The 72089-nt window shown below is 40.2% G+C and overlaps 1 protein-coding gene and 1 long non-coding RNA gene across 2 annotated transcripts; one reads left to right on the top strand and one right to left on the bottom strand.

The window, feature by feature from the left end:
- Positions 1–39057: 39057 nt before the first annotated feature.
- On the bottom strand, positions 39058–41072 carry LOC128636005 (E3 ubiquitin/ISG15 ligase TRIM25-like). The gene has a single exon (XM_053689079.1). It carries the CDS (start codon positions 41037–41039, stop codon positions 39474–39476), a length of 1566 nt encoding a protein of 521 aa, XP_053545054.1. The 5' UTR covers positions 41040–41072; the 3' UTR covers positions 39058–39473.
- A 711-nt stretch (positions 41073–41783) lies between these two features.
- On the top strand, positions 41784–51327 carry LOC128636006 (uncharacterized). The gene is made up of 2 exons (XR_008398646.1): positions 41784–41903; positions 50984–51327. It is a non-coding gene; the product is annotated as an uncharacterized LOC128636006 (long non-coding RNA).
- Positions 51328–72089: the final 20762 nt, after the last annotated feature.

Raw genomic sequence — 72089 nt, forward strand, 5'->3', positions numbered from 1 at the left:
AGTTGGTACATGGCTGTAGAGGTGTTGTTCCTTATAGTTATTAATATGATTTATTTTGTGGCAGACTTAATCAATGTCCATATTATAAGCGCCTGCATAGGATTCTACATATACTCTTCATATATATCCTCCCTTTAGGCATCCCACATGCATTATTTGCACTTTTTAAGGCTATGTATTGCTATACCACACCCTAAATAAGCTTAAAATTAATCTTTGTATTATGATACATTTATCCGATAAACCGTTACAGTCTGTGTCATGTTGCAAAAAGCTGATTTTAATATTTTGTGAGTGTTGTGGTTTTAATTTAAATGTTTTACACATTTAATACATACATAATTTCAGACCACTTTAGATGTATTCATTGTTCTTATGTATGACTTTGGATGCGGAACAGACTAGATACAGATGTTATGTATGTACCCCTTATAAGATCTTTATATGCATTTATAGTTTAATATTTTAGATAGAAGTTAGTTTTGTGTATTAAATAACATTGAGAAATATTATGTTAATATTACATATGGGTTCCAATCATGCTTATATATATATATATATATATATATATATATATATATATATATATATATATATATATATTTGTTACATATAGGTTTACCTTATACATCACAAGTTCACATATGTCGGTCAGGGAGATTTAGATAATCTCATGGGTTTTCCAATAACCCATTTGCATTGCAGATCACTCTGGCACTGACATATCGAAATGTAAACAAGAAGTGATGCATAGTTGATTACAAAGTCAGAGTATAAACATGATAATTCTTGTAATTTACTCAATTTGTATAGATAAAATCTATACACATAGCACACAGCAGAGTATAAAAACCTGTGTGCAAACTAAGCAAGTAGAGTATAAATATCCATCTGCAAAATTAAGGAAGATCTAGATATGAATATGGCAATACCGGAAGTGATGTTTAGGGATATACGTCACTTCCGGATTGCCGTCTTAATCCCGTGGAGTAGAATTATACAACGATACAGATATGTGGTTTACACTAAGAACAGCGCAGAAATAATGTTCTGTTATGTTAGGGACTTAGTGCACAAGTTATAAAGAATTAGAGAGTAAAATAACAACAATAATATGGCCATAATTATGAAACTGAAGTAAACACATGCAGGGGTTATTACTTCTGATTACTAACACATACGGATCATGGTATAATGTTAGTGATTTACATATACGAGGGTCAGTTTTTTTGGCGCTAAAATAACGGCGATATGATTGAATACCCAGTAGTATAAAAGCTTGACAGAGGGCCGAAATGCGTTGACATTTATGGTAAGCTTCATTTGGATCATTTATACTTGTCTTTAGCAATATTGCACCATGTTGTATTTTCTTTATTCACAGGTATAAAGTTTAAGTACACTAAGGGAAGTTTTTGGATAACTGTAATTTCCCCATCAGAGGATTCACAAATAGGAGTGATCACTTTATCTCAGTTCATCAACTGATTTAAGTGCAGATTTGGAGATCATGAACACTAATCTAATTTTTACCAATTTTATATAATTTTTTATATCGATTATCACTTTTTCACATTTTTCAACTTTTTTCATTTTTTTTCTATTTTTAGTTATTTGTTTTTCATTATAAGTTTTCAATTTTTACATTTTTCATAACCTTTGTTGTTATACAATTTTTATTTTATTATTTTTCACAATTTTGTTTTAATTTTTATTATTATCTTTGTGAGGCACAAACTATCCCTCAAGGATATACACATTGCTTCTTCAGTTCCTTAAATTGGATAATATAGACACTTCATTATACACCTACCCATAGATGCATCCGTAGGACACTACTGCAGTATCTGGACTTGACATTAAATAACGTATTTTTGAGACATAACAATAACATTGTTACTCTCCGTATAGGTTTTACATATCAGGTCAACTAACCAATTCCTGTAAGATACCATACCTGACTTTATATGCTTTTATTTTCCTTTTTTATAGATGTCACATGGATCCATGATATTATATTTGTTGTTTAATAAATGTATGTTTTTAATGTAACCATTTTTCCGTAACCATTTTCCTTTGCCTTGTGATATTTAGGCGCTCTTTGTGTTTTAGTTGTTTTAGTAGTTTACCCTTAGGGTTAGCTAGGGACCCTTATTTTCAAGGAGCTAGAAGGAATATATACACGTTAAGCGCTGTGAGATATGCTTTAAATATCAAAACTTGTAATGGCTGTGCTATAGAGAGTTAAATAACGCAATTTTTGTTGCATTCGTTAATTTCCCTATATCGCGCATAACTCGTAATCTAGCTGACAATTTTTAGATGTATTTTACAGCAAAAGGTAGCAAAATAGATAATGAATGTATACTGCATTAATGTTTCACTTGCTATCAAAAAACATTTTATGTGTTGTTGAAATGTCAAGTTTAATGGACCTTTAACCCTTTCACTGCAGAGCCATTTTCAAACCACTGTGCCTGCACCCTGTACAAATTATAGCTTTTTTTTTTTTCCAGCAGACAAAGCATTTTTAGAAAGTACAAGAAAATGCCTCCATATTAAATGCTACCAAATTTTCATTTTTTATGTGTAGTTTTCTGCAGGTTACATAGCAAATAACAGAACAGTAGTCCCTATTTCCTAAATATTTCAAAGACACATTTTATTTCACATTTAGCTTCATTTCACCTTCACAAAACACCAGACTTTATTATGTTATACTTTATGGTTCAATTAAAAATCAGAAAGGAGAACAATTATAATTTTTGTCACTTTTAAGCGACTTATAATTTATGCATAAAATGAGTAGGTATAAAATATCTAACTATACAAATATTACACAAATTTAAAATGATACAAAATTCTGGATTTAACCCATTTTGAAGCTGTATTGTGGTTGCAGCCTTTAGTTCAGGCCAAACCTGAATACTCATGCACTGTGCATAGTGATCCAAACAAGTGAGCAAATTATACCCTATTATTAATATTATTAACTATATAATATAACCTACAATATTATAAAATTATTACCTATATGTAATCAAGTTGAACAGTCTTAAAGGGATATGAAGCCCCACATTTTTCTTTCATGATTCAGATTGAAAATACAATTTTTAAAAATGTTTCCAATTTACTTTTATTATCAAATTGGCTTTGTTCTCATGTTATTCTTTGTTGAAGAGATATCTAGATAGGTAGCATGCACATGCCTGAAGCACTACATAACAGGAAATACTGCTGCCATCTAGTGTTCTTGCTAATGTATAACATTGTTATATAACTGCTGCCATCTAGTGCTATTGCTAATGTATAGCATTGTTATATAACTGCTGCCATCTAGTGCTCTTGCTAATGTATAACATTGTTATAAACTGCTGCCATCTAGTGCTCTTGCTAATGTATAACATTGTTATAAAACTGCTGCCATCAAGTGCTCTTGTTAATGTATAGCATTGTTATATAACTGCTGCCATCTAGTGCTCTTGTTAATGTATAACATTGTTATAAAACTGCTGCCATCTAGTGTTCTTGCTAATGTATAACATTGTTATAAGACTGCTGCCATCTAGTGCTCTTGCTAATGTATAACATTGTTATAAAACTGCTGCCATCTAGCACTCTTGCAAATGTATAACATTATTATAAAACTGCTGCCATCTAGTGCTCTTGCTAATGTATAACATTGTTATAAAACTGCTGCCATCTAGTGCTCTTGCTAATGTATAACATTGTTATAAAACTGCTGCCATCTAGTGCTCTTGCTAATGTATAACATTGTTATAAACTGCTGCCATCTAGTGCTCTTGCTAATGTATAACATTGTTATAAAACTGCTGCCATCTAGTGCTCTTGTTAATGTATAACATTGTTATAAAACTGCTGCCATCTAGTGTTCTTGCTAATGTATAACATTGTTATAAAACTGCTGCCATCTAGTGCTCTTGCTTATGTATAACATTGTTATAAAACTGCTGCCATCTAGTGCTCTTGCTAATGTTTAACATTGTTATAAAATTGCTGCCATCTAGTGCTCCTGCTAATGTATAACATTGTTATAAAACTGCTGCCCTCTGATGCTCTTGTTAATGTATAACATTGTTGTATAACTGATGCCATATAGTACTGCAGACACATGCACACTTGAGCTTACCATCCTGCCTTTCAACAAATGATAATAAGAAAACAATGGATAATAATGGAAGTAAATTAGAAAGTTGTGTAAAATTGTATGTTCTTGACATGCCCTAGGGTTTCCGGTGGAGGTGGAGCCACACAGGTGTGCCTGCACAGGTGCGCTTCTCAGGTGCGGCTCAAGCTACAGCTCCAATCCCACAGACGCTGGCGGTGGATTCTTCGCGCCTGGCCCTAAGGTTAAGGGCTATTCTCTTAGGAAATTCAAAAAAGATCTGATCCGGAACCCTGTACAGTGGCCTGTCATCCCACTGGCCCTTGCAATCCAGTTACCTGGACTTTTGTATCTGGCTGTATCTGTTTGCCTCTTGTATCTGCATCAGACTTACACAGTATCTGTGTTGTTTCTCCTTATGGTTTGGGACTTTTCTAGCCCTCCACACGAAACTTGCACACCTTGTACAAACTAAAACCTTCCCCTCTCCCGGCACGCCAACGGACCTTGCTAATTGAACCCCGGATCCGCTGTTGCACCTCAAATCCCACCCGCTATTACCTCCTGCTTCCTCCGCTGTGAGGCTGACCGACCTTCGCCTTCTCCTTCTTCCCTCCCCCACCGGTGCTGCGTGGGAGGGAGCCGGCCCCAGCCCTGGAGCGGGTCCCGGTTTAGGAGCAGGTCCTTCATTTGGAGCCGGTATCCGGTACAGCACTACTTCCTCCCCTCCCACCGGTGCTGCGCGAGGGGAGTTGTTTGCAGTTGCAGCCCGGGTTGCTGGAGCGAGGAGCGGCGGAGAATACGGCACAGAGGTCAACAACAGTGCAGGTGGACGGCAAGCTAGCACACGAAGGGGTGAGTGTTTAATTCCGCACATGGCTAAAATACCCCTTGCAGTCACATCATACTACAGCACTTAGCGGAGGGGGGAAGTGGAAGTGATTAGAATTGGAGGCTAGAATGGAAACTGGACATGTCACATCTAAAAAGGGGTACCCAGTAAGACTCTCTTAAGGATCATCATATATTACCCCTCATATGCTCTGGGTTTGCTGGAAATAGAAAACTCCTTCAGTTATTAGTAGAACGGTTCTCAAAAGCACTGAACTCATACATTGCTCCTGGTCGATTTAAGGGAAGCTCAGATGAACAACGTATCCCTATGTTCAGGGATAACCTGTGTAACGCAATAAGACTCAATGTACCTAATCATAAATTTGTAACCATGATTGATACAATGTATGTTGTGTGAACATTCTGCTCAAGCTCATAAAATTGCATCCAGAGCTACTCAGAACGTAGTACAAAGAGAAAGGGAAAAAGAGGGAAAGTAAAAGGAAAAACTATTTTCCCCTGGGTTACTTAAAACTGCATTATAGTTGATCTCAGAAATTACTTTTCGTTACTTTGACCTGGGTCCCTGTCTTGTGCTGACTTGCTAAATACAAAGTCCTGGGGATATCTCATTTCAAGTCTGTTAAACTTAAAAATTGCTCTTATATGCAATGATAATCAGCGGCTACTAATTTAATACAGTTAACACAGCTATCTTTTTTACAGCCTGCTTACAGTGTTTCTCCTATTAGTATAAATTCAAGAGTTGCATAAGAAGGGCTAAGCTATACAGAATATGTGAGTCTTTAAAAATTTAAAACCTTTATAGTTAAACTTAACCAACTTCTCAGATAATTATCAGTATTTACCCCTTAGCAGTCTTCTAACTCTTCTGAAACCATGACTAGACTTTTGAAATTGAATATTTATAAACATGTTGAGAATAACAAAGTAAATCTATGACATTATCTGAAGGGACCTTGTTGAATATTACAAAAGCTATCTTGATTTAAAAGGGTAAAACACTCATATAAATTACTTAAAGAATAGTCTAGAGCTGCATCATAGTTTATGAAGTAAAAAGCTGTGCATTTGTGTATACAGAGACTAAATCACTCAAGACGTAGAAACCTATTTTTATTTAAAAGAATATATTTAAGCTTACTGAGTCTTGATTCAGGGGTACTTAGTATTTGATATTACACAGCTCTATAACTATCCTGAGAAAACTCAGGGAGACGTATACACTGTGTATTGTTCAGTGAAACCCTCTTCTCTCTCTCTTTCCTTTTTTTTTCTTTTTTTTGTTCTCTCCCCCTGTTTACCTTTCCCTTACTGCTATTTTCAACCCACATATGACTTGGTGAATATGCCGGAGTATATTCTCTGACCTTTGATAAACTAAGCCACTAATCAGTACAACAGTAGGTAAAACAGCAGGTAACCATCTTGCTTAGTCTAACGACTCTCTCTTAAATTGCTTTAATTCTCTGATATACATGGCTTGGTGAGCGAGCCTTAATTCACCTTTTGGACTGGGTTTTCTTTTCTGCTTATTAACTAATTATTTTTCCCCCTTCACTAGGATAATAAAGACACAACCCCTGGCCCGCACTTCCCCCACAATCCCTCACCCCTTCCCCCCACTTTTCATTCCCCCACTTGTGCACTGGGAGAACTCCCCCAATCAAACAAGCTCTCCCCCTCTCTTATTTTCTTTTTTTTCATTGGAATCACTACATGGACAAATTTCTTCACTCTCACCCTAAGACTCCCTCGCCTGCCATGGCCGCAAGGCAAAGAGATAGGAAAGCAAAGAACACTTCAGGCATATTGCCTGAAACTCATGAAACAAATGCTGTGGCACCCTTACAGACTGAGCCATTTGATATGCAAGCTCTGGTTACCAAAATAGCAGAAGCTCTGGCCCCTAATTTTGATACACTCAAATTAGAGATCAGACAAGACATCACACTTCTATCTCAGGAAGTTAAACAGTTTGCTAATAGAATCAATGAAATTGAACAGAGAGTGTCAGATCTCGAAGATCTCACCACTCTTCACAATACCAATCTAGACTCCACTAACCTTTCTATCACTGCTATGCAAGCTAAACTTGAAGATCTCGAGAATCGTTCCCGTAGGAACAATATTCGGTTAATAGGGGTCCCTGAGGATAAAGCCTATGAGGATCTAAACTCCTTTATTTCTGAATCGCTACCTCAACTCCTTAAAATCCCCCCTAATCACCCCCCAATTCTTGTTGAAAGGGCACATAGAATGGGCAGACCCCGAGCGGACAATAAAGGCAACCATAGACCCAGACCGGTAATAGCGAAATTACTAAATTTCCAAGACAAGGTCACATTGTTGCAATTTTACCGAAGAAATCAGCCCATTACGCTTGGGGAATCTAAAATTCTCCTTTTCCAGGACTTCTCAGCCGAAACAACAGCTAAAAGAAAGTTGCTTGCTCCCATCTGCACCAAATTAATTCAACAGGGATATCAAGCTACTATCATTTACCCTGCAAAACTTAAAATTACAGAGGCTGAGAATGTCTACCTGTTTAACACCACACAAGAGGTAGAACAATATTTAAAAGATGCAGATGTGTCAGGTTCATAGACACCAAGCCAGAATTAGGATATCACTGCTGTAATGCAGTCTCTCTCTTTTCTTCCTCTTTTCCAAATGTTTGTGTTTGTGTTCATGTGTGTTTCTTTTTTTTTCTTTTTTTTCTTTTTTTTTTTTTTTGTTTTTTGTTTTTTGTTTTGTTATTCCTCTTACTCCCCTTCCTCTCCCCCCTCCCACACGGACTCTACTTGGAAACTCAATTAGTGACAAATGGCAAATTTTAAAATAATCTCCTGGAATGTGGGCGGGATTTCCACCCCTATCAAAAGGAAAGCTATTCTTACACACCTTAGGAAACTTGGGACAGAGATAGCTTTCCTACAAGAAACGCATTTGTCACCGGAAGAGTCCTTGAAACTTAAATCCTCCTGGGTGAGAGAAATTTTCTTCTCCCCGGGAGATCGAAGGAGAAGGGGGGTGGCCATCCTGATCGGGAAAAAAATCAAATTGGAGGTTACTTATAACGAAATAGACCCTGATGGAAGATTTGTGATAGTTAAAGCAAAAGTAAACAATGCAATCTACACTATGTGTAATGTTTACGCTCCCAATAAACTAGACCCAGCTTTCTGGTCCAGACTTCAGGCTAAAATTCTCGCGGTCCAGGAGGGGCACTTAATTCTAGGTGGCGACTTCAATATGGCTCCACACTCCCCACTTGACAGACTTAGAACCACCAACAAGCTGGGCAAACAAAAACGAGACAACTTAGAAACCAAATTAATAAAATTAATTACGCATAATCTTGCAGTTAGAGATGCCTGGAGGCTTCAGAATCCCAATGTTAGGGATTTTACTTGTCTATCAAGAGCGCATAAGACGCTGTCCAGAATCGATCTCTTCCTCATTAATGACAGAATAACCCTTTCAGAAGTGAAAACAGGCATATTACCGATTTTTCTCTCTGACCATGGCCCTATTTCACTCGAGATCCAGTCTAACCTTCACAAAACTTGCCCACCTCGTTTTGTTTTCCCCTCCTTCCTCGCAAATGATCTGAAATTCAAAAATTGGCTCAAACTTAAATTTTCTGATTATCTATATCATAATCAGACCTACATTGACTCCCCCCTGGTCTTCTGGGAAGCCGCTAAGGCAGTCCTTAGAGGCGAAATCATAGCCTACAGCGCTGAAAGATCCAGGAAAATAAGATCAAGAGAGAAAGAAATCACTAACTCACTAATCAATTCGTATAATTCTTATCTACTTGAAAAAACACCTATAAACTGGGCAAAATACATCAGGGCCAAAAATACTAGAGACACATTTGCGGTTTTCCAGGAGACTCAGAGGGACCTGAAACTTCAAGCCAGAATGTACAGATTTGGGAACAAGTCTGGCAAACTACTGGCAAACTTGGTCAAAAGAGAGAAAAAGGTATCCCCCATCGAGAGCATCCAACAGGAGGATATCCTCCTTGAGAAGTCGGAGGAGATAGCAAAGGCATTCACCAGTTATTATCAGGATTTATATACACGCAGGACCCCAGACCTCACGCAAGCATCCCATTTTTGGAGCAATATCACATGTTCCAAAATCTCAACTGACGCGGTTGACACTCTTAATGCCCCAATAACTGAAATAGAGATTACAAGAACTATTACGGATCTCACCACCAATAAGACCCCTGGACCAGATGGCCTCCCAAACGAGTTCTATAAAATTATGAATATTGAGATTGCTCCTTATCTTAAGAATTTATTTAATAAAATGTACGTTAGCTGTGACCCTGTAGCTACCTCTTTTTCTGCCTCCAACACCATTTTAATCCTGAAGGGCGGAAAAGACCCCTCCCTAAAGGAATCATACAGGCCTATAGCTCTCCTAAATGGAGACTATAAGATTATGTGTTCTATTATCGCGGGGCGCCTTCAGGCACCACTGGACACTATTATACATCCAGACCAGGCTGGATTTCTTCAAGGTCGCAACTCCTCAGCAAAAATCAGGGAGGCTCTGACCATTGCAGAGTATTTCAGGAATTTGGAGGCGCCGGAGAGCGGGGGCGACGGGGTAGCACCAGATCTGGCTATTGTTTCAATTGATGCAGAGAAAGCATTTGACTCAATAGATTTTGACCATCTCTTTACCTCCTTGGCCAAGTTCGGCTTTAGAGGTAAGTTTCTTAATTTTATTATGAATTTGTATAAGGAACCTCATACAACTCTGATCGTCAACCATCTATCATCTCCACGGATAATCCTTGGAAGGGGCACACGCCAGGGCTGCCCCCTGTCCCCCCTGCTTTTCGACGTCTCAATTGAACCATTGGCAATTATGGTCAGGCAGCAACTATCAGGAATCAAACTGGGCAAGCAGGTCACAAAAATCGCCTTATATGCTGACGATTTATTGTTATATCTTTCAGACACTAAAACCAGTATACCCAAATTACTAGACATTACTACTAGTTTTGGTGCCTTCTCGGGCTACAAGATAAACGAAGTAAAATCAGAGCTGCTATGGCTCAGACAAAATCGCAACTCTCCTTCTGATATTCCCTTCACTGTATCGAGAAATTTTCTCAAATATCTAGGAATTCTAATCCCCTCCTCGCCGGGGGAATTGTATGAGCTTAATATCCCCCCAGTATTAACAAACATTAGGGAGAAACTTAAAATCTGGCAATCATTGCCACTTTCCATCTCTGGACGGGTTGCTCTATTCAAAATGACCTTGCTCCCCAAGCTTCTCTATGTATTACAGAATATTCCATTAATTCTTTTAGAGAGGGATGTGCGATGTCTTAACAGTGCACTTAGTAAATACCTCTGGCAGGGAAAGAGACCGAGAATATCTTTAAACAAACTCTCTCTATCAAAAGATAATGGTGGCCTTGCACTCCCAGACATCCGATCATACAATTATGCCTTTTTGACCCGAGTGGTGGTTGACTGGATCTCTCAAAGTAACTATGTTACGAACAACTCTCTAGAAGAAAATATCTGCTATCCCTATTTACCATTAGCCTTAATCCATTGCCCACCTAAAGAATTACCAGGTAAAATTAAAATGCTTAAATCTTTTTCCAATCCTTTAAAGGCCTGGTGGAAGGTGGGTAAAATATTGTCTTTAAATTGCAAAGTCTCTCAATATCTCCCGTTACAGGGGAACCCGAATTTTCCGGCAGGAGTAGACTCTGTAATATTCAAAAAGTGGCACAATCTAGGTTTAAATAGGTTAATACAACTATGGGACATAGAAAGGAACTGTGTGAAATCTTTTGATAATCTGAAAACAGAGTTTCAAATCAATAACAAAGATTTTTATGCTTTTCTGCAAAGTAGACATTTACTACTTGAGTTAATGAGGGAGATTGGCTGGAACTGGACTTTGGGTAAGCTGGGAAGTTGGGTTACCTTGTTTAAAAATGGAACTAGCTCTATTTCCTTTTGCTATCAGCTAATTAAATCAGGTAAGGACGAAACAGAGCTTGAAAAAATTACTAGGATGTGGAACCAGCTGGTTCCACATGTTGGCATCGACGTAAAAACCATTCAGTCTTCAATTCGTAAAGTGGCCCAGGTCACTCTCTCAGCCACTTGGCGGGAGACACATGTCAAGCTCCTTCACAACTCATATTTTACTCCTCAAAAGGGCCACAAAATCTACAACTCCAGCTTCAATAAATGCCCAAAGTGCTCACTTCCTACAGTCGATTTAATTCACATGATCTGGAGCTGTCCCAGAATAAGGCATCTCTGGCGGAAATTAGAGTTTTGGCTCAATAGGACCCTTAAAATCCCCCACGTGAGTCTTTCACAACTATCAATTGTTTTTGGCCCTAAGAACCACAACTCATGCCACAAACTAATACTTCTTAGATGTCTCCTGGAACCCCCGCGGGAAGGCCCCCTCCTTCACTTCCTCCCTTTCCCTTAATTTTCGGCTCCATGTGGGGGGGATAGGGGTGAGGGCCCCTGCCCCTTTTTTCCCTTCCCCACCTTTTTATTATCTTCTTGTCTTCTTTCCCTTTCCCCGGTTCCCTTTTTTTTTTTTTTTTTTTTTTATTGTCTTTGTTCTTTTTTCGTTTGTTGTATTGCCTCTGTTTTTTTGAAGATAAAGAAAACTCCAACACTAGGCATATACTAAAAGTTGGTTCTCAATGTTTTGGGTTAAGATGTTCTGCACACCCTATATTGATTTGTATTACATATTATGATATGTTTGGTAATTATGCATGAACACCTGAAGTTATTGATCGTGTTTCTTATTAGTTGATTATGTATTAATGCTCATATGTGCCAATTGTTGGTTAACAAATAAAAGGATTAAAAAAAAAATTGTATGTTCTTTATGAAAGAAAATAGCCATGTGGGAAATCCAGCGCCACATGGTACCAAGCTGGATTTCCCGCACGGCTATTGGCTAAGAGGTGAAAACGTCACTCTCATCAAAACCGTGTTCTGCCATGTGCTACCTGAGCAGGGTTGACAATGACTTTAAGTTCTGGGAGCCATACAATATGCAGACGTACTCCTGCCAGTATAAAACAATGTAACTAGTAATATGAAGTATTGTAAAAGATACAAACCCCTAGAGAAAGCATCAGCAGTTTCTAGCCAGTTCTGAGGGAGCTCAGTAACTGATAAAAACATAAATTATGCTTACCTGATAATTTAATTTCCTTCTGTATGAGGAGAGTCCACGGCATCATTCCTTACCATTGGGAAATACTGAACCTGGCCACCAGGAGGATGCAAAGACACCCCACCCCAGCCAAAGGCTCAAATACTCCTCCTACTTCCCTTATATCCCAGTCATTCTGCCAAGGAAACAAGGAACAGTAGGAGAAATATCAGGGTATAAATGGTGCTGGAAGAGAGAAACAAATTTTGGTCTGCCCATCGGAGTATACGAGTGGGGGTCGTGGACTCTCCACATACAGAAGAAAATGAAATTATCAGGTAAGCATAATTTATGTTTTCCTTCTTAATATGAAGAGAGTCCATGGCATCATTCCTTACTGTTGGGAAAACTATACCCAAGCTCTAAAGGACACTAAATGATAATGGGAGTGGTAAAAGAAAGGTGGACCCTAATCTGAGGGCACCACAGCCTACAAAACCTTTCTCCCAAAAGCTGCTTCCGCTGAAGCAAAAACGTCAAATTTGTAGAACTTTGAAAAAGTATTTAAGGAGGACCAGGTAGCCGCTTTACAAATCTGATCCATAGAGGCCTCATTCTTAAAGGCCCAAGAGGAAGCCACCTCTCTAGTGGAATGAGCCGTAATCCTCTGAGGAGGTCTAAGTCCAGCTAACTCGTAAGCTAAGTGTATAACACTCCTCAACCAAAAAGATAAGTCAAAGAGACCTTCAGACCCCTACGCTTCCCAGAGTAGATAAGGAAGTTTGTCTAAAATCCTTAGTAGCTTGAAGATAAAACTTCAAAGCTCGAACCACATCCAGATTATGAAGTAAATGTTCCTTCAAAGAAGAAGGATTAGGACATAAGGAAGGAACCACAATCTCCTGATTGATGTTATGATCAGATACCACCATAGGAAGAAAACCCAAGCAGGTACGTAAAACCGGCTTATCAGTGTGGAACACAAGATAAGGAGGCTCACATTGCAAGGCAGCCATTTCAGAAACTCTGTGTGCCAAGGTAATAGTCAATAGAAAAACAACCTTCCAGGACAACAATTTGATGTCAACCGAATGCATAGGCTCACACAGAGCCTGTTGCAAAAATTTAAGAACAAGATTTAAACTCCAAGGTGAGCGTTAGATCTAAACACAGGTCTGATCCTGATCAGAGCCTTAATGAAGGATTGCCGTCAGGGAGCTTCGCGCCTCTTTTGCAACAAACAGGGCCAAAATCTGTCCCCTCAGGGAACTGGCTGAAAGGCCCCTTTCCAGACCCTCCTGGAGAAAGAATCCTGGCAGCCTTGACCTTATGCCAGGCGAAACCACGCTCTTCACACCAAAATAAGTAAGCTCTCCACACCTTATGACAGATGCGACGAGTAACAGGCTTACAGGCCTGAAAGAGTGTCGATAACCCTCTCAGAAAAACCTCTTTTGGCTAAGACTAAGCGTTCAATCTCTGCGCAGTCAGCCTCAGAGAATATAGATTTTGATGAACAAAAGGAGATCTATCTCCGGTGTCCCCCATCTGTTGCACATCTCCGCAAACACCTCGGGATGGAGAGACCATTCCCCCGGATGAAAGTATTGTCTGCTGAGGAAATCCGCTTCCCAGTTTTTCACACCCAGAATGTGGGTCGCTGACAGCGAGCAGTTGTGGGCCTCTGTCCACTCCAGAATCCGAGATAGTTCCCTCATTCCTAGGGAGCTCCTCGATCACCCCCCTGATGGTTGATGTAAGCCACCGAGGTTACGATGTCTGATTGGAATCTGATAAACTGGGACAACCCAGAAGAGGCCAAGCCTTCAGAGCATTGAATCTCCCAGGATGGTCTCAAGAAGGATGTCCCTAGGGACAGGTAATCTGGACAGAGCCTGAGAGCCAGAGTCTCTGGTCTGTAAGAAATATCATGAATATGGAGTCTATTATAGTACCCAGGAATTCCACCCTGGTACTGGGAATAAGAGAACTCTTTTCTAAGTTTATCTTCCATTCATGAGATCGAAGAAGAGAGAAAAGGGCTTTTGAATGGTCCTCTGCCAGATGACAAGATGGTGCTTGAACCAGAATATCTTACAAGTATGGCACTACTGCTATACTTCTGGTTCTGGCCACTGCGAGCAGAGCCCCTAGAACCTTTGTAAAAACTCTTGGAGCAGTAGCTAGGCCAAACTGAAGTGCAATAAACTGGAAGTGCTGGTCCAGGAATGCAAATGTTAGGAACTTGAAGTGTTCCTTGTGTATTGGAATGTGAAGGTAAGCATCCTTCAGATCTACCGTGGCCATGAACTGTCCATCCTGAACTAAGGGAAGGATGGACCTTATTGTCTCCATCTTGAATGAGGGGACAGATAGGAACTTGTTTAAGCACTTTAGGTCCAGAATCGTGCTGAAAGTTCCCTACTTTTTTAATACCACAAAAAGTTTTGAATAGTACCCCAGATCTCTTTCTGTAAGAGGCACCGGGACAATGACTCCAAGGGAGTAGAGATCCCTCATGCACCTCAGAAAGGCTTCTCTCTTTTCTGGCTTTGAAGACAGGTTTGACAAGAGGAATCTGCCACTGGGTGGATGAGACTTGAAACCTAACCTGCATCCATGAGCGATGACCTCCAGGACCCACAGGTCTTGTACGTTCCCAAACCAAGCGTCTGAAAAGAGTGACAGTCTGCCCCCTATGCGATACAGAGCTGGATCGGGGGCCGCCCCTTTATGCCGACATTGTCTCGGAGGGCTTCTTGTTCTGCTTCCAAGGCCCCTTGGATTGCTCAGGCTTTGCGGAGGGCTGCAAAAGTTGGGATTTATCCAAACAAAAGGAACAAAAATTAGGACCTTGTCCTTTAGGTTTGTTCTTCTTATCCTGTGGTAAATAGGCACCTTTGCCTCCAGTACCCGTGGAGATAATTGAGTCCAGGCCTGGACCAAATAGAATCTTAGAATCTTTTCCTTAAATGGGAGGGAAAAAGTCTTGACTTCAAAGTCATGTCCGCAGACCAGGACTTCAGTGCTTCTTCTTGTCAGGAAAGAGGAAATCAGAGTAACCACACCCAGTCACATGGTGCGCAATGCAGGACCACCCCTGCTATAGGAAAAAAGCAGCTGCACAGCTTCCAAAAACAAAAGTAAAACCTGTTCGTTCCAACATCTGTCTGAGCTACATGTCATAGCAAATCATAATAAAATAAAATTGTGTGATTAATCTCCATCCGGAGATATTAACCCTTGATTCCAAACAGATAAAAGGAGCCACAATGTGACCCTGTCTTCTTGTGTTATCATGTGTATAAAACAATTAAACAATCTTACCAGTATCTATGATGTGGAACAGAAACACAGCCTCTCAAGTTTGACAATCTTGTAGCATCGCTCCTGACATGGACTTGAATGATAGAAGCAGACAGTGAAACTTGTCAACACTGATTGCTTAGGAGCTGTTAATACGAGTCTGGATGGGTTTGCAGAAAGACTCTCCCTGCATCTACAGACTCTAAAATTCATCAATGCTCTCACTGAGAGGCTGACAAGACTACTTAAAACTCCAGTCCCATTTCAAAGGGTAGGTACCCTTCATAAGGAACTACTCCAAATCTTCTGTCACTTTTCTGTGACGAAAGGCAAAGAATGACTGGGATATGAGGGAAGTAGGGGAAGTATTTATTTAAGCCTTTGGCTGGGGTGTCTTTGCCTGCTCCCGGTGACCAGGTTCAGTATTTCCCAACAGTAAGGAATGATGCAGTGGACTCTCTTCATATTAAGAAGGAAATCTCTAGTAGCGCTAAGGTTGCTTGGTAACATAAGAGATAATGAATAACACAGAGCGGGCCACCTGGAACCCTTCCTGATCCACAGATGCTGTGAGGAACCTAAGGGTAATGGGTCAACCAGACATGGACCTCTTGTTCACAGTGTCTAGAGGGATATAGTTTCACCTCCCAAAGTCATTGTAACGGACTGTTTTGCACACAAGGGGTTCCTGGCAATCAGCCTCTAACACCATACAGTAAATCCCCCAAGAACGAGACAAAGCTCCATGTTGAGGGTCAAGCAGTGAACAGCCAGAGCTGTGGGTTTATTGTTCTTATATACACATTCTTACACATTAGTACCACCCACAGGGTTTTGTAAAACAACCAATAAACACATACAATACTCTCAGACACTCCCACACAAAATCCTCCCCTCTGCCTGTGATACAATTACCTTACACAATGGTTGATGCAAATATAATTACCTTACACAATGGTTTATGTAATTATCACAGTCAGAGAAATACAGTTCAATTGCCATGGAGCCAAAGTCTTTCACATAGTCTTTCGTTATACAAATGGGCTACATGGCATAGCTATCTGGGGTATCACTGTTCAAATAGGGCAAGTACTGAATGACCCGGCTTTCGTGTCTTTGCAGGGGAAAAGTAAGCATTTCAATAAGGGGCCATAGTCTAAAGGCAGCAGGCGGGCAACCAGGCTCCTCCAATGCACAGTGGGGAGATTGGTCTCATCACAGCCAATATAAGTCAAAACTTATGTCTGGCGTTAGCTGTACAAATCTTTTGTTCAGATGAGAACTGCCTGATATTTCAGGGCTGGGCTATCCTTTTGGATGGGGTCAGACTGATATACAGGAAAGGTCTCTTCTGTGAAAAGCACAGACTGGACAGAACGAGTGGGTAGTGAACATCCTATAAGGTGGACTATCTGTTCCCAGTTGAGCTTCTCTCTTTTGCATTTTTAGTCACTGTGAGGAGCCTGTAGCTATTCAAATGCTGTGCACATTCCCAGTGTTTCTTCCTCTGGTCACCTGTCCTTACAGTGCAATATGCACGTTTTCAGGAATGATGATGATGATGATGATGAACATATTGCACGCAGGACTAGTATATAACCCCACACACTCAGTGTCTAAGCTGTTCCCTATATTGCTACCATGCTCTGCCCATCTACTACATGCCTCAGAAGCCTATGTGCACTATAGAGCACTCAGGGTCAATAGCTTTAAAATAAACTACTTGAGCCACCACCATGTGCATGTGATTATTTGTCTGTGTTTTTATGTCCGTGTGATTATTTGTGTGTGTGTCTGTGAGTGTTTTCATAAATCATGTGCATGTGATTATCAGTGTGTATGTGCATGTGATTATCAGTGTGTATGTGCATGTGATTATTTGTGTGTGTTTTCATGTGCATGTTATTAGTGAGTGTTTTCATGTGTATGTGCATGTGATTATTTGTGTGCATGTGATTATTAGTGTGTCAGTGTGAGTGTTCATGTGTGTCTGTGAATGTTTTCATGTATATGTGCATATGATTATTTGTGTGTGTGTGTGTTTGCATGTGATTATTTGTTGTGTGTGTATCTGTGAGTGATTTCATGTGTATGTGCACATGAGTATTCGTGTGCATGTGTCTGTTTATTTGTGTGTTTTCATGTGTATGTGCTTGTAATTATTTTTGAGTGATCTCATGTGTGTTTGCATGTGATTATTTGTGTGTGTGTTCATGTCTGTATGAGTGATTTAATGTGTGTGCATGTGATTATTAGTGTGAGCGTTTTCATGTGCATGTGATTATTTGTTTCTGTGTCTGTCTGTGAGTGTTTTAATGTGTATGTGCATGTAATTATTTTGGAGTGATCTCCTGTGTGTATGCATGTGATTATTTGTGTGTGTTCATGTCTGTATGAGTGATTTTAATGTGTGTACATGTGATTATTTGTGTGTGTGTCTTAAGATGGCTGTTCCTTAACTTGTCCGCCGCCTCTGAGGTTGCGGTCTGCAATCTGCCAAATCGGGTTGATTGACACCCCCTGCTAGTGGCCGATTGTCCGCGAATCTGCAGGGGGCGGCATTGCACAAGCAGATCACCAGAACTGCTTGTGCAATGTTAAATGCCGACAGCGTATGATGTCAGCATTCAGCTATGTCTGTCGGACATGATATGCTACAGCGTATCTTGTTGGACAGATAATGATAAATCGGCCCCTATGTACTTAGTATTTTCACTAAACTATACAAGTAGATCTGTAATATTTTATTTTTTTCTGGATGCATGCGGCCCTCTGTTAGGCCTTGAGATGCATTTTAGTCATTCCTAAATAATATCAATTTATATGCAATTGTGAATTTTTTATTTTATTAATATATTTGTGACAGGTGTCATTTTCCAGGTTTTATAATTATTTATAGCCCTCATCTTTTTTATTATATTTTTTTCTGCCAATGCCTTCCCTTAGCATAAGGTTATAGTTTTTATCATTAGACCATTTTATTTTTTTTTTTTTCAGAATTTTATAGCATAACTAAATGGGATTACAAACATTTGTATTAGACACATTGGGGCCCATTTATCAAGCTCCGAACAGAGCTTGTGGGCCCGTGTTTATGGCGAGTCTTCAGAAACACCAGTTATGTGTGTTTATGGCGAGTCTTCAGAAACACCAGTTATGTGTGTTTATGGCGAGTCTTCGTGTTTATGGCGAGTCTTCAGAAACACCAGTTATGTGTGTTTATGGCGAGTCTTCGTGTTTATGGCGAGTCTTCAGATTCGCCAGAAACACCAGTTATGAAGCAGCAGTCTAAAGACCGCTGCTCCATAACCCTGTCCGCCTGCTCTGATGAGGCGGACAGGAATCGCCGAAAATCAACCCGATTGAGTACGATCGGGTTGATTGACACCTTCCTGCTGGCGGCCGATTGGCCGCGAGTCTGCAGGGGGCGGCATTGCACCAGCAGCTCTTGTGACCTGCTGGTGCAATGCTGAATACGGAGAATGTATTGCTCTCCGCATTCAGCGAGGTCTTGCGGACCTGATCCGCACTGTTGGTGTCCTAAAAGGAATTAAGTCATGTGACCCCCTGCCTTTCTGTGCTATTTTTTCACTCTGGATTTGCTTTTAGGCCGTCTGTTAGACCCTCCTAGATTTTGACATCTCCAATTTTATCACTTTATTTAATTTTCTGTGATTTTATTTCCTTATACTTTCTTATTTATGCTTTCTTTCTTAATGGATCGGAAAGATTCAGCTACTTCTGAAATTTCTGTTTCCTTTTTTCTCTCTAATCTAAACACTTATAGAGCCTGTCTTCTTCAGATAGTTTTATAGATAGATATTCCCTTTGTTTCCCTGGTCCAGTTTTGCTTATCCAACTCTGTTATTATTTCACTTTTTCTCTGATTTTCTTGTATCTCATTCTCTGCAGGCTTCCCCCTTGCCTCAGACAGAAGGACACAATTATAGCATGTGGATTTAAGTAGGACTCCTTTACCCTAGGTCCTGAGTTTGTTCCAGGATTTGATTTTAATCCTTCAAAATGCACTGAGATAAGAGTTGGTTCAATGGCATATAAATTAGCATTTTAGCCTTCCTTTAGATTCCTAGAGAGTAAGCTAATTTGATTCTTGTAAAAATTGCATTCCTATGAATCTTGAGGGTTTAGATTTGACTAGCTGGTGCTTTGACATGGCATCGAAGGATGATTCCCTCTCTCACTTTTCCATTCTCTTCCTACTTCTAAGTAGATGTTTTGCCTTCTTTAAATCAGCCATTGCTGATGTATTAAATCAATCCTTAAAACCCTCTTCAGAGGTATTCCTTAATACCAAAGAGTCTCACTCTAACTCTGCCACTCAGACTTCTTTCCCTCTAGCTCAGTATTAGAGACTCTTTTATCCTTGCAAATGGCATGGGAAGGCCCTATCTCATCCAGTCACACATAGAGGCATAACTCCAGCCCGATGGCTGCAAGCCCCTCTCCTGGGCTTTTCACATAGGGGTGATAGAACCTCCTCCCCAGAGGTAAAACAAGGTTAAAGAACCCTCCTCCCCCGGGTTTTCAAGAGAGGCATCAGAGCTCCGACTGACAAATTTTTAACTTTATTATTTTTGTTTTTGAAGCTCTTCTGTAGGAGCTTTAAAAATGCAAAATATGAAGCCTCCTGCCTTGTCAAAAAATTTGGATTATTATAACCTATGGTGACTAAATCTGAATTCTATTAAAGACAGGAGGCGAATATTTTTCCCACTTCTGTTCCTCCCATGGTGTGTTAATACAGTTTTTGTTTTCTTGAAATTTCAACTAAATGATGTTATGGCTGATGATTTTCTTTTTCTGGGGTTATTTGTTGTTGTTTTTCATTTTTTCTCTTTCAGTGACTCTGTGGATTTTCCTTATTTATCTATGGACCATATCATCTGTTTTCCTTCCTGGGAGTCGCTGTTCCATGATGGATATTCATTGGAGTTTTTTACCTTCTTGATTGGTTCCACTGTTTTATGGTCAAAGAAAAGAGGAAGTGCTGGACTTGTTCATTACAGTTTATTAGGCTGCTGTGTGCTGATTGGTGCAGTCTTGTTACTATGTTATTTATTGTTTTCTTTGCTGCTGTTTCAAATCAGTAAAGATTTGATGCAAAATATTCACCTCCTGTCTTTAATAAATAAGATTATTTAGTCACCATAGGCTATAATAATCCACATTATTTGTGTGTGTGTGTGTTCATGTGTATGTGCATGTGATTATTTGTGTGTGTTCATGTCTGTGTGTGATTTTATTTACATGTGATTATTTGTGTGTGTATCTGTATGAGTGTTTTCATGTGCATGAGATTATTTGTGTGTGTTCATGTCAGTGTGAGCGTGATTTTATTTACATGTGATTATTTGTGTGTGTGTTTTCATGTGCATGTGATTATTATTGTGTGTGTGTGTGTTTTCATGTGTATGTGCATGTGATTATTAGTGTGTGTGTTTTCATGTGTATGTGCATGTGATTATTTGTGTATGTGTGTCTGTGTGAGTGTTTCATGTGCATGTGATTATTTATGTTTGTGTGTGTGAGTGTTTTCATGGGTATGTAAATATGATTATTAGTGTGTGTTTGTGTCTGTGTGAGTGTTTTCATGTGTAATTATGTGCATGTGATTATTAGTGTGTGTATGAGTGTTTTCATGTGTATGTGCATGTGATTATTAGTGTGTGTATGAGTGTTTTCATGTGCATGTGATTATTAGTGTGTGTTTGTGTGTGTATCTGTATGAGTGTTTTCATGTGTATGTGATTATTTGGGGCATATTTATCAAGCTCCATAACTTGTCCGCCTGTTCTGAGGCCGTGGACAGAAATCAACCCGATCGAATACGATCGGGTTGATTGACACCCCCTGCTAGCGGCTGCAGGGGGCGGCATTGCACCAGCAGTTCACAAGAACTGCTGGTGCAATGATAAATGCTGACAGCGTTCGCTGTCAGCATTTATCGATGTGCAGCTGACATGATACGCTACATTGTATCATGTCCGCTCGCAGATTGATAATTTGGCCCCTTTGTGTCTGTATATCTATGTGTGTGTTATAATGTATATGTGCATGTGATTATTAGTGTGTGTCTGTATGAGTGTTTTCATGTGCATGTGATTATTTGTGTGTGAGTGTTTTCATGTATATGTGCATGTGATTATTTGTGTGTGAGTGTTTTCATGTATATGTGCATGTGATTATTTGTGTGTGAGTGTTTTCATGTATATGTGCATGTGATTATTTGTGTGTGAGTGTTTTCATGTATATGTGCATGTGATTATTTGTGTGTGAGTGTTTTCATGTATATGTGCATGTGATTATTTGTGTGTGAGTGTTTTCATGTATATGTGCATGTGATTATTTGTGTGTGAGTGTTTTCATGTGCATGTGATTATTTGTGTGTGAGTGTTTTCATGTATATGTGCATGTGATTATTTTTGTGTGAGTGTTTTCATGTGCATGTGATTATTTGTGCGTGCGAGTGCGTGTGTCTGTGTGTTATCATGTATATGCACATGTGATTATCTGTGTGTGTGTGTCTGTGTTTTCATGTGTATGTGCATATAAATATTTGTGTGTTCATGTCTGTGTGTTATGTGTATGTGATTATTTGTGTGTTTTCATGTGCATGTGATTATTTGTGTGTTTGTGTCTGTGTTTTCATGTGTATGTGCATATGATTATTTTTGTGTGTGTGTGTGTGTCTGTGTGTTATGGCAGTGGAGGGGCATCTAGTGGGCCTGTAGCAAAATTAAGGGATAGCTGACTTGAAGTCTGGAGTGTTCTAGAGTGTGTATGTTACAATGTTGCAAGTAGGGGGGCGGGTGTACCTCTTGCCTTTATAGGGTCCTGTTGCAGAGTATCCGGCCTATTCCAGCTTCCAGACTTCAAGGAGGATTTTCTTCAGTGCTGGATATCGTCCATTCAAGGCCTTTGGTAGTCAGGAAGCGTGCCAGGCATAATTCTTTGCCTCCCAGGAGGTACAAGGATGCGGCGATGGAGTCTTCACGAAGAAAGAGACCTAGAGGAGAAAAGGAAGCGTCAGATCAGGATAATGTGGTACCCCCAACCCCACAAACTCGTGTGGCCAGTAGACCCTCCATTTCTGCTAGGCAGACAGTGAGGAGGGAGTTGAATTTTCCCTCTAGGAACAGGGCTGGGGGCAGATCCGGCTCTAGGGCTGTGGGGGGAGAGTCAGGGGCAGCACCGGTGAGTGTGGGTGCTAGGCCTGCCCAGGTGGATCACGCTAGGGCTCAGGGTGGTATGGGGGCTATGGAGGAGCAAGTGGTCGATGGAGCAGCCTTACTGAAGCAGGTCCCGGCGCTTCCGCCGGCCACTTTGGCCACTGTCCTGGCCCTGGCACAATCCCTGGCTGCAGTCATGGGGCCGGGTGGTGCATCACAAGGCCAGAATGGTGCTGGGGGGTCTGGCGGTGGTTGCGGCGTCCATGTGCAGGCAGGCTTGGGGCCTTCAGCGGCAACGGGGCATGGCCATGCCCCTGCACGTGACGTGTGACGTGACTCCTCCCCCTCCGACGGATCTTCTGTGGGGGAGGAGCGCGGACGCGCACGCTTGAGGAGACGCCCTGCATCAAGGCCGCGGACGCCAACCGGAGGAACCCCTAGTAAGTTGGGGAGACTCCGGGTGGCGACGACGGTCGCAGAGGGCAGGGGGGCGGTCAGGGTACTGGTAAGGGAGCAGGAGGAGTGTGTGAGGAGGGATCCGGGGGGTCCACAGCAGCAAGGGCTTGTGCCGGAGAGAATAGTAGCGAGGGGTAGAGGCGCAAATGACGCCAGCATCTCAGCAACAGGGGATTCTCGAGCTCCGGGGCCTAGTCAGCATGAGAATAGGCAAGGGCTTGTGCCGGAAAGGCGAATATTGAGGGGTAGAGGCGCAAATGACGCCAGCATCTCTGCAACACGGGATTCTCAAATACCGGGAGTTAGCCAGCAGGATAATAGGCAAGTGCAGGTACCGGAAAGGAGCATAAGGTGGGGTGGAGGCGCAAATTACTCCAGTAACACTGCAGAAAGAGATTCACAGATACCGGGTCCTAGTCAGCATGGGGATCGCTTGATTGGAGCTGGCAGGGGCCAAAGTGTAGGCCCAAGGGCAGATTATGACGTGGATGCTAGTATGTCTGGGGGCCTCGGCCCCGCTGCGAATCCGCTGCCAGGGCAATCAAGGGGTGCGAGTGCGAACTTTAAGAGTAATCAACTTGCTGCTAGTGTACAGCGTGAGATGAGAGAGTGTGTGAGCCAGGCGTTGTGTGTAAAGGAGGGCCTGATTCGCAGAGCAGTGGCAGCTGCGTTAGGTGTGCAGGAGAGGACAAGGGGAGGGGAAGGGGAGGGTTGTTCCCCTTCTGGGGCCCTCATCACCACTTTGAGTACTCTGTTTTGTCTTCACAGGTTTCTTCTGCAGGTGAGCAGAGAATGCAGTCTGGTTCACAGGATGACTTAAGAGTATGGGAACAGTTCCTAGTTCACTTCAACTGGGTTTGCCTTTGGAGGTCTGGGCCTATCTCCAACCAGGCCCTGCATCTGTTCACGGATGCGGCAGGCGGGCTGGGTTATGGCGTCTATCTAGACGGGGACTGGAGCACGGAGGCATGGTCGGAAGATTGGATTTTCGCCGGCCTTACGCGTAATTTGGCGTTGCTGGAGCTCTTCCCTATAGTAGTAGCGGTTGAGCTCTGGGGGGATCGTCTGGCCAATCGGTCAGTGATTTTCTGGTCTGACAATATGAGCATTGTGTACGCCATAAACAGATTGTCAGCAGCTTCCCTGGTGGTGGTGACCTACCTTAGACACTTGGGCCTAGATTTGGAGTTCGGCGGTAAAAGGGCTGTTAACGCTCCGCGGGCTTTTTTCTGGCCGCACCATAAATTTAACTCTGGTATCGAGAGTTAAAACAAATGCTGCGTTAGGCTCCAAAAAAGGAGCGTAGAGCATTTTTACCGCAAATGCAACTCTCGATACCAGAGTTGCTTACGGACGCGGCCGGCCTCAAAAACGTGCTCGTGCACGATTCCCCCATAGGAAACAATGGGGCTGTTTGAGCTGAAAAAAAAACCTAACACCTGCAAAAAAGCAGCGTTCAGCTCCTAACGCAGCCCCATTGTTTCCTATGGGGAAACACTTCCTACGTCTGCACCTAACACTCTAACATGTACCCCGAGTCTAAACACCCCTAACCTTACACTTATTAACCCCTATTCTGCCGCCCCCGCTATCGCTGACTCCTGTATATTATTTTTAACCCCTAATCTGCCGCTCCGTAAACCGCCGCAACCTACGTTATCCCTATGTACCCCTAATCTGCTGCCCTAACATCGCCGACCCCTATGTTATATTTATTAACCCCTAATCTGCCCCCCACAACGTCGCCGACACCTACCTACACTTATTAACCCCTAATCTGCCGAGCGGACCTGAGCGCTACTATAATAAAGTTATTAACCCCTAATCCGCCTCACTAACCCTATCATAAATAGTATTAACCCCTAATCTGCCCTCCCTAACATCGCCGACACCTACCTTCAATTATTAACCCCTAATCTGCCGACCGGAGCTCACCGCTATTCTAATAAATGTATTACCCCCTAAAGCTAAGTCTAACCCTAACACCCCCCTAAGTTAAATATAATTTTTATCTAACGAAATAAATTAACTCTTATTAAATAAATGATTCCTATTTAAAGCTAAATACTTACCTGTAAAATAAATCCTAATATAGCTACAATATAAATTATAATTATATTATAGCTATTTTAGGATTAATATTTATTTTACAGGCAACTTTGTAATTATTTTAACCAGGTACAATAGCTATTAAATAGTTAAGAACTATTTAATAGTTACCTAGTTAAAATAATAACAAAATTACCTGTAAAATAAGTCCTAACCTAAGTTATAATTAAACCTAACACTACCCTATCAATAAAATAATTAAATAAACTACCTACAATTACCTACAATTAACCTAACACTACACTATCAATAAATTAATTAAACACAATTCCTACAAATAAATACAATTAAATAAACTAGCTAAAGTACAAAAAATAAAAAAGATCTAAGTTACAGAAAATAAAAAAATATTTACAAACATAATAAAAATATTACAACAATTTTAAACTAATTACACCTACTCTAAGCCCCCTAATAAAATAACAAAGCCCCCCAAAATAAAAAATTCCCTACCCTATTCTAAATTAAAAAAGTTACAAGCTCTTTTACCTTACCAGCCCTGAACAGGGCCCTTTGCGGGGCATGCCCCAAGAATTTCAGCTCTTTTGCCTGTAAAAAAAAACACATACAATACCCCCCCCCCAACATTACAACCCACCACCCACATACCCCTAATCTAACCCAAACCCCCCTTAAATAAACCTAACACTAAGCCCCTGAAGATCTTCCTACCTTGTCTTCACCATACCAGGTTCACCGATCCGTCCTGAAGAGCTCCTCCGATGTCCTGATCCAAGCCCAAGCGGGGGCTGAAGAGGTCCATGATCCGGTCAAAGTCTTCATCCAAGCGGGGCAGAAGAGGATCTTCCATCCGATTGAAGTCATCATCCAGGCGGCATCTTCGATCTTCTTCCATCCGGAGCGAAGCGGCAGGATCCTGAAGACATCCAGCGCGGAACATCCATCCGGACCGACGACTGAACGACGAATGACTGTTCCTTTAAGGGACGTCATCCAAGATGGCGTCCCTCGAATTCCGATTGGCTGATAGGATTCTATCAGCCAATCGGAATTAAGGTAGGAATTTTCTGATTGGCTGATGGAATCAGCCAATCAGAATCTAGTTCAATCCGATTGGCCGATCCAATCAGCCAATCAGATTGAGCTCGCATTTTATTGGCTGATCGGAACAGCCAATAGAATGCGAGCTCAATCTGATTGGCTGATTGGATCAGCCAATCGGATTGAACTTGATTCTGATTGGCTGATTCCATCAGCCAATCAGAAAATTCCTACCTTAATTCCGATTGGCTGATAGAATCCTATCAGCCAATCGGAATTCGAGGGACGCCATCTTGGATGACGTCCCTTAAAGGAACAGTCATTCGTCGTTCAGTCGTCGGTCCGGATGGATGTTCCGCGCTGGATGTCTTCAGGATCCTGCCGCTTCGCTCCGGATGGAAGAAGATCGAAGATGCCGCCTGGATGATGACTTCAATCGGATGGAAGATCCTCTTCTGCCCCGCTTGGATGAAGACTTTGACCGGATCATGGACCTCTTCAGCCCCCGCTTGGGCTTGGATCAGGACATCGGAGGAGCTCTTCAGGACGGATCGGTGAACCTGGTATGGTGAAGACAAGGTAGGAAGATCTTCAGGGGCTTAGTGTTAGGTTTATTTAAGGGGGGTTTGGGTTAGATTAGGGGTATGTGGGTGGTGGGTTGTAATGTTGGGGGGGGGTATTGTATGTGTTTTTTTTACAGGCAAAAGAGCTGAAATTCTTGGGGCATGCCCCGCAAAGGGCCCTGTTCAGGGCTGGTAAGGTAAAAGAGCTTGTAACTTTTTTAATTTAGAATAGGGTAGGGAATTTTTTATTTTGGGGGGCTTTGTTATTTTATTAGGGGGCTTAGAGTAGGTGTAATTAGTTTAAAATTGTTGTAATATTTTTATTATGTTTGTAAATATTTTTTTATTTTCTGTAACTTAGATCTTTTTTATTTTTTGTACTTTAGCTAGTTTATTTAATTGTATTTATTTGTAGGAATTGTGTTTAATTAATTTATTGATAGTGTAGTGTTAGGTTAATTGTAGGTAATTGTAGGTAGTTTATTTAATTATTTTATTGATAGGGTAGTGTTAGGTTTAATTATAACTTAGGTTAGGATTTATTTTACAGGTAAATTTGTTATTATTTTAACTAGGTAACTATTAAATAGTTCTTAACTATTTAATAGCTATTGTACCTGGTTAAAATAATAACAAAGTTGCCTGTAAAATAAATATTAATCCTAAAATAGCTATAATATAATTATAATTTATATTGTAGCTATATTAGGATTTATTTTACAGGTAAGTATTTAGCTTTAAATAGGAATAATTTATTTAATAAGAGTTAATTTATTTCGTTAGATTTAAATTATATTTAACTTAGGGGGGGTGTTAGTGTTAGGGTTAGACTTAGCTTTAGGGGTTAATACATTTATTAGAATAGCGGTGAGCTCCGGTCGGCAGATTAGGGGTTAATAATTGAAGGTAGGTGTCGGCGATGTTAGGGAGGGCAGATTAGGGGTTAATACTATTTATGATAGGGTTAGTGAGGCGGGTTAGGGGTTAATAACTTTATTATAGTAGCGCTCAGGTCCGCTCGGCAGATTAGGGGTTAATAAGTGTAGGCAGGTGTCGGCGACGTTGAGGGGGGCAGATTAGGGGTTAATAAATATAATATAGGGGTCGGCGATGTTAGGGGCAGCAGATTAGCGGTACATAGGGATAACGTAGGTGGCGGCGATTTGCGGTCGGAAGATTAGGGGTTAATTATTTTAAGTAGCTGGCGGCGACGTGTGGGGGGCAAGTTAGGGGTTAATAAATGTAACACAGGGGTCGGCGGGGTTAGGGGCAGAAGATTAGGGGTACATAAATATAACGTAGGTGGCGGTCGGCAGATTAGGGGTTAAAAATTTTAATCGAGTGGCGGCGGTGTGGGGGGAGCTCGGTTTAGGGGTACATAGGTAGTTTATGGGTGTTAGTGTACTTTAGGGTACAGTAGTTAAGAGCTTTATAAACCGGCGTTAGCCAGAAAGCTCTTAACTCCTGCTATTTTCAGGCGGCTGGAATTTTGTTGTTAGAGCTCTAACGCTCACTTCAGAAACGACTCTAAATACCAGCGTTAGAAAGATCCCATTGAAAAGATAGGCTACGCAAATGGCGTAGGGGGATCTGCGGTATGGAAAAGTCGCGGCTGAAAAGTGAGCGTTAGACCCTTTAATCACTGACTCCAAATACCAGCGGGCGGCCAAAACCAGCGTTAGGAGCCTCTAACGCTGGTTTTGACGGCTACCGCCGAACTCTAAATCTAGGCCTAGGTGTTGCGCTGCTTGCAGCTTAACGTTCGTTTCACAGCGCGGCACATGTCAGGGTTTAGGAATGTCATAGCTGATGCTCTCTCTAGATTTCAATGGGATCAGTTCAGGAGGGTGGCCCCAAGGGCAGCGGCGGAGGGTCTAACGTGCCCTCCCTTTCTTTGGCAGCTGGCGGGGGTTGGGAGACCATTCTCCCACTGATCAGGGCTTCACTGGCGCCTAAGACGTGGGCGACGTACTTGACGCATTGGAGGGCATGGGAGCATTTCAGTGATCAGAAAGGCTTCTTACTTCAACAGGCGTCTCAGGTACACGTTCTTGAATGGCTGGCGTGCTTGAAACAAGAGGGTGTGTCCAGATTGTCGGCTCTGAGTAGGCTAGCGGCTTTATAATTTTTCAACAAAGCATTGGATTTCGCAGACTTTGCAAATGCCTTTTTGGTAAGGAAGATCTTGAAGTGGTGGGGCCGGATGGCCCCACGTACCACAGATCAGAGGGAACCTATCACCGCTGCATGATTACGGCTGATGGTGGGGAAACAGGGGTCAATATGCATTTCGGCATATGAGGCTTGTTTGTTTAGGGCTGCTTTTGCGCTGGCGTTCGCGGGGGCCTTGAGAATAGGTGAGGTGGTATCCACTTGCAAAAAGGGAAATGTAGGGGGAATTAAGATGGAACACGTTAGGGCCTCAGAAGAAGGCCTACTCCTGCTTATCCCGAGATCCAAAACGGATCAGGATGGGAAAGGGGCTTGGTTACCCTTACCAAGGTATGAATTCCCAGAATGCTGCCCGGTGCTGAGTGTGGAGGAGTATTGCCGTGTTCGGCCGATGGGAGCACGTCAGTTTCTCATTCATGAGGATGGTAGCTCGCTTTCAACTTTCCAGTTCCGCAAAGTGTTAGCCGCGGTGGCGATAGGTTTAGATCCATCAAAGATAGCCCCACATTCATTTAGAATTGGGGCAGCAACTAGCGCAGCAGTGAGCGGGTCATCAAAGGCTGGCATTAAGAAGCTGGGGCGGTGGAAATCAGAGCATTATAGGGGTTACATTCACCCCTTGAATAGCTAAGATGCGGGTGGGGGCGAGAGCTGGGGGCTTCTCAATCACCTTCCCTGCCGGGGGGGGAGAGGGAGGGCGGCCTAGTTAGCCGGAGGGCTGCACTTCATTTGTCCCTATCAGGGTGTTCATTCCCCAGACAGGCAGCAGCTAGGATTGGCTTCATCCAGGGCTAACATTCGCTGGCTCGGTCACAGGGGGCTAAATTGGAATGAGCTACCTTCCCTGTTACAAGATGCACATAGGAGGTGGGGAAAGCATTTGGGGGGTAATGACTTAGGGTCTATCCCTGTGTTGGATTTAATCAGGATTATGATTGCGGATTTGAAATGGGTGTGTGCTTGGCTCCAGGACGTGCAGATAGGATGGTCAAACGTGGTTGCACGGCTGCATTGGCGTCAAATTATCACTCAGAGGGCAGCATATAACGTCCGCAAGAAAGTAAATAGGGAATTGGGGAGAGCGGTCACGGCCTTGGGAGGCTTTGTCATCAGACATGATTCTATCACGGCTGACAAGAAGGCCCTTTACCGACCGGATGGGGTTCACTTGACGGACGTCGGGTTGGACATCTTTTTGGCTGACCTAAGGAAAGCTGTCTCATCGGTTGTATAAAAAAAAAAAAGTTACCTGTTAAGTTAAGTTCTGTGCTATGGTTGGTATCTGACTGTTGTGACGCACAGCAATTCGGTAAAAAAAATAAAAAAAAAAACATTAAAAAAAAAAAATTAGTTGAAAGTTTTATATTAGAAGTGAGGTAAATTTAAGGGCTGTGTTTGTTAAGGGTGGCGGCAAGATGAAGGGATTCTTTTCTCTTGTGGTGGTCGGGCAAGGCCCTGGGAGCGGGCACGGAGAGAGCAGAGTGACGGCCCGAACACAGGGAGAGGTGTCGCCCACTAAGTGGGCTTAGGGGTTCCTCTCCCTTTTAAGAGCTGCAGGCCGAAGAGCTCTCCATAACAAATCTCTCTCTCTGTGCCAATGAGCGTGCGCAACCCTGTGCCACGCTGCAGACATTGGAGGGGCCTTGACCGGAAATCAGTAGGGGTTAGGTTAGCGAGAAGATGCCGCCACCAGCTGGAAGGAACTTGCTACAAGTTCAGTTATAAGTTGGAAAAGAGCTGCCTAACATTGGACAATATTAGCCAGAATTAAATATGTTTATTTAATAAACGTGACCGTGACCGGTCTTTTCCCCAAGCAGTTGTGTTGTGTATTTCTTATAAGGTAGTCCAGAACGTAGGACATAATAGGAGGTTTATCCCTTATGTATATGCACGTGATTATCTGTGTGGGGGGGGGTGGGGTGTTTATGGCTGTGTGATTGTTTTATTGTGTATGTGAGTCTTGTGTGTTTGTGTCTGTGTGAGTCTTTTCCAGGGCCGGACTGGGAAATTAGACCAGCCCTGGAAATATATATGGCCCAGCCTCGCCCCCTCCGGCCCAGCCTCGCCTCCCTCTGGCCCAATCTCCCCGGCAATGTAAGGACACCCTCATGCAGTGGCAGTGCACTTTATTCTCACAGCCGTCAGACAATGTTATGGTGTTACCTGTTGCACACACTGAGCAGCTCCCACTCCCAGCACATAAAAAACACACACACACACACTCACACACACACTCACACACACACACATCCCCTCATGTAGTGGCTATCTTCTCCGTTTTGAAAGCCCAACCTCTGCTGCAATATTCAGTGCTATGTTGGCAGAGGAGTTATACTCCTAATAGAGCCTTATAGTGATAGCTGCAGTGCAGACTGACACTGACAATCTGTGTTACTCTGAATAACTCCTCTGCCAATCATAGCTAGCCCTGGACATTGCAGGAGAGTTAGGCTTTCAAATCGGAGAGGAAAGCCAGTGCAGTGCAAAGCATAGTCAGTTTAGTCATCCCGGTAAATGTCACACCAGATGGCAGCTCATTCCTTCTCTCGTCAGAATTTAAAAACATGAGTGAATAAAGTTCTGATAAGAAGTAGCAAAACTTAACACGTTTCAATGAAAAAACTGCTCTTGAAAAAGACAAATTTTATCATTGGGTTTTACTACTTCAGACTTTAGTCACTCATGTTTTTAAATGCTGAAGATTAGAATAAACCTTTTTGAATATTGGCACTTGGCCCCCATGAGTATTTCCTTTCTGCCCTGTTTTTACTACAGACTACACTATTTCCAGCACTGGAGTCGGCAGAGGAACAGAGATTTAACCCCTGCAAGACCAGTGTAGTAGTGTATGTTTAGAGTCCTTGGAGAGACATAGGAAGTCACCTACACAGGGTACTGGTTTAGTCTATATTGTTATTTCTATGTACATTTTTACTGTGGAATTGCAGTTCTATTACCAATGTTTCAGTGCATAGTATAATGAATGCACAGAAATGCCCGAGGCATGTGCACACTGTCTAAGATCTGTTACTATTATTTGCCATAATTTGGTGGGGTCACACACTGATCCAGGTGCTACATGTGGCCTTTAACCCCTTAACAACCGATGTCCTCCAAAAGAATACCCTTAACGACCGAGGACGTACCATGTACGTTGTAGGTCTGGGAAAGCGGTGGAAGCGATCCTGATCGCTTTCCGGTTATTGCAGTGATGCCTTGATATTGAGGCATCCTGCAATAACCTTTTTAAGCCCTCCGGTGCAGGGAGAGCCCTCTCTGCGCTGGACATCGATGTCCGCAATCGTTGGTGGGTGGGAGCTGAGGCAGGTGGGCGGCCGCCCATCGATGGCTTCAATGATGCAGAGGGAAGCGGGATCGTGGGTGGGTTAACCGGGGGCGTGCATGGGGTGGGAGCGGGTGGGATCCGCTACACTGCAGAAAAATTTAAAAGCAAAAGTGGGAGAGAGGGGGGGGTGGAAGTATTAAATATAAATCATCTAAGGGATCTGGAAGGGGGTGGGGGGGTGGTCTATGGGGGGGCAAGCTATACTACATAAAAAAAATATTTTATTGTAAACTGGGTACTGGCAGACAGCTGCCAGTACTCAATATGGCTCCCAATAAGTTAGAGGGGGAGGGTTAGAGAGCTGTTTGGGGGGGGGGATCAGGGTGGTTGGGGGCTATGGGGGGATTCTACACAGCAGCATATGTAAATATGCTTAATTTAAAAAAAAAATCAAAGATAGCTTTTATTTTAGTACTGGCAGACTTTCTGCCAGTACTTAACATGGCGGGGACAATTGTGGGGTGGGGAGGGAAGAGAGCTGTTTGGGAGGAATCAGGGGGTGTGATGTGTCAGGTGGGGGGCTGATCTCTACACTGAAGCTAAAATTAGCCCTGCAAGCTCCCTACAAGCTACCTAATTAACCCCTTCACTGCTAGCCATAATACATGTGTGATGGCAGTGGTATTTAGCGGCCTTCTAATTACCTAAAAGCAATGCCAAAGCCATATATGTCTGCTATTTCTGAACAAAGGGGATCCCAGAGAAGCATTTACAACCATTTGTGCCATAATTGCACAAGCTGTTTGTAAATAATTTCAGTGAGAAACCTAAAGTTTGTGAAAAAATTTATGAAAAAGTGAACAATTTTTTTTATTTGATCGCATTTGGCGGTGAAATGGTGGCATGAAATATACCAAAATGGACCTAGATCAATACTTTAGGATGTCTTCTAAAAAAAATATATACATGTCAAGGGATATTCAGGGATTCCTGATGTAACTAGCGGTCATTTTGAAAAAAAGTGGTTTGGAAATAGCAAAGGGCTACTTGTGTTTATTGCCCTATAACTTGCAAAAAAGCAAAGAACATGTAAACATTGGGTATTTCTAAACTCAGGACAAAATTTAGAAATTATTTAGCATGGGTGTTTTTTGGGGGTTGTAGATGTGTAACAGATTTTGGGGGTCAAAGTTAGAAAAAGTGTGGTTTTTTTCCATTTTTTTCCTCATATTTTATCATTTTTTTATAGTAAAATATAAGTTATGATTAAAATAATGGTATCTTTAGAAAGTCCATTTAATGGCGAGAAAAACTGTATATAATGTGTGGGTACAGTAAATGAGTCAGAGGAAAATTACAGCTAAATACAAACACTGCAAAAATGTAAAAATAGCCTTGGTCCCAAACAATTGGATCAGCCAATAGGATGAAAGCTCAATCCTATTGGCTGATTGCAACAGCTAGTAGGATATTTTCCCCTTTAATTCCTGTTGGCTGATAAAATTCTATCAGCTAATCGGAATGTAAGGAACGCCATCTTGGATGACGTCACTTAAAGGGAACCTTCATTTTCCAGCGGCGATCGTAAGAAGAGGCTGCTCTGCGCCGGATGTCTTAAAGATGGACCCGCTCTGCGCCGAATGGATGAAGATAGAAGATACCGTCTGGATGAAGACTTCTGCCGGCTTCGATGAGGACCTCTGCTCGCTTGGATGAAGACTTCTGCCAGCTGGATGAGGATGCCTGTCTGGTCTTCGAAAACTGTAAGTGGATCGTCGGGGGTTAGTGTTAAGTTTTTTTAAGGGTTAATTGGGTAGGTTTTATTTTTAGCTTTGGGTTTGGGCAGCAAAAGAGCTAAATGCCCTTTTAAGGGCAATACCCATCCAAATACCCTTTTCAGGGCAATGGTTAGCTTAGGTTTATTTAGATAGAATTTTATTTGGGGAGTTTGGTTGTGTTGGTGGTGGGTTTTACTGTTGGGGGGGTTGTTTTTTTTTGTTTGTTTTTTACAGGTAAAAGAGCTGATTAATGTGGGGCAATCCCCCGCAAAAGGCCCTTTTAAGGGCCATTGGCAGTTTAGTGTAGACTAGGAGTTTTATTATTTTTTTTTGGGGGGGGGGTTATTTTGATAGGGCTATGAGATTAGGAGTAATTTGTTTTTATTTTTGATAATTTCATTTTTTAATTTGGGTAAATTAGTGTTTCATTTTTTTGTAATTTAGATAATTGTATTTGATTAATTTATTTTATTTGATTGTAATGTTAGGTTTTAGTGTAAGGCAGGTTAGGTTTTATTTTACAGGTAACTGTATTTATTTTACCTAGGTAGCTAGTAAATAGTTAATAACTATTTACTAACTAGTCTATCTACCTAGTTAAAATAAATACAAACTTACCTGTGAAATAAAAATAAAACCTAAGCTAGCTACCATGTAATTATTAGTTATTTTGTAGCTAGCTTAGGTTTTATTTGACAGGTTAAGTTTGTATTTAGTTTTAAATAGGAATTATTTAGGTAATAATTCTAAGGTTTATTTAGATTTATTTTAATTATATTTAAGTTAGGGGGTGTTAAGGTTAGGGTTAGACTTAGGGTTACATTAGGCTTAGGGTTAGGTTTAGGGGTTAATATATTTATTTAGTGTTGGTGATGTTGGAGGCCAGAGGTTTAGGGGTTAATAACTTTAGTATAGTGGCAACGACATTGGGGGCAGCATTAACTTTAATGTAGGTGGCAGCGATGTTAAGGGTGGCAAATTAGGGGTTAATAAGTGTATTTAGGTGGCAGCGATGTTAGGGGCAGCAGATTAGGGGTTAATAACTGTATGTAGGTGGCGGCGATATCCGGAGCGGCAGATTAGGGGTTAATAGTTTTATTTAGGTGGCGGCGATGTTAAGGGTGGCAGATTAGGGGTTAATAACATGTAGGTTGCGGTGATGTCGGGGGCGGCAGATTAGGGGTGTTTAGACGTGGTTTTTATGTTAGGGTGTTAGGTTTAAACATAATTTTTTCTTTCCCCATAGATATTAATGGGGCTGCGTTACAGAGCTTTTCATTCCGTGATCGCAGGTGTTTTTTTTTTTGCCGGCTCTCCCCATTGATGTCTATGGGGAAATCGTGCACAAGCACATCAAAGCAGAGCTTTGGGTGAAACATGGAGCTCAACGCCACCATATCGCCCGAACAAGCCAGGTTTTTTCAAACCTGTAATACCTATGTTATAAAAGGGGCGCAATAAAAATAACGTACACGAAATTAGCGAGCAGCCATAACGCCATAACTTGTAATCTAGCTGATTGTTATTTAAAACTGTTCACCTTATAGTAGCAAATATTGCATTGCTACTTATGCGAAGGAATCATAATATTGAATACAGTGCTATGAAAATAATAATCTAGTGACTAGCTCTATGTGAAAGTGTACACAATGTAATCCAACACAACCCATAATAGGGAAGCAAGATGCATTTGCCCTTTAATACCAATATGGGCTTGTGCACACTTTAAGAGGGATCTTTCCATTGAGATGTCCTTGCAGTGTAAATATAATTATTACCCCACGCTTACCTTTATTGTTAGGTTATACCTTTCTGCATATTAACCATTAATGTAGTGGTCACTATATATGCACAAGTGTACTACCTATATTTTGCCCATTAACAACCAATACAAGTACAGAACCTATATACCCTGGTGCTAATCATCTTATTTCTCACACTGATTTTATTTGTGTTATTTTCAAATGTTTAATTATATCTAATAAAGTTTTGTTTTTATCTTAATGTGTTCCCATACATAAAGGGTTAATTTTGTCACATTTGCAATATTTTTCTTGTTTCTGAAATAGAAACAATTTGACTAATTTTCATAGTGGTAATGATGGTGATGAGTGCTATTATGTACATACGTTTGTAGTTGTCTTCGCCCCTATCCCCCTACATATTTATTCTGTGTACAGCCCCCTACCCTAATCTCCCAGCATTATAGAATTATATTTTACTTATAGGGTCACCATTTGTTAGTGCCATTCTCTATCTTTTCTCCATACAAGTATATATACACGTGTGTGTGTATGTATATGTATGTATGTGTGTATGTATGTACAGGGAGTGCAGAATTATTAGGCAAATGAGTATTTTGACCACATCATCCTCTTTATGCATGTTGTCTTACTCCAAGCTGTATAGGCTCGAAAGCCTACTACCAATTAAGCATATTAGGTGATGTGCATCTCTGTAATGAGAAGGGGTGTGGTCTTATGACATCAACACCCTATATCAGGTGTGCATAATTATTAGGCAACTTCCTTTCCTTTGGCAAAATGGGTCAAAAGAAGGACTTGACAGGCTCAGAAAAGTAAAAAATAGTGAGATATCTTGCAGAGGGATGCAGCACTCTTAAAATTGCAAAGCTTCTGAAGCGTGATCATCGAACAATCAAGCGTTTCATTCAAAATAGTCAACAGGGTCGCAAGAAGCGTGTGGAAAAACCAAGGCGCAAAATAACTGCCCATGAACTGAGAAAAGTCAAGCGTGCAGCTGCCAAGATGCCACTTGCCACCAGTTTGGCCATATTTCAGAGCTGCAACATCACTGGAGTGCCCAAAAGCACAAGGTGTGCAATACTCAGAGACATGGCCAAGGTAAGAAAGGCTGAAAGACGACCACCACTGAACAAGACACACAAGCTGAAACGTCAAGACTGGGCCAAGAAATATCTCAAGATTTTTCTAAGGTTTTATGGACTGATGAAATGAGAGTGAGTCTTGATGGGCCAGATGGATGGGCCCGTGGCTGGATTGGTAAAGGGCAGAGAGCTCCAGTCCGACTCAGACGCCAGCAAGGTGGAGGTGGAGTACTGGTTTGGGCTGGTATCATCAAAGATGAGCTTGTGGGGCTTTTTCGGGTTGAGGATGGAGTCAAGCTCAACTCCCAGTCCTACTGCCAGTTTCTGGAAGACACCTTCTTCAAGCAGTGGTACAGGAAGAAGTCTGCATCCTTCAAGAAAAACATGATTTTCATGCAGGACAATGCTCCATCACACGCGTCCAAGTACTCCACAGCGTGGCTGGCAAGAAAGGGTATAAAAGAAGAAAATCTAATGACATGGCCTCCTTGTTCACCTGATCTGAACCCCATTGAGAACCTGTGGTCCATCATCAAATGTGAGATTTACAAGGAGGGAAAACAGTACACCTCTCTGAACAGTGTCTGGGAGGCTGTGGTTGCTGCTGCACGCAATGTTGATGGTGAACAGATCAAAACACTGACAGAATCCATGGATGGCAGGCTTTTGAGTGTCCTTGCAAAGAAAGGTGGCTATGTTGGTCACTGATTTGTTTTTGTTTTGTTTTTGAATGTCAGAAATGTATATTTGTGAATGTTGAGATGTTATATTGGTTTCACTGGTAAAAATAAATAATTGAAATGGGTATATATTTGTTTTTTGTTAAGTTGCCTAATAATTATGCACAGTAATAGTCACCTGCACACACAGATATCCCCCTAAAATAGCTAAAACTAAAAACAAACTAAAAACTACTTCCAAAAATATTCAGCTTAGATATTAATGAGTTTTTTGGGTTTATTGAGAACATGGTTGTTGTTCAATAATAAAATTAATCCTCAAAAATACAACTTGTCTAATAATTCTGCACTCCCTGTATGTGTGTGTGTGTATATATATATATATATATATATGTGTGTGTGTGTATATATGTATATATATATGTGTGTGTGTGTGTGTGTATATATATATATATATGTGTGTGTGTGTGTGTGTGTGTATATATATATATATATATATATATATATGTGTGTGTGAGTGTGTGTGTATGTGTATATATATATATACACAGGTGGCCCTCGTTTTACAACGGTTCAATTTACACCGTTTCAGAATAACAACCTTTTTTCCAGTTATGTGACTGCTATTAAAAAGCATTGAGAAGCAGTTCATTTATTAAAATATTTATTAAAATAGCCAGTAGGTGGAGCTGTCCGCTTGTGTTGCAGCAAAGCCAAGCAAGCTGAAATTAATCAGTTTAACCAGACCTGAGCTATCAAACAGATTTCAAAGAACAAGATCTTCCTGTCTATAAATCAGTCCAGATTGGGATGCATAGAAAGAACTGTTTGCTGAAAAATGCAAGTGAAGTCTGGGTTGTGTGATTATTTTATTAGGTTTATAATGCTGTTTAGCAAATGTTTTTGTTCATTTAACTTAGTTTAATTATATATTCTGTGTTGTGTGATTATTTTATTAGGTTTATAATGCTGTTTAGCATTTAAAGTCTTCATTTCAAAGCTTTAAAAATAATGTATTAGGTGTTACTTATGACAATTTTGAGAGGGGCCTGGAACCTATCTGCCTCACTAGCCACTGACTTACATTATAAACTGGGTTTCAATTTACAACAGTTTCGATTTACAACCATTCCTTCTGGAACCTAACCCCGGCGTAAACTGAGGGCTACCTGTATATATATATATATATATATATATATATATATATATATAAAAATATACAGATTATTGGGGAGTAGGATAATGTGATTTATATAAAATACATGTGGGTGCAGACCCTGATGCACACATAGATTTACTATATCAATAGAGAGAAACACGAAGAGGACACAGTAGTGTCCTCTCCTAAGAAAGACAGGGATTTCAGCACTCCAAAAAATTAACTCTTTAATAAGAGATATATATAAAGTCTCAAAATTATTATATATGTAAAGGTTGGTGCTCCCCACCCCAGCACAACCTGATCATCGGACGGGCCCCCTAAATCAAACCACACATAGATAGTTAATAAATGGATTTTATTACAAGTGCAAATAAAAATCAAGTGTTTCAAAATATAAAAAACACATAGAAAAAGCTGGCCAGCTCACAATGGTTGCTAACGATGCAATAATAATAATAACCTTAAAAGTAGTTATAGCAAAGTTATTTAGCAACACCCCAAACCAGTGGGTAGCCCTGTAATTACACAGGAATCTGCTACCATGGTAGGTCGGTATTTATCGATGTGCGGCAGACATGATCCGCTACACTTTGATAAATCGGCCCCTGTATATACAGTTGCCTTTAATAATACAAGAAGATTAGATTTTTATACACAAGTATTTTATTTCATGTACAGTTCATACACAATGTGCACAATGCACAAACATCACTGGCTCACAGGTAGCAGCATTATTATTATGGTCAGTGTATCTAGCTCATTACTCTCACCCAGGCATTATCTACATAGAATGCAGCATGAAGAGGCTCAGTGAAGGTGGCAGTGTAGGTGTGTAAGTGTCTGATTGGGTCACACAGCTCATAAAAGGACAGACGCCCAGCCTCATAGTCCAGCAGTATTCCTACCCTGTCACATGATAGAGGGGGATCTAATGAGGTACCTATTGTATTATGTAGCAGAAAATGACCACTATCAACACACCAGGACTTGTCATTATCTCCTATCTCTGACTTACGTCCTGTCCTCATCATGCTGGGATAACACACCCCTATGCACCAGTGCCCTGAATTACTTGTCTCCACATCCCAGTAATGTTGTCCTGAGGAAAAGCTCCTGGTACTTAATACCTCATAATAACTTGTAAATCTCTTTGGTGTTTTTGGTCGCTGCTGGTCTATATCTGTATAAGATACAGTCTTCAGGTCACCTGATACAATAACTTTATTATGAGCTGTATTTATATCCAGTAATGGTTCTGTCACCTGCACATACAACCCTTTCTTTACATCAGTCACAATATCAGCTAAACCTCTGTATAAGGTCACTGAGATTAGACCCTCATCCAAATCGACCCCAGCAGGAACCTGTTTATCACCTCTCTGTGTGACCTCATTATCTCCCTTCCCAGCACCACAAAAGTCATCTCTGTGAGATTCCTGTTCTTGTAGGACAGTTAATGGGTCAGTCATGTTGTACAGCTCCTCAATGTGACAAATCTTCCTGGTCAGCTCATCCTTCTCCTTTTGCAGCTGCTGAATCAGATCAGAGATTGGGAGTAAAACCTGCTGCCGGGTGATGTCACTCAGGACTCGCTTCTCTAGGTCTTCCAACTGTTTCCTGATGTCCCTAATCAGGGCAGTGAGTCGCTCTGTTACACCAGCTGCTTTCTCTTGCACCCCTCTCCTGTGCTCCTGCAGACTCTGGACTCTTTTCTCAGTCTTCTCTCTCTTTGTGGTCAGTTTCTGTAGAACATTTCTCATTTTCTTTTTCTTCTTCTCAGAAGCCTCATTCAGCAGCTCCACCTGGTGTCCCCTGTGCTCTCCGACTAGGAAGCAGTACACACAGATACAGGCAGCATCCTCAGTGCAGTAATATTCCAGGAGCTTCTTATGTTTGAAACATTTTCTGTTACCCCAGGAAGTGGTGGGTTTAGTTAAGACGTGTTCCTCAGACTTGCTGTGTACCCTCAGGTGGGCATCACACAGAGAAGCCTCACAATGCAGACAGGATTTAGCAGCAGGTACAGGAGAGTGAATACAGTAAGTGCAGGAGATCCCAGTCTCTCTTTTCTTCAGCTGAGTAGGATGTAGATTTCTCACTATGTTACACAGTGTAATGTTCCTCTGCAGTTTAGGTTTCTTACTGAATCTCTTTCTGCACTCAGGACAGGTATAGACCCCAGACCCCTCCTGGGTACCCAGCACACTCTCAATACAGCCCAGGCAGAAGTTATGGCCACAGCTGAGAGTTACAGGATCTGTATAAATGCTCAGGCAGATGGGGCAGGTTAGCTCCTCTCTCAGATCAGCAGACTCCATGCTTGTGCCCTGAGCAGGAAATGAAACTGAAAGTCTCTTCTTATTCAGTACACAAAGTAGTCTATCTGCAGACTGGAGCTCCACTCTAGACAGGAAACATGTGACCTCCACTGACTCTAGACAGGAAACATGTGACCTCCACTCAAAGCTTTCTTTTTTTTTTAATCAACTTTAATGTAACAGACAACCTATAGACAATCATTCTGAAAATTAAACATTTTGCAGCTTTCTTGTTCTTCTTAATGTGCACTCACAGTGGTTTATGGTGATTGTCATTTATAAGGTAACCACTGTGAGTGCACATTAAGAAGAACAAGAAAGCTGCAAAATGTTCAAAGTAGTCTATCTGCAGACTGGAGCTCCACTCTAGACAGGAAACATGTGACCTCCACTGCAATTTTTTTTTTCAATAAAACTTTAATGTATCAAACAACCAATATGCACAATCATTCAGTAAACGTTTTTTTTTTAAAAAAAATAAAAATAAATAAACTTTATGCACAATCATTCAGAGAACTTTTTTTTTTTTTTTTTTTAAATAAACTTTAATGTATCAAACAACTAACAGGCACAATTCTGAAAACGAAATTGCTTTCTTTTGGTTTATGGCGAGTGACATTTATAAGGTTAGGGCAAAGTATAAGCAAATGTAAAGCCAGCCCCCGGACACGAAGGAACGTAGGGGGAGGGGGATTTTGACCCATGGGAGGAGTTAGTCCCATATTTGCTGGAGTGGAATGGGTCACAGGAGAAGGCATATAAGGAAGTGGTAAGACGGCCATCTTCAGAAAATAATTTCATGGCAGCAAGAAGTTTTTTTTATCTGCCATGATGCTGAACCTGCCCTGCAGCTGAGCTAGTAAGGTAATGGCTTATTCCTTCTAAGTGTGAAGGCAAAGCCTCATTAGGGGTTAACCCCCCCTCCTGTACATATATTGGAGCCTTATTAGAAATCTATTCATTGTGTGATTTAGTTGTCAGTGGATGTGGGGCATGGTTGTGTTAGGCAGGGAAGATGGTAGTTCCTTTACTTAGGAGAGGATAGTATAACGGTCTGGGTTTTTCCCCTCACAGGTGGGAGGGTTAATGTAACTTCAGCCGTTTTTTCTGATTGCATTCCTGACAAAGGGGGTATTCTATTCAGCTTTGCTTTTCCCTGCACCACTGTGGCGGTATGATAATTAAATTCTCTCTAACATGTAGACTGTTTGCCGATCACACTGTTTGTATATGCGATCCCTCAGACAAAAAGGGTTTATTTGTTGCCCCCCCCCCTTATTTTAATTGCGAGTTGAGGAGACTAGTAGCGGATAGTTCCTGTTTTCAAACTTATGTTTTGGGAACTATTATTTTGTATTATTTTGTATGGGTCTGTCTGAGGATCTGCAGCGTCTGTCTTGGCTGCGTTGAGGGACTTGAGTAAGCTGACTGCGGGCGGTAAGGTTTTTTTTAGTGTGCAGTCTCTTATAGGTTTCTGTTTTCACCGGGTCCCCACGTGGTTAGGCAGTCCGGGCATGATTAATTTTGGGGCTGAGACATGAATGACCCATTCAGCAATTGTGGAGTTTGGTACAATCCGTGTTGTAAAGTCCCTTATATTGTACCTTTTATGTTTGATCGTGCTCCTATACTTATGTTTGTGGGTACGCATAGTGGGGGGGATTGTCTTTGCACTGGGGCATAGTACTGTGCTATTTTGCATGTATGTGAAGGGGATCTTTCAACTGTACCTTGATAGAGTTCTAGGTTTATGAGGGGAGGCCCTATGTGGTATATGGTGATCGCGGGGTTAACTTTCCCGCCGCTCATCTTTTTGCCACAATATTGTTTTTCTAGATCAGGGGTGAGTCTAGGACCTAATATTTTGCAGTCAGTCAGGTGAGGGTATAGATTTATTATATCGTTGCAGGGATTTTGTTTCTTCCTATCCTCATGGAAAAGTTTGGTCCCTTATATGATATACATAGTTTTATATTTTATGTTATAGCTTGGTTACTACTATTTCTCCTAGTGTATTGGCTTTTAGTGTTAAATATATTTTGCTGAGTCGGTCTGGCAGTGGTATAAAATGTATTATTGTTTTGTGGACCAAGGGACATGACACTACAGGTTGGGGTTGTCTAAGCTTTTTCTCTTTTCAGAGGGAGTTTTTTGTTTTATCTCCTCGTGGCAAGTTTGGTCCCATAGGGGATATACATATATGTATTAATTTGGCACATTTTGTACTAACCCTCATGGAGTGCTGGTTTACACTCTCTGCTCTGCCTGCAAAACTTAGAACGTTTTGCTTTTGTTTTCTAGGATTATTTTGTTTTGTCTGCCATCTAGTGGCAATTAAATATAATTTGCATCTGGTTCATTTAAGTCGTTTTCATGTTTTGTTGCCTATGAGGCATATATTATATGGGTATTTGATGTCATACAAATATTTATATAATTTATAGTATGTAATGTATACGTTATTTATGTGGTTTATACAATTATTTCTGGATGGAAAATTATCCTTCTCTGTTTGCCACTTTATTCATCTAAGGGTTTTTTATATCATTATATGGAGGTATTATTTCATCTATACTGTAATATGGGAGTGCAAATATTACAATCTCTTTCATAAGAGTCACAGCGCTGTTGGCGGCTACCATCCCTTCTGTTATACAGAATATAGGGACCTAATAGGGTACTTTTATCTCCTATGAACCCAGCTGTAAATGATTTCTGAACTGTTGGTAACCGCCTCTTAGCTCAGAGCATTTTGTAAGTTTTTTCGCAGTTAGACAGCGCTAGTGCATGTGGTCATATAAATAACATTGTGATCACTCCCCTGGAGTTATTTAGAAGTCTGCACTGATTGGCTAAACTGCATGTCTGGCAAGGCACTATGATAAGGGTGCAGACTGCAGAGGCTTGGTTATAAAGTAATCAGAGGTAACATTTTAATATAACTGTGTTGGTTCTGCAAACAGGGGGAGCAAGTAAGGGATTATCTAGTTTTTGGAATAACGAAAATTTTGGTGTAGTTTGTCCCTTTAAGTCTTTTCATGTTTGTTTCCTATGGGGAATATAATCATGTGTATATGATGTCATATAAATATATTGCTAGAATTTATAGTATCTGATATGTACATTGGATATGTGGGCCATGCAATCATGTCTTGTTGAAAAATTATCCTTCTCTAAGGTTCTCTAATTTTATTAATCTGAAGGATTCATGTCATATGGAGGATATTCTTTTATCTATACTGAGTATGGGTGTGCAATTGTTACTATCTCTTTCATAACAATGGGAGTCACAGCGTTTTTGGCAGCACCATTCCTTATGTTGGGTAGTATTCAGTGACCCTAATAAGGTTAATAATGGGAGTCACAGCGCTGTTGGCAGCAACATCCCTTATGTTGTGTAGTATTTAGTGACCCTGATAGGGTTAATAATGGGAGTCACAGCGCTGTTGGCAGCATCATTCCTTATGTTGTGTAGTATTTAGTGACCCTAATAGGGTTAATAATGGGAGTGACAGTGCTGTTGGTAGCACCATCCCTTATGTTGTGTAGTATTTAGTGGCCCTAATAGGGTTAATAATGGGAGTCACAGCGCTGTCGGCAGCACCATCCCTTATGTTGTGTAGTATTTAGTGACCCTGATAGGGTACGGTTATATCATATGAGCCCAGCGGTCTGTAGATCGCCTTCCTCAGAGCATACTGCAGCGGTGAAACTTTGGGCGGGCCATCTAACCCTTTGGATATCTATAAATATTACCTTGTATACGGCCTAGCTTTATAGGGCTGCAAAACTCTGTTGGTGCTTTGCATATTCCTGGTGATGTCGATAATATTGAATTGGATATATTTATGTGTGTGTGTATATATATATATATATATATATATATATATGTATATATGTGTGTGATTATTTTATATCCCCCTCTTTGGGGGGGTCCTCATATCTTGCATTGCAACTGTATGATTTTGCTGTTTTTGAGATTGCTAATTTGATTGTTGTATTGAATTCTCTCTGGTTGGGAGATTTCTGGGTCTGTGTCTGATCCTATTGGTGGTATTTTCCATACTTTTTGTCTTGAAGGGACAGTTTACTCAATGTGTTACAAGTATTTCCATTATCCTTATATCGACGGATGTAAAGGGATATTTTCCCTGTGGTATCCCCACCCATCTTTAAGGTTTTGGCATCAAGGACAAGCTGTGTTAACATAGCTTGTAGTGGACATTGCTCTTCCAGTGGGATATGGAAGGGATATGGTGATAAAATGTTAATTTCACATTGTTCTTTACTAGTGTTGGTAATTTGTTTATGGGCAGTTATAAGATAAAGAAGCATGTATATGTACACAATGTGAAAAAGTAATGGGTTCTGATTATACCTACAGGCTCAACCCATTTTGTTAGGTTGTGCCTTTAATACATGGAATCAGCTGGTTCATGTACATAAATAAGCCCTAAAGGAGCAAATTGAATACTTTTATTATGTACGGTTTTTGTTTGCCTGGCCGGCCAATACCCTTGCCTGTTTATGCATCGGGGATAATTTGCTAGAATGGCTGTGGATAGTGGGGGTTCCTAGCATTTATAAGTCGGAAGACCTGTCGTCAGTGATTATTTTCTTAATGTTACTATTGTCTGTGGGAATGGAGTGCAGAGCATTGGGATTAAAGGTGGTCTTGCAGAAGGGGATAAGGTCCTCCAGGGAGTCTGCTAGAGTCACGCTCAGGATTTTACAGGGGAAAAATTTCCTGCAGCATGATCTATGGCGGGAGAATTTGCAGTTTTGGCATTGGCAGCGGCCGGGGTGAAGCAGCCTCATTATTTTATTAGTCTCTAAGGGTGCCAAACAGTGACCTTGTTTGGGTATTTGTATCTTTATTTTAGCGGGTCTGCAATGATTCATGTGCCCAGATTTCTTGGTAGGTGTGGGGGGACTGACCGGCTGGAAGGGTAGGTGTTGGTGCGGTTTCTTAGTGTGCGCCTCACTGACCAGCAAAAACGGAAGGAGGTGGAATTGGTAATGCCTTAGTTTCTTGAGCTATTACAGTGCTGGTGGCCATGTTTGTGTGGGCAGATTCATTTGGAAACGGGTCGGGGTTGTCCACACTGACCACATGCAGGGGTGTCAGTAGTTGGCATATTATCTGCCCCCTCCCACCCCTAATCCCATGTTCATGGAATTGTTGAGGGCAATTGGGTTGCAATGCATGTTTCCATGCGTTGGTGGGAGCAATGCACATTTCTGCAATTCATAATTCAATGGCCAAATGCCTTAAGTGTTTTTTCAATGGCATCGCTCCTGAGATTTCGCGCCATGGGCAAACAGAGTGGGGAGAGTATTCCGGTGTGGAGGGGGTATCTTGGTACGAATGACCAGCCCACTTGGTGAGGTCTGCCATATCGCGGACACGTGGTCTGCCTGTGCAAAAGTTGAGTGGAATGGGAAGGATTGATTTCAGTTAAGGGCATTAGAGATGGCGCAATGCATGTGTTGTGATTTTGCTTAAGGGTTGTGGAGGATGGTACTCCTGTGGGTGGTCTGTCGTAATCTATGGCCCCTTGTGGGGGCTGGGTTATAGGGAGGTGATTTTCACGGTATCACAAGTGTCCATTTACCTGGAGGGTTTGGGCAGCCTCTGAAGCTGCTGTAGGGGTTTGATGGCTTTATTAAAGGTGCGGATAGGTTGAGGTTCTTCAAGTCATATGTGTTGGGGTGTCGGAAATTTGGGTGTTCAATTTGACAATGATATTAAATGGTTTGGAGTACGGGGCCCCCAGATTGGCTTGCATGTTGCAGCTAGTGGTGTATTATGCTGAACTGTTCCGGTCTTGGGGGTACTAGTGGTCCGGGCCGAGGTAATGTTTGGGTTTTCTTGCCTCAGCCTGTTGAATAAGATTAAGGAGGCTTGGAGAGGTTTTGTGGGCTTGTCCAGGGTTTAACGGTAGTATGGTCTGCCGTGGTTATGTGATTGGTTGGAGGGTGGCATGGCTCCATTATAAAAAATTCACAAGAGGAAGGAGGGGAACAAGCTGGCTGCAGCCTTATGTGTGGAGTATAATGTGTAGTTGTGCATCAGTGATTGGAGGATGCAAGTACTGGTGAATTTTATTGGCAGGTTGGTGTACACCTTAATGTTTTAGGTTTAAGGTAGTTTCTCTTGGGGCTCCAAGAGATTTTGGGTATCTTTGGCGTGAGGGGTGGCGGGCTGGTCTGCCTGGCAGTCAGTCCAGTCTTTGGCGGGTGCTAGTTCCCTCACTTCTGCAATTGGACTATGGCCATAAGTGAATGGGTTAATCTCCCCATGGGGTGGGAGAGCAGGTTAAGTAGCTTCTTGGACACGGGGTTCCTTGGAGCTTGGTGGTTTTAAAGCAATAACGGACTTATTTAAGTCCAGGTGAATTTATACACGGCCTGGTCAACAAGAAAGGAAGATTAATGAATTAAGTTTGGGAGCTAGCATCTTCAGAGTTAATGGATTTTTTATATAACTCAAAGAGTTATTTATTTGGTGTTTTAAATTTGTTATTTAATAAACAGGCTGTGGCCAGTATTTTTACCAAGCAACAAGTGTCTGTGTATTCTTTAATTGATGGATGATTTAAGGTAATTTAAGTTTATTAAAAGGGGACGGTAATCGACGACTCGGGGGGTCAAGCCAGCCCCCGGACACGAAGGAACGTAGGGGGAGGGGGATTTTGACCCATGGGAGGAGTTAGTCCCATATTTGCTGGAGTGGGATGGGTCACAGGAGAAGGCATATAAGGAAGTGGTAAGACGGCCATCTTCAGAAAATAATTTCATGGCAGCAAGAAGTTTTTCCCTCCCTCCCTCCCATTGTGTACTGTTTTATGTTTTGTCACAGCTTGGCGGGTGCTAGTTCCCTCACTTCTGCAATTGGACTATGGCCATAAGTGAATGGGTTAATCTCCCCATGGGGTGGGAGAGCAGGTTAAGTAGCTTCTTGGACACGGGGTTCCTTGGAGCTTGGTGGTTTTAAAGCAATAACGGACTTATTTAAGTCCAGGTGAATTTATACACGGCCTGGTCAACAAGAAAGGAAGATTAATGAATTAAGTTTGGGAGCTAGCATCTTCAGAGTTAATGGATTTTTTATATAACTCAAAGAGTTATTTATTTGGTGTTTTAAATTTGTTATTTAATAAACAGGCTGTGGCCAGTATTTTTACCAAGCAACAAGTGTCTGTGTATTCTTTAATTGATGGATGATTTAAGGTAATTTAAGTTTATTAAAAGGGGACGGTAATCGACGACTCGGGGGGTCATGATTATTCTGTTAGGCAAACTGTAAGCAAATGTAATGATTATTCTGTTAGGCAAAGTGTAAGCAAATGTAATGATTATTCTGTTAGGCAAAGTATAAGCAAATGTAATGATTATTCTGTTAGGCAAAGTGTAAGCAAATGTAATGATTATTCTGTTAGGCAAAGTATAAGCAAATGTAATGATTATTCTGTTAGGCAAAGTGTAAGCAAATGTAATGATTATTCTGTTAGGCAAAGTATAAGCAAATGTAATGATTATTCTGTTAGGCAAAGTATAAGCAAATGTAATGATTAAGTTATAAATAGATCATCTCAGGAAATCACAGGAGTAATTATTTATCTACTGTTTTAAATTAACAATATTGAACTATTTAAAGCTCCACTCTAAACAACAAAAATGTGACATCCACAACCTCCACGGGGAAGTTCTCTTTAAACAAGAAGAAGGTTTGCTGCTTTTTTTTTTTTTTTTACCGTATTTAACCCCGTAGAGACCTAACTGTTTTACCCCTTTTTTAGCATTAGCGACCAAGGCTGTTTTTACATTGCTGCGGTGTTTGTGTTTAGCTGCAATTTCCCTCTTATTTATTTATTTTTACCATATTTAACCCCTTAGTGACCTGACAGTTGTACCAATTCTTTAGCGTTAGCGACCAAGGCTGTTTTTACATTGCTGCGGTGTTTGTGTTTAGCTGCAATTTCCCTCTTATTTTTTTTTACCATATTTAACCCCTTAGTGACCTGACAGTTGTACCACTTTTTTAGCGTTAGCGACCAAGGCTGTTTTTACATTGCTGCAGTGTTTGTGTTTAGCTGCAATTTCCCTCTTATTTTTTTTTTTTTTACCATATTTAACCCCTTAGTGACCTGACTGTTGTACCAATTCTTTAGCGTTAGTGACCAAGGCTGTTTTTACATTGCTGCGGTGTTTGTGTTTAGCTGTAATTTTCCTCTTACGCCTTTACTGTACCCACACATATTATATACCGTTTTTCTCGCCATAAGATTGACTTTCTACAGATACCATTATTTTCATCATATCTTATAATTTTTAATAAATATTTTTATAAATTATGATTAAAAATATTAAAAACCACACTTTTTTTTTTTTTACTTTTACCCCCAAAATCTGTTACGCATCTACAACCCCCGAGAAAACAACATGGCTAAACAGTTTCTTCATTTTGTCCTGAGTTTTGAAATACCCAATTTTCAATTTTTACGATTAACCTTTTTCTCCTTCAGTGACCTTTTAACCCCAACCCTTCCCCTAGATCTAACCCTCCCCTAGTTCTACCACTAAGCCTAGATCTAACCCTAACCCTACATAACTATTTATTTTTATTATTTTTTACTATTTAATTTTTTTTCATCTGTTACAGCTGCGGTCCTTAAGGAGATAAAGGGATAGTAAATTCAAAATTTAACTTGCATGATTTAGATAGAACATGTCATTTTAAGACACTTATAAATTCACATCTATTTTTAAATGTGCTTTGTTCTCTTGTTATCCCTTGCTGAAAGAGAATACGCACATATTCAACACTAGTGGGAGCTAGCTGCTGATTTTTGCCTGCACACATTTGTCTTTTGCGATTGGATGACTATGGCTCAGTTCGGGCAGCGCTCCAAGCAAACTGGGAGTCGCTTGTAGCGTTTTCCTCACATTTGCAAGTGAGATGCCTGGCGTTTTTTGAGTGCTCTGATGACGTAAGTCCCAGCGCTTCCATCGTGATGTAAAAGCTGTCACTTTTCAGAGCAAGCCCAGTCCAGAGGCTTGGCAACATGGCAGCCTCCACACACGTTTTGCTGTGGAGGCTGCCATGTTTTTATAAGCAGCAGAGGAGGGACAGGTGAGGCGGATAAGTCTGACAGCAGCATTTAGTACAGGGCAAATTGGAGATAGGTTAAGTAAGCCCTGTACTAAATGCTGCTGTCATGCTTATCCGGTGTTATGCTGAGAATTGTTTCCCCAGTGTCTCTGGTTTCCCCTGCTTCTCGGCAAACATCGGAACTCTGACCCACCTTCATTCAGCTGCTCTCAGCTCAGCACCTGTAGTATTATTAGCTGAATGGGGCAGGATAAGCTACAGGGGCTGAGCTGAGAACAGCTGAATGAAGGTGGGTCAGAGTTCCAATGTTTGCCGAGAGGCAGGGGAAACCATTCTCGAACAACGGTGTTGTGTAAACAGCTTAAATAAAAATAATCCTCCACTAATAAAGAGAGACACAATTTAAACATTTTTACAGTCAGCTACAAGGGAGCTTATTTAAAAACATTCGCATGCGCAAAGTCCATTATTGTGCAGCAGATCCCTTTGCACATGCAATCGTTTTCTCTAAGCTCCCTTGCTTTTGACATCACCTAGCGCCACGTCATCGCTGGAAGTGAAGCGCCTCTACTAGCTCCTGAGCGCTGCCCGAACGCGGCCTATATGTGTTCATCTTGCTGCCAGTAGTGCAATGTTGTTCCTTCAGCAAAGGATAGCAAGAGAACGAAGCAGATTTTATAATGGAAGTAAATTGGAAACTGCATGTTCTTTCTGATTTATAAAAGTTTGATTTTGACTTGAGTGTCCCTTAAATGATTTTTTATTTATTATGAAAATAACAGTTTTGATTCTGACTATGACTAAGTTTCCTCCCATGTGCTTGACACAGGAGCCAGCAATCATTAAAGATCTACACATTGCTATACAATGGGTTGTCAAGAATGAGGCACTGTTCTGTGGGCGCATAACCATGCCAAGTTATGTGTCAATGAATGAAGATGACCACCAGAAGGCCTAGATAACGTGATGCAAAGAGAAGAACCAGAAGCAAGGGAGCCATTCCTCTTTGTATTTCAGCACAGAGAAGATATGGAGTTGTTTTTGCAGGCATGTCTTGACCAACAGGGCCTCCAAGTTAATGCCATGTTCAACAAATGACTGATGGACAAGGGGTGGTGGTGTATTTCTGTTTAAATTATTGATAATAATAAAAAAATAAGATAATTAACACCATTTCTGAGTCAGTGCTTTAATAACACACTACCACAAGTATGAAGGTACAAGATAATTATAGTTAACACTATATATATATATATATATATATATATATATATATATATATATATATATATATATATATATATATATATAGCAGTAGCCTATTGTTGCTTCTGCTTTCATAGTATAAGGTTATGGTTATAAGTTCAAATGGTTTCTGACCTTGATTGATCACGATTCTCCAGAGCTCCGGGGAACAGCAAGAAAGCACATAAGCACAGAGAGTGTTTCTCACTAGTTCCGTTTACTGTAAGTATACACAGCAGTTATATAGCAGTCTCGCATCATGATGCTACAGGAAATGCAGTTAGAGGAGTAACATAAAATGTCCATATATGTCTATCTAAGAAACATGTTAAAGGAAGTTGTGGGTGTTGTTTGCTGTATTACAGACAATCATATGAGTTTCAAAATGCCCTCATGTGTCGGTTACAAGTCACCCACTAACATAATATACACATCAACACACAGACACATAAAACACACAAAGACATAGAGACACACACACATACACCCTCACTGAGACATCCAGAGAAAACAGAGAGACATACACTCTCAGAGAGACACCCACAGAAACTGCACATACATACACACACCCTCACAGAGACAACCAAAGAAAACACACAGACATACTCACACACCCTCAGAGAAACATCCACAGAAAACGCAGACATAAATACATACACACACCCACCCTCAAAGAGACATCCACATAAAAAAAGTCATACACATCCACCCTCACAGAGGCATCAAGAGGAAATACACAAAGACATACATACACACACCCTCACAGGGACACAAATAGCACAAAGACATACACACCCTCACAGACATACACAGATAATGCACAAAGACATATACACCCACTCTCACAGAGAGACCAACAAAAACAACAACAAAACAGTGTGTGACATGCATGATAAAAAAAATTGCAGAAATTAAGAGATCACTTTTTAAACAATCAGATTTGCAAATGTGCAAACAAAAATTAAACTCTATGAATTCAAAATTGTAGATTAATGATATCGGTAGATGGTTAGATGAAGAAAAGAACTTTTAAAAGGTTGACATATGTTTGTGTTTTTTCCCCTAAACAAGAGCAACACTTCAATTATGGTGTAAACATGTTCCCATCTGTCAGCTGTACTTATGGATTTTGAAAATGCTGTACTCTATATGGTCTTGGTGGAACCATAAGCCGTGGCACTAGGTCTCATACCATTAGATATGGTTAAATGCATGATTTAGGCTCGTTTGTATGTATTTCAAAATTAAGTCAGCTGTAGTGTAAACTGAACAGTGTTAAGTTAACCTGTATCATTTGAATCACTGAGAAATCTTAGTTTGAAAGTATAACTTTTTATGCATATGTAAAAATCATAGATAAAATGCCTCCTTGCATCTGTATAGTCCTTGCATAAAGGGGCAGTAAACTGAAATGTAGTTAAAATGTATATATTACTAAAAAAAAATATCTTTCAAAAGGGCAACTACCATTTGTGTATTAAGGAGGAAACCTTTATGCATGGCTTTAAATATAGACGGCTAGATTTAGAGTTGGGCGGTAGCCATCAAAACCAGCGTTAGAGGCTCCTAACGCTGGTTTTTACCGCCCTCTGGTATTTGGAGTCAGTTAGGAAAGGGTCTAACGCTCACTTTGCAGCCGCGACTTTTCCATACAGCAGATCCCCCTACGCCATTTGCGTATCCTATCTTTTCAATGGGATCTTTCTAACGCCGGTATTTAGAGTCTTGGCTGAAGTGAGCGTTAGAAATCTAACGACAAAACTCCAGCCGCAGAAAAAAGTCAGTAGTTAAGAGCTTTCTGGGCTAACGCCGGTTTATAAAGCTCTTAACTACTGTGCTCTAAAGTACACTAACACCCATAAACTACCTATGTACCCCTAAACCGAGGTCCCCCCACATCGCCGCCACTCTATTAAAATTTTTTAACCCCTAATCTGCCGACCGCACGCCGCTGCCACCTACGTTATCCCTATGAACCCCTAATCTGCTGCCCCTAACACAGCCGACCCCTATATTATATTTATTAACCCCAAATCTGCCCCCCTCAACGTCGCCTCCACCTGCCTACACTTATTAACCCCTAATCTGCCGACCGGACCGCGCCGCTAATATAATAAAGTTATTAACCCCTAATCCGCCTCACTCCCGCCTCAATAACCCTATAATAAATAGTATTAACCCCTAATCTGCCCTCCCTAACATCGCCGACACCTAACTTCAAGCATTAACCCCTAATCTGCCGACTGGAGCTCGCCGCTACTATAATACATTTTTTAACCCCTAAAGCTAATTCTAACCCTAACCCTAACACCCCCTAACTTAAATATAATTTAAATCTAACGAAATAAATTAACTATTATTAAATAAATGATTCCTATTTAAAGCTAAATACTTACCTGTAAAATAAACCCTAATATAGCTACAATATAAATTATAATTATATTGTAGCTATTTTAGGATTTATATTTATTTTACAGGTAACTTTGTAATTATTTTAACCAGGTACAATAGCTATTAAATAGTTAATAACTATTTAATAGTTACCTAGTTAAAATAATTACAAAATTACCCGTAAAATTAATCCTAACCTAAGTTACAATTAAACCTAACACTACACTATCAATAAATAAATTAAATAAAATACCTACAATTATCTACAATTAAACCTAACACTACACTATCAATAAATTAATTAAATACAATACCTACAAATAAATACAATGAAATAAACTAACTAAAGTACAAAAAATAAAAAACTAATTACACCTACTCTAAGCCCCCTAATAAAATAACAAAGCCCCCCAAAATAAAAAAATGCCCTACCCTATTCTAAATTAAAAAAGTTCAAAGCTCTTTTACCTTACCAGCCCTTAAAAGGGCCCTTTGTGGGGCATGCCCCAAAGAATTCAGCTCTTTTGCCTGTAAAAGAAAAATACAACCCCCCCAACATTAAAACCCACCACCCACATACCCCTAATCTAACCCAACCCCCCTTAAATAAACCTAACACTACCCCCCTGAAGATCATCCTACCTTGTCTTCACCACACCGGGTATCACACCGATCCGTCCTGGCTCCGAAGTCTTCATCCAAGCCCAAGCAGGGGCTGGCGATCCATAATCCGGCTGAAGTCTTCTATCAAGCGTCGGCTGAAGAGGTCCAGAAGAGGCTCCAAAGTCTTCATCCTATCCGGGAAGAAGAGGAGATCTGGACCGGCAACCATCTTGATCCAAGCGGCATCTTCTATCTTCATCCGATGACGAACGGCTCCATCCTGAAGACCTCCAGTGCGGATCTATCCTCTTCTTCTGACGTCCAACTGAAGAATGAAGGTTCCTTTAAGGGACGTCATCCAAGATGGCGTCCCTCGAATTCCGATTGGCTGATAGGATTCCATCAGCCAATCAGAATTTTCCTACCTTAATTCCGATTGGCTGATAGAATCCTATCAGCCAATCGGAATTTGACGGACGCCATCTTGGATGACGTCATTTAAAGGAACCGTCATTCGCCGAGTAGGCGTCGGTAGAAGAGGATGTTCCGCGTCGGCTGGAAGATGATGGCTCCGGAAGAAAGAAGATTGAAGATGCTGCTTCATAGAAGACTTCATCCCAATGATGGACTTCTTCAGCACCCGCTTGGATCAAAACTTCAGCCCGATGATGGATTTCTTCAGCCGCCACTTGGATCAAGACTTCAGCCCGATGATGGATTTCTTCAGCCGCCATTTGGATCCAGACTTCAGTCTGAGGATGGACGTCACTCTTCAGCCCCCCGCTTGGGCTTGGATCAAGACATCGGAGGCTCTTCTGGACAGATCGGGACCCGGTGTGGTGAAGACAAGGTAGGGAGATCTTCAGGGTCTTAGTGTTAGGTTTATTTAAGGGGGGTTTGGGTTAGATTAGGGGTATGTGGGTGGTGGGTTGTAATGTTGGGGGGGTATTGTATGTTTTTTTTTACAGGCAAAAGAGCTGAATTCTTTGGGGCATGCCCCGCAAAGGGCCCTTTTCAGGGCTGGTAAGGTAAAAGAGCTTTTCTATTTTAATTTTAGAATAGGGTAGGGAATTTTTTATTTTGGGGGGCTTTGTTATTTTATTAGGGGGCTTAGAGTAGGTGTAATTAGTTTAAAATTGTTGTAATATTTTTCTAATGTTTGTAAATATTTTTTTATTTTTTGTAACTTAGTTCTTTTTTATTTTTTGTACTTTAGTTAGTTTATATAATTGTATTTAATTGTAGGTATTGTATTTAATTAATTTATTGATAGTGTAGTGTTAGGTTTAATTGTAGATAATTGTAGGTAGTTTATTTAATTTATTTATTGATAGTGTAGTGTTAGGTTTAATTGTAACTTAGGTTAGGATTTATTTTACAGGTAGTTTTGTAATTATTTTAACTAGGTAACTATTAAATAGTTATTAACTATTTAATAGCTATTGTACCTGGTTAAAATAAATACAAAGTTGCCTGTAAAATAAATATTAATCCTAAAATAGCTACAATATAATTATAATTTATATTGTAGCTATATTAGGGTTTATTTTACAGGTAAGTATTTAGCTTTAAATAGGAATAATTTATTTAATAAGAGTTAATTTATTTTGTTAGAATAAAATTATATTTAACTTAGGGGGTTGTTAGGGTTAGGGTTAGAATTAGCTTTAGGGGTTAAAAAATTTATTAGAGTAGCGGCGAGCTCCGATCGGCAGATTAGGGGTTAATACTTGAAGTTAGGTGTTGGCGATGTTAGGGAGGGCAGATTAGGGGTTAATACTATTTATTATAGGGTTATTGAGGCGGGAGTGAGACGGATTAGGGGTTAATAACTTTATTATAATAGCGGCGCGGTCCGGTCGGCAGATTAGGGGTTAATAAGTGTAGGTAGGTAGCGGCGACGTTGGGGGCGGCATATTAGGGGTTAATAAATATAATATAGGGGTCGGCGGTGTTAGGGGCAGCAGATTAGGGGTTCATAGGGATAACGTAGGTGGCAGCAGTGTGCGGTCGGCAGATTAGGGGTTAATAATAAAATGCAGGGGTCAGCGATAGCGGGGGCGGCAGATTAGGGGTTAATAAATATAATATAGGGGTCGGCGGTGTTAGGGGTAGCAGATTAGGGGTACATAGCTATAATGTAGCTTATGGTGGTGTACGGAGCGGCAGATTAGGGGTTAATAATTATATGCAGGGGTCAGCGATAGCAGGGGCGGCAGATTAGGGGTTAATAATTGTAAGGTTAAGGGTGTTTAAACTCGGGGTACATGTTAGGGTGTTAGGTGCAGACTTAGGAAGTGTTTCCCCATAGGAAACAATGTAGCTGCGTTAGGAGCTGAACGCTGCTTTTTTGCAGGTGTTAGGTTTTTTTTCAGCTCAAACAGCCCCATTGTTTCCTATGGGGGAATCGTGCACGAGCACGTTTTTGAAGCTGGCCGCGTCCGTAAGCAACGCTGGTATTTAGAGTTGCAGTGGCAGTAAATATGCTCTACGCTTCCTTTTTTGGAGCCTAACGCAGCCCTTCTGTGAACTCTAAATACCAGCGGTATTTAAAAGGTGCGGGGGGAAAAAAGCACGCGTAGCTAACGCACCCCTTTGGCCGCAGAACTCTAAATCTAGCCGATAATTTCTACAGCATTGTCAAATAATCATAAATACACTGCTGCAGATTGCTAAAAAAAATAAATGTTTTTTATGGACCCCTGTCCCCACCATACTACTACCACACTGAAGTTACAATCCAAAATTGCACAAAGAAATAAAAAAAAATTACTATGTAAGTCCTACCTCCTCTGCAAATGAAAGTGCTCTGCCATCTGACTCAGACACACACTGTACAAACTTGAAGGGCTACTGGACCCACATTTTTTCTTTCATGATTCAGATAGAGCATGCAATTTTAAGCAACTTTATAATTTATTCCTATTATAATTTTTTATTTGTTCTCTTGCTATCTTTATTTGAAAAGTTAGGAATGAAAGCTTTGGAGCATGACTATTTTTTGTTCAGTACCCTGGATAGAGCTTGCTAATAGGTGCCTGCATTTAGCCATCCAATAAGCAAGCGTAACCCAGGTTCTCAAACTAACATGGGCCGGCTCAAACGCTTTTATTTCTTCTTTTTCAGATAAATATAGGAAGAGAACGAAGAAAATTTGATAATAGAAGTAAATTAAAAAGCTGCTTAAAATTGCATGCTCTATCTGAATCTAGAATGAAAAAAATTGTGTTTAGTATCCTTTTAAGTGCCAAGTCTGTCTCACACTGTGCATAGTGGTTTAGTGCACACTCAAAAATCCTCTCAAACGCTAATGCTTTACTCATTTTAATAAAATTGACCACACTCAGTAGCACTCTGCTGTAGTACCCTCTGGTGGCTGCCAAAATTGTTTAAAGAAAATAATAGTTGTTCTTGCCTCATGGGGCACCCTGGCCCATTTGGCCCCTGACAGGAGTCACCCCTGTAACCCCCTGATGGCAGCCAGGTGTGATTTACGGAGATGATGTATTTATAACTTACAATAATCATTACTTTTGCTTATACTTTTGCCCTAACAGAACATATGTAAATGTAAAGAATGTGCTTATTTAACTTTATTAATAACAATCAGCATAAACCACTGTGAATGAACATTAAGAACCGGAAAGCAAAATATTTAGTTTTCTGAATTATTGTGTCTATTTATTGTTACATTAAAGTCCATTTAAAAAAAAAAAATATTGAGTGGAGGTCAAATGTTTCCTATCTTGAGTGGAGCTCCAGTTTGGCACAAGTTTGTTTGCCATATAAAGCGTTGGTTCAGGCTTAGAACATATATCCACACAGAAATGAGTGTCGCAAATAATTTTAAACCTTTTTAAATACAAGTTACTTTTAAAAAAGGTAAAATATATTCAGTGGCAAGATTGGCAAAAGTTTGTTTGCCATATAAAGCATTGGGTCAGGCTTAGAACTTAAAATATGAAGTGGTTCATGCCCTGTATATATGCACACAGAAATGAGTGACTCTTCGGATTTCAACCCTTTTTAAATACCAATTTAAATACCAGTTACTTATTCAGAAAAGGTAAAATATATGAAGTGGCCAGGTTGGCACAAAAAAATTGCTATAATAAGCATTGGGCACGGCTGAAAATATGTATATTCTATGAAGGTGTTCATGCCGAGTATATATCATCACAGAAATAAGTGACCAAAAGGATTTTAACACTTAAAATACCAGTTACTTATTCAGAAAAGGTAAAATATATGAAGTGGCAAGGTTGGCACCAGATTGTTTGATATAAAAAGCATTGTGACAGGCTGAAAAAATGTATATCCTATAGAGAGGCTTATGCCATGTATATAAGCACACATTAATGAGCGTTCCAAAGGATTTTAAAAGTTTTTAAATACCAATTACTTATTTAGAAAAGGTAAAATATATGAAATGGCAAGGTTGCCTGCAATTTTTTTGCTATAAAAAGCGTTGGGCCAGGTTGATAACATGTCTATTCTATAATGGGGTTCATGCCCTGTATATATCCACACATAAATTAGTGGGCCAAATGATTTTAACCCTTTTTAAATACCTTTACTTGATAAGATAAAATATATGAAGTGGCAAAGTTGGCACCAGATTGTTTGCATTGGGCCATGCTGAAAATATTTGTCTATTCTATGATGAAGTTCATGCCGTGTATTTATCATCACAGAAATGAGTGACCCAAAAGGATTTTAACCCTTTTAAAATAACAGTTTATTATAAAAGGTAAAATATATGAAGTAGCAAGGTTGTCACCAATGTTTTCCATAAAGAGCGTTGGGCAAGTCTGATAACATGTCTGTCCTATGATGGGGTTCATGCCGTGTATATATCCACAAATAAATAAGTGGCTCAAAGGATTTTAACTCTTTTTAAAATAACAGTTACTTTTTGAAAACATAACCAAATTTGTTCCACATTTGCTATCTGTTTATTGCAATACTAGTGTTAAAGTCCGTGTAGACGGTCAAAAATGTGTCCAACTTACTAACCACTCCCTTATTTACCCACCTCTCCCTCCAAGAACCTTTGCCTACCATCTGACCCCCCCATCCACTCAGATCTCCTCTCTCTTATCCCCCCTCCCTCCTTCACCCTCCCTGCCACTTTCAACATCTAATTTTCTGCAGCGCAGCGGTACCACCCGCTCCCGTCTATATCTATCACCAATCCCTCTATCTCTATCACTATCCATATATCCCTCTATTGCTGTGTCCATCTATCCCTATCCATCAATCCCTCTATCTCTATTCCTCTATCTCTATCCCTATCTCCCTATACCTATATCCATTTATCTCTATCCATCTATCACTATCCCTCTATCCCTATCTTAACATATTTTTTTTATGCAGCACAGTGGTCCCAGCCTCTCCAGCCCCTCCAGCGATGGGGCTCCCACCTGCCTCCCTCCTTACCCTCCCACGCCATTGATTGGCACCACCGCTGCACAATACAGAAAGGGACACAGATTGCAGCAATGCCTCAATATTGAGGCATAGTGCATTACCATTTTCTAAGCAACCGTTGCAGAGAGGGCCAGTGATGGTGCCGATCGTTGGTGGCGTATGAAGGATAGGAGGGAGGCAGGTGGGTGGCCCATCACTGAAGGGAGGAGGAAGAAGGCGGTAGGGTGTGTGAGAGGGGCAGGAGTGGGTGGGAACGCTTAAACTACGGAAAAAGTTGGAAGCTGGAAGGAGGGAGAGGGGGATAATAGATTAGTAAAATAAACTGGGAGAGGGTAGAGTGGTAGGGGAATGAGGGTGGGCAAATACACTACAGTTTTATTTTATATATCTACTGTATATAAAAAAAATAAAAGCAAATAAATATAGTAAAATGGCTACTGGCAGACAGATGAAAGTACATAACATGTACGCTAAAAGGTAGAAGGGGGGGGGTCTGAACAAAGGAGATCCCAGATAAGCATTTACAACCATTTGTGCTATAATTGCACAAGCTGTTTGTAAATAATTTCAGTGATAAACCCAAAGTTTGTGAAAAAGTAAAAAAAAATTTTTATTTGATCGCATTTGGCGGTGAAATGGTGGCATGAAATATAGCAAAATGGGCCTAGATCAATACTTTGGGTTGTCTACTACACTAAAGCGAAAATTAAACGTACAAGCTCCCTACAAGCTAATGAATTAACACCTTCACTGCTGGGCATAATACAAGTGTGGTGCGCAGCAGGCCTTCTAATTACCAAAAAGCAATCCCAAAGCCATAAATGTCTGCTATTTCTGAACAAAGGGGATCCCAGAGAAGCATTTACAACCATTTGTGCCATAATTGCATAAGCTGTTTGTAAATAATTGCAGTGAGAAACCTCAAGTTTGTGAAAAAGTGAACAATTTTTTTGTATTTTATTGCATTTGGCGGTGAAATGAAATATACCAAGATGGGCCTAGATCAATACTTTGGGTTGTCTACTACACTAAATCTAAAATTAACCCTTCAAACTCACTATAAGCTACTGAATTAATTCCGTCAATACTGGGCATAATATTATTATTATAATGTAATATAATACAATTGTGGTGCACAGCAGCATTTACCGGATTTCTAATTACAAAAAAGCAACGCCAAAGTCATATATGTCTGCTATTTCTGAACAAAGGGGATCCCAGAGAAGCATTTACAACCATTTGTGCCATGATTACACTAACTGTTTAGAAATAATTTCAGTGAGAAAAATACATTTTGTGAAAAAATAAACATTTTTTTTTTATTTGATCTCATTTGGCGGTGAAATGGCGGCATGAAATGTACCAAAATGGGCCTAGATCAATACTTTGGGATGTCTTATAAAATAAAATATATACATGTCAAGGGATATTCAGGGATTCCTGACAGATATCAGTGTTACAATGTAACTATCGCTAATTTTGAAAAAAAGTGGTTTGGAAATAGCAAAGTGCTACTTGTATTTATGGCCCTATAACTTGCAAAAAAAACAAAGAATATGTAAACATTGGGTATTTCTAAACTCAGGACAAAATTTAGAAACTATTTAGCATGGGTGTTTTTTGGTGGTTGTAGATGTGTAACAGATTTTGGGGGTCAAAGTTAGAAATACTGTGTTTTTTTTTACATTTTTTCATCATATTTTATAAAAAAAATTATACTAAATTATAAGATATGATGAAAATAATGATATCTTTAGAAAGTCCATTTAATGGTGAGAAAAACGGTATATAATATGTGTGGGTACAGTAAATGAGTAAGAGGAAAATTACAGCTAAACACAAACACTGCAGAAATGTAAAAATAGCCCTGGTTCCTTAAGGGTAAGAAAATGTAACAATGGTCTGGTCACTAAGGGGTTAATGTTCATTCACAGTGGTTACCTTATAAATCACAATCTGCATAAAACACTGTGAATGGACATTAAGAGCAACAAAGCTACAAAATGTTTCATTTTCATAATCATTGTCTATAGCTTGTTTGTTAGATTAAAGTTGATTAAAAAAAAAAAAAAAAAAAAGCTTTTAGTGGAGGTCACATGTTTCCTGTCTAGAGTGGAGCTCCACTCTGCAGTTGGACCCTTCTCTCTTATTAACCTCTTAAGGACATATGACGGAATTTTTCCGTCATAAAACAATTGAGCAAACAGAAAGCTGTGTCCTTAAAGGGTTAAGTACAGGGGGTTGATACAACGCAAAATACAGTGGCACCACAACGGCAACCTTTTCTATAGTAATATTGGCTGACAAAAATCCTAGTTCTTGTCTATATTTGAGTTATGGCAGAAAAGTTGGTGCTATGCAGTATAGTTTACTGAGCAAAGGAAGAGGAAGGGACCTCTTAAAAGACTGCACAAATAGCACTCTGTGCCTGGACTAGTAGTGGAGAAAATTGGGAAAGTTAAAATATAACTTTTATTTGGTAGTTTAAAATAAGACTCATAATTAAAAACAACCAAAAAGTAGAAAGCCCATTCCTAAATTATCAGTAAGCCTTTGAGATATCCAAAGTAGTTAAAGGAATTTATATAGGTGGAGAGCTATATCATAGACCACTATTTAGAAAATATATAATATATAGTGAGGATCAGTATTGTACTATTATTCTCTGGGTGTGTTGTGATTGTTTATTCTCCAATTGTGTAGATGAAGTATGACACCTTATAAGTGTTTATATGCACTTTTGTAGTTTTGTGGTATCACTCTATAAGTGCTTATATCAGTAAATTCATATCATACTTGAGTTGGAATAAAAATTCATGAAATAGGTTTCATATTAATCAAAAAAGTGCACAACACGTTTTAAAGCAGTCAAATGACACACAACTTCTTGTGGGTATGTTTGTAGATTTTATTTGTGATTGTGTGACTTCACATTTTATATGTACATAATATCATATTTATATAATACTTCAGTTATTACTGGAGAATGTCGCTTTGGGAGCATGCAAATTGCATATATCCCTTCTCTCCAGTCAACCTGAAAATTTATTTGTGATTTAATATGCTTGTGTGATAACACTTTCATATCACTTTCATATTATCCCTGAGAGAATATACATTAAAGCAAAAGAGACACGTATAGATTTATATTAGGTACACGTATTGATTACTGAGTATAAGAATCCACTCAGATAAGATAGTGTCCGTGTCTTATTACTGAATTATACACTGAGATTTCTGGCTTAATTGGTAGTATTCCTATAATGGTCTGTGTTAGCACAACATTTTACAGCATCTAGGTTGAGATATTTTCTTTGTAAATGGTCAAATACAGGTCTTTATGCTGCAGTTGCTGTGTCATTTACATTTGGTGTATCTCATACAAGTGATTGATGTCAAATGTATTTGCTGTTTATTTACTCATTATAAGCATAGAATTATTCCCTTGTTATATTGTTGGGATAATGTTGTGATAAACAAATTTTAAATACGATGAATTATAGCAAATAAACTAGTGGATTAGTTATGGTTGAGCATGCATCTGAAGATTATACTGTTATACAAGGTTTTTATATAGCCCTGTGACTGTGCCGGTCGATATCCGGTTTATGATTGATGCCGCTAAAGTGCTATTCACTCTTATGAAGCTACCTATTGAAAGTGATTCTTTTTGTATATTTTAGCAGATATATCAATCCTGCTAGTTCAATATGACAATGGTAACTAGTTTGTTATAAGTTGTAACTCAGTTATTGGTCAGTTACCACCTGAAATTAAGCCGCCAAATTTAAATAATATTCCTCACTGATACTAAGTAACTCAGTACACTCAGTCTATGTTTATCGATAGCTCAATTTCTTAACCAGTTAGCATGTTACTAAGTTTGTTTGTGTCGATTAGTACGTTTGGTATTAAGTCTATTTCCACCTATATAGGCTGACACTTTGAGGTATAGTTTAAAAATAAATAGAGCTTCCCTAAGCTCTACAACCCCCTGACCGGTTTCGCCCGTATCGGGCTTTTTCAAAGCCCGATACGGGCGAAACCGGTCAGGGGGTTGTAGAGCTTAGGGAAGCTCTATTTATTTTTAAACTATACCTCAAAGTGTCAGCCTATATAGGTGGAAATAGACTTAATACCAAACGTACTAATCGACACAAACAAACTTAGTAACATGCTAACTGGTTAAGAAATTGAGCTATCGATAAACATAGACTGAGTGTACTGAGTTACTTAGTATCAGTGAGGAATATTATTTAAATTTGGCGGCTTAATTTCAGGTGGTAACTGACCAATAACTGAGTTACAACTTATAACAAACTAGTTACCATTGTCATATTGAACTAGCAGGATTGATATATCTGCTAAAATATACAAAAAGAATCACTTTCAATAGGTAGCTTCATAAGAGTGAATAGCACTTTAGCGGCATCAATCATAAACCGGATATCGACCGGCACAGTCACAGGGCTATATAAAAACCTTGTATAACAGTATAATCTTCAGATGCATGCTCAACCATAACTAATCCACTAGTTTATTTGCTATAATTCATCGTATTTAAAATTTGTTTATCACAACATTATCCCAACAATATAACAAGGGAATAATTCTATGCTTATAATGAGTAAATAAACAGCAAATACATTTGACATCAATCACTTGTATGAGATACACCAAATGTAAATGACACAGCAACTGCAGCATAAAGACCTGTATTTGACCATTTACAAAGAAAATATCTCAACCTAGATGCTGTAAAATGTTGTGCTAACACAGACCATTATAGGAATACTACCAATTAAGCCAGAAATCTCAGTGTATAATTCAGTAATAAGACACGGACACTATCTTATCTGAGTGGATTCTTATACTCAGTAATCAATACGTGTACCTAATATAAATCTATACGTGTCTCTTTTGCTTTAATGTATATTCTCTCAGGGATAATATGAAAGTGATATGAAAGTGTTATCACACAAGCATATTAAATCACAAATAAATTTTCAGGTTGACTGGAGAGAAGGGATATATGCAATTTGCATGCTCCCAAAGCGACATTCTCCAGTAATAACTGAAGTATTATATAAATATGATATTATGTACATATAAAATGTGAAGTCACACAATCACAAATAAAATCTACAAACATACCCACAAGAAGTTGTGTGTCATTTGACTGCTTTAAAACGTGTTGTGCACTTTTTTGATTAATATGAAACCTATTTCATGAATTTTTATTCCAACTCAAGTATGATATGAATTTACTGATATAAGCACTTATAGAGTGATACCACAAAACTACAAAAGTGCATATAAACACTTATAAGGTGTCATACTTCATCTACACAATTGGAGAATAAACAATCACAACACACCCAGAGAATAATAGTACAATACTGATCCTCACTATATATTATATATTTTCTAAATAGTGGTCTATGATATAGCTCTCCACCTATATAAATTCCTTTAACTACTTTGGATATCTCAAAGGCTTACTGATAATTTAGGAATGGGCTTTCTACTTTTTGGTTGTTTTTAATTATGAGTCTTATTTTAAACTACCAAATAAAAGTTATATTTTAACTTTCCCAATTTTCTCCACTACTAGTCCAGGCACAGAGTGCTATTTGTGCAGTCTTTTAAGAGGTCCCTTCCTCTTCCTTTGCTTAAGTACAGGGGGTGTTGTGATTGTTATCTTTCTGGCTGCAGATTGGAGCTCCACTCTAGACAGGAAACATGTGACCTCCACTCAAAGTTTTTTTTATTTGTTTGCTTTTTTTTTTTAAATCAACTTTAATGTAACAACCAATAGACACAATAATTCTGAAAACTAAACATTTTGCAGCTTTCTTGTTCTTAATGTTCATTCACAGTGGTTTATGCTTAATTTAATTTATAAAGTAACCACTGTGAATGAACATTAAGAACAAGAAAGCTGCAAAATGTACAAGGCTGAAGTTGGCTTCTTATTCTGCAACTGATTGCAATTTGCAAAATAAAGATAAACAAAATATCTAGAGTTATTTTTATTTTCAATAAAATAATACACCTTGCAAAAACCTAAACAAACTTACATTTTATTGAAAAAAAAATCTTTTATATTTATATTGCAATAAACAGATGGCAAACATGGCACAATTTTGGTTATGTTTTGAATAAGCAACTGGTATTTTAAATGGTTAAAATCCTTTGGGCCACTCATTTCTGTGTGGATATATACAAAGTCCGAACCTATCATAGGACAGACGTTATCAGCCTGGCCCAACGCTCTTTATGGCAAACAAATTGGTGACAACCTTGCCACTTCATATATTTTACCTTTTCTGAATAAGTAGCTGGTATTTTAAAAGGGTTAAAATCCTTTGGGTCAGAAATTTCTGTGTGGATATATACACGGCGTGAAACCCTTCATATAATAGACATTTTCAGCCTGGCCCAACTATTTTTATGGCAAACAAACTTGTGCCAAACTTGCCATCTCATATAATTTACCTTTTCTGAATAAGTAACTGGTAATTTGAAAGGGTTAAAATCCTTTGGGCAACTAATTTCTGTGTGGATATATACAGGGCATGAATCCCTCCATAGGGTAGACATCGTCTCAGCCTGGCCCAATGCTTTTTATGGCAAACAAACTGGTGTCAACTTTGCACCTCACCCGGGTTAGCCCCCCCATATTCAAAATTTTAACAAATGATCGTTCCATTTGTTATATCTTTGTTAGATCAGGTTAGATCAACAGTTTTATTTGTTAGATCTACTCTAAAATATTAAATATTAACAATCTTTTTCAGGGGGGCTAACCCGTAGCCAGCCCCCCCTCAACTGAAATCTGGACCAAATTTTATTGATTTTGATAGATATACATTAGATCAGGTTAGACCAACTGTTTTTTTTCATTAGATCTATCATGCAAGCGGCAGTATTAACAATCCTAGTTTGTGTGCGGGGGAGGGGTGATCCCCGGGTTAGCCCCCTCAACTGAAATCTGGACCAAATTTTATTGATTTTGATAGATATACATTAGATCAGGTTAGATCAACTATTTTTTTGTTAGATCTATCATGCAAGAGGCGGTATTCACAATCCTACTTCGTGTGCGAGGGAGGGGCGATCACTGGGTTAGCCCCCCCCCTCAACTGAAATGTGGACCAAATTTTATTGATTTTGATAGATATTCATTAGATCAGGTTAGATCAACTATTTTTTTTGTTAGATCTATCACGCAAGCGGCGGTATTCACAATCCTAGTTTGTGTGGGGGGAGGGGTGTTCACTGGGTTAGCCCCCCTTCAACTGAAATCTGGACCAAATTTTATTGATTTTGATAGATATACGTTAGATCAGGTTAGATCAACTGTTTTTTTTTCATTAGATCTATCATGCAAGCAGCAGTATTAACAATCCTAGTTTGTGTGCGGGGGAGGGGTGATCCCCGGGTTAGCCCCCCTCAACTGAAATCTGGACCAAATTTGATTGATTTTGATAGATATACATTAGATCAGGTTAGATCAACTGTTTTTTTTGTTAGCTCTATCATGCAAGAGGTGGTATTCCCAATCCTACTTCATGTGCGAGGGAGGGGTGATCACTGGGTTAGCCCCCCCCTCAACTGAAATGTGGACCAAATTTTATTGATTTTGATAGATATTCATTAGATCAGGTTAGATCAACTATTTTTTTTGTTAGATCTATCACGCAAGCGGCGGTATTCACAATCCTAGTTTGTGTGGGGGGAGGGGTGTTCACTGGGTTAGCCCCCCTTCAACTGAAATCTGGACCAAATTTTATTGATTTTGATAGATATACATTAGATCAGGTTAGATCAACTATTTTTTCGTTAGATCTATCACGCAAGCGGCGGTATTCACAATCCTATTTTGTGTGCGGGGGAGGGGTGATCACTGGGCTAGTCCCCCCTCAACTGAAATCTGGACCAAATTTGATTGATTTTGATAGATATAAGTTAGATCAGGTTAGATCAACTGTTTTTTTTCCCGTTAGATCTATCACGCAAGCGGCGGTATTCACAATCCTAGTTTGTGTGCAAAGCGAGAGGTGATCACGGGTTAGCCCCCCCCTCAATTGAAATCTGGACCAAATTTGATTGATTTTGATAGATATACGTTAGATCAGATTAGATCAACTGTTTTTTTTTGTTAGATCTATCACGCAAGAGGCGGTATTCGTTAGCATGCAGGAGCACATGTCCATGCACAGACCAGTCAGTGCTTTTGCACGCACTGTGTCCATTTGGCCTGTGAGGGACGTTATTATAACCCTGCCCCAAAGCTCTGCATAAGACCAAGAGACAGGGTGCAAAGTGGGCGGGTTTCATAAAAAATAATGTGCAATATTTCCTAAGCAAAACCGGCACAAACGTTTGTCTTTCCAGAACAAATCATCACAAACGCAGCACAAACAAATGGTATATTTAAAAGTTTTTAAAATTTAATAACATGGGGTGCAAAGTTGGCGGAGTTTCATTAAAAAATAATGTGCAATATCTCCTAAATGAAACCAAACGTTAGTTTTTGCAGCACAACTCAGCACAAATGGTATATTTGTATTCTGTTTTTACAAACATGGGGTGCCAATTTCACAAACGTCTTGCACTGCGCAGCAGTTATGAGCGCATTTCTTTCACTACATGCATATTTTTTCCATAGGATTACATTGAAAAAATTTGCGCGTAGTATAAGAAATACACCGTAACTGCTTTGCTGTGTAAGAACTGGCGTAGAAGCCCTGCATGTTCAATGTAATCTAGCCCCTAGTCTTTAATTTAAAAAAATGGTGGATAATGGTCTTGGGTTTCCTTCTGTTTTCCATCAGGTGGACCCCAGGGCTAGGGTGGTCATGACTCAGCCAACACTAGAGAGGTTGGGAGTCACTTAGATGGGGTCAAGCTGCATTTTGTGATGTCACATAACCCCACCCCTGCTTTTTTATCATTACCAGCAGCGAATGTTGGCAGGCATGCTATTAACACCAAGGTGAACTGAGATGTAAAATATATGAAAGTTAATACTTATTATAATAAAATCAGCAATATTAAATGTGATAATAGGAGATGCATTACTTGTAATTGTATAGAACACAATACTAAAGAATGTATTTCTTCTGTTATAAGACAAATGTATACTATAAAATAATCCCATAAAGTGTAGAATAATCTTCCATTCCCTTCTTCCTACACCCTGGTGGTATGTGGGGGGTGTAGTTTGTCACTGCTGGATGTCTCTTGGTCTTGTGCAGAGCTTTGGGGCGGGGTTATAATAACGTCGCTCACAGGCCAAATGAATACAGTGCGTGCAAAAGCACTGACTGGTTTGTGCATGGACATGTGCTCCTGCATGCTACCGAATACCGCCTCTTGCGTGATAGATCTAACAAAAAAACAGTTGATCTAACCTGATGTAACATATCTATCAAAATCAATCAAATTTGGTACAGATTTCAGTTGAGGGGGGGCTAGCCCATTGATCACCCCTCCCTCGCACACGAAGAAGGATTGTGAATACCGCCGCTTGCGTGATAGATCTGACAAAAAAAATAGTTGATCTAACCTGATCTAATGTATATCTATCAAATTCAATAAAATTTGGTCCAGATTTCAGTTGAGGGGGGGCTAACCCAGGGATCACCCCTTCCCCACACACAAAATAGGATTGTGAATACCGCCACTTGCCACTTGCGTGATAGATCTAATGAAAAAAACTGTTGATCTCACCTGATCTAACGTATATCTATCAAAATCAATAAAATTTGGTCCGGATTTCAGTTGAGGGGGGGCTAGCCCAGTGATCACCCCTTCCCCCCCACACAAACTAGGATTGTGAATACCGCCACTTGCGTGATAGATCTAACAAAAAAAACAGTTGATCTAACCTGATCTAATGTATATCTATCAAAATCAATAAAATTTGGTCCAGATTTCAGTTGAGGGGTGTCTACAACCCCTCATTAAAAATGCAATATCTCAGTAATTAGACTAGATCTAACAAAACTTTTGGCTGATCAAACTTAACATGGAGCTATCATAATCAATAACATTTTGTCAACATTTTTGTTGAGGGGGGGCTGGCTACAGGTTAGCCCCCCCCCGAAAAAGATTGTTAATATTTCATATTTTAGAGTAGATCTAACAAAAAAAACTGTTGATCTAACCTGATTTAACAAAGAGTCTGCGCAAGCCTGCACAATATAGAGGTATGGGAGCCTGCACAATATAGAGGTATGGGAGCCTGCACAATAGAGAGGTATGGGAGCCTGCACAATAGAGAGGTATGGGAGCCTGCACAATAGAGAGGTATGGGATCCTGCACAATATAGAGGTATGGGAGTCTGCACAATAGAGAGGTATGGGAGCCTGCACAATAGAGAGGTATGGGAGCCTGCACAATATAGAGGTATGGGAGCCTGCACAATATAGAGGTATAGGAGCCTGCACAATATAGAGGTATGGGAGCCTGCACAATAGAGAGGTATGGGAGCCTGCACAATATATAGGTATAGGAGCCTGCAAAATATAGAAGTATGGGAGCCTGCACAATATAGAGGTATGGAAGTCTGCACAATATAGAGGTATGGAAGCCTGCACAATATAGCGTTGGGCCAGGCTGATAATGTCTGTCCTATGATAAGCTCACACCCTGTATATATCCACACATAAATGAGTGGCCCAAAGGATTTTAACCCTTTTAAAATACCAGTTACTTATTCAAAACATAATCAAAATTATGCCATGTTTGCCATCTGTTTAAAGATGATTTTTTTTTATAAAATGTAAGTTTGTTTAGGTTTTTGGAAAGTGTATTTTATTTAAAACAAAAATAATGCTAGATATTGTTGACAAAGCTTTATTTTGCAAATTGCAATCAGGTGCAGAATAAGAAGCTGACTGAATAAGAAGACAACTTCAGCCTTGTACATTTTGCAGCTTTCTTGTACTTAATGTTCATTCACACTGTGTGAGAGAGACAGGGGTATGTGATGGTGTGTGTGAGGGAGAGGAGAGGTATGTGATGGTGTGTGTGAAGAAGAGGAGTGGTATGTGAGGGTGTGTGTGAAGGAGAGGAGAAGTATGTGATGGTGTGTGTGAAGGAGAGGAGAGGTATGTGATGGTGTGTGTGAAGAAAAGGAGAGGTATGTGATAGTGTTTGTGAAGAAGAGGAGAGGTATGTGATGGTGTTTGTGAGTGAGGTTAGGTATGTGATGGTGTGTGAGGGAGAGGAGAGGTTTGTGATGGTGTGTGTGAAGAAGAGGAGAGGTATGTGAGGGTGTGTGTCAAGGAGAGGAGAGGTATGTGATAGTGTTTGTGAAGAAGAGGAGAGGTATGTGATGGTGTGTGTGAAGGAGAAGAGAGGTATGCGATGGTGTGTGTGAAGAAGAGGAGAGGTATGTGATGGCATCTGTGAAGAAGAGGAGAGTTATGTGATGGTGTGTGTGAAGGAAATTTATGTGATGGTGTGTATGAAGGAGAGGTATGTGATGGTATGTGTTTGAAGAAGTGGAGAGGTATGTGATGGTGTGTGTGAAGGAGAGGAGAGGTATGTGATGGTGTGTGTGTGAAGGAGAGGAGAGGTATGTGATGGTGTGTGTGAAGAAGAGGAGAGGTATGTGATGGTGTGTGTGAAGGAAATGTATGTGATGGTGTGTGTGAAGGAGAGGTATGTAATGGTGTGTGTGAGAAGAAGTGGAGAGGTATATGATGGTGTGTGTGAAGGAGAGGAGAGGTATGTGATGGTGTGTGTGAAGGAGAGGAGAGGTATGTGATGGTGTGTGTGAAGGAGAGGTATTTCTGTGATGGTGTGTGTGTGTGTGAAGGAGAGGTATGTGATGGTGTGCGTGAAGGAGAGGGGAGGTATGTGATGGTGTGTGTGAGAGAGACAGGGGTATGTTATGCTGGGTGTCAGAGAGACAGAGGTATGTGATGGTGTGTGTGTGAGAGAGGGGAGGTATGTGATGGTATGTGTGAGGGAGAGGAGAAGTATGTGATGTTGTGTGTGAGGGAGAGGAGAGGTATGTGATGGTGTGTGTGAGAGAGACAGGGGTATGTGATGGTGTGTGTGAGAGAGACAGGGGTATGTGATGGTGTGTGTGAGAGGGGTGTATGTGATGGTGTGTGTGAGAGAGGCGAGGTATTTGATGGTGTGTGAGAGAGAGGGGTATGTGATGGTGTACGAGGCAGAGGTGGGTATGTATAGGTGTGTGAGAGAGGGGGGTATGTGATGGTGTGTGGGAGAGGGGGTATGTGAT

Source organism: Bombina bombina, chromosome 7 (assembly GCF_027579735.1).
Source record: "Bombina bombina isolate aBomBom1 chromosome 7, aBomBom1.pri, whole genome shotgun sequence".
NCBI lineage: Eukaryota > Metazoa > Chordata > Amphibia > Anura > Bombinatoridae > Bombina > Bombina bombina.

Excerpts from the sequence above, each read along its gene's own strand:
- LOC128636005 (XM_053689079.1), bottom strand. The coding sequence starts at position 41,039 with ATGGAGTCTGCTGATCTGAGAGAGGAGCTAACCTGCCCCATCTGCCTG.